Consider the following 72089-nt stretch of genomic DNA (forward strand, 5'->3'; position numbering starts at 1 on the left):
GATCGAGATTGACAGACCTAGTCCACGGACCGTTGTCCTATCTGCGATCTGTTCTGTTCCTTCATCATTTGGTTTAGAGAGTGGGTCTATGGACCATGATCAACGACCCTGTTCCACGGACCGTGGTCCCACCTACGATCTGTCCTGTTCCTTTGTCATTTGGTTAAGAGAATGGGATAATGGACTATGATTGATAGACGTGGTCCACAGAGAGTGGTTCTACCTACGGTCCGTAGTTCATGCCCGGCGTTTGGGATCTTTGAGTTTTCTATGGACCAAGATCGACAGAAGCGGTCCACACACTGTGCTCCTACCTAAGGTTCGTAAGTTGTGGCCGTTGTCTGTGGATCAAGATCGATGGACCTGGTCCACGAACTGTGGTCCTCACTATGGTACATAGGTGCCCTCCGTAAAGGGCACCTGCACTTCTGCAAATTCTAAATTTTGGTCTATCTAGGGTACGGAAAGTTATAGTAAACGTCAATGTAAACCTCAACAACAACATCAAAGTCAACGTAAATGTCAACTTCAATGTCAACGTCAACATGAATATCAACATGAACGTTTACATGAACGTCAGCGTGAAAGTCAACATGAACGACAACCTGAACATTAATGTCAATGTCAAAGTTAATGTCAACTTCAACGTAAATGTCAGAGTGAACGTTAATATCAATGTCATCATTAACGTAGACGTAAATGTAAGCGTGATCGTAAACGTCAACGTCAATGTGAACGTCAACAACAACATCAATGCAAACGTCAGCATAAACGTGAACGTTAACATATATGTAAACATTAGCGTCAATGTGAACGTCAACGTCAACGTCAACGTGAATATCAATGTGAACATCAATGTAAACATCAATGTGAACGCAAATTTGGACGTCTACATAAACATCAACATGAACGTCAACGTCAACATTAATGTCAACATGAACGTTAATGTGAACATCAGCGTGGACGTGAATGTCAACGGCAGCATTAACATGAATGTCAATGTGAACATCAACTTCAACATCAATGTGAACGTCAACATCAACATAAATATCAACGTGAAAATAAATGTGAACGTCAATGTGAACATCAACGTTATCGTCAGCGTCATCGTCAACATCCACGTCAAGGTCAACATGAACGCTAATATTAATATCAGCGTCAACAAAAACATCAATGTCAACATGAACATTAACTTAAATATAACTTTAATGTTTTCGTAAAGGCTAACGTGATTGTCAACATGAACGTAAATGTCAACATAAATATGAACATCTACATGAATGTCAATATCAACGGGTATGTCAACGTAAATGTCCACGTGAATGTCAACGTAAAGGTGAACGTCAATGTGAATATCAACGTGAACATTAACGTAAACGTGAACTTTGGTGTTAACATCAAAATCAATGTCAACATGAATGTGAACGTCAATGTTAATGTCATTGTAAACGTGAATGTTAACGTCAACGCTGACTTAAACATCAGCATGACCATCAATGTAAACATTAGTGTGAACATGAACGTTAACGTCAATGTCAACGTAAATGTGTACATGAACATAAACATTAACGTGGATGTCAATGTGAATGTCTAAACAATAATATATACCTGAATGAAAATGTGAACGTCAACGTGAACATCAACGTGAACGTGAATGTCAATGTGAGCGTTAACATCAATGTCAATATCAACATCAATGTAAACATAAACGTCAGTGTGAATATCAATCTCAACGTCAATAATAATGTGAACGTCAACGTCAATGTAAATATCAACATAAATAAGAACGTCAACAGAAATATAAACGTCTGCATCAACGTCAACGTCAATGTCAATGTTAATGTCAACGTCATTGTCAATGTAAAAAGTGAACGTCAATTTGAACATCAACCTAAAAGTCAATGTCAACGACAACGTCAGCATAAATGTCAATGTCAACGACAATGTTAACGTCTACATCAATGTCTATGTGAACATGAAGGTCAATGTCAACATAAATATTAATGTCATTATCAACGTCAACATAAATATTACTATCAATGATCAATGTAAATGTAAATTTCAGCGTGAACATAAACATAAACGTTACCATGAATTTCAACATGAATGTGATCATCACCGTGAATGTTAATATGAACGTCAACATTAATGTTAACATCTATGTCAACATCAATGTGAACATCAACGTAGACATAAATATGAACGTCAACATAAAAATCCACATAAACGTAAACATCAAAATCAACATAAACGTCTACGTCAACATCAACGTAAACATCAATGTCACGGAATGTAATTTCAATGTAAATGTGAATGTCAACATAAGCGTAAACTTGAGCGTTAACATCAATGTCAAAAATAAATGTAACCATGAATGTAAAGGAGAATGTTAACGTGAACATCAATGTTAACGTGAACATCAATGTGACTTTCAATGTGAATGTCAATGTAAACGTGAACCTCAACATTTATGTGAAAGTGATTATAAACATCAACACCAATATGAATGTCAACATGAACGTCAACGTCAACAGAATACATCAATGTGTAAACTAATGTCAACGTAAACGTCAACATGAACCTGATCATCATAGTAAATATGAACGTAAACATCAATGTCAAGTTAAATGTGAATGTTCAAGTAAACGTCAGTATCAACAAAAACATCAATATCAGCATGAATGTCAACGTCAATGTCCACATAAATGTCAATATGTTAGAAAAATGCGAACGTGATCGTCAACATCAACATAAATGTAAACGTAAACGTCAATATAAAAATGAACTTCAATGTGAACGTCAGCATGAACGTTAACATCATCGTCAATGTAAATGTCATTGTTAGTATGAACTTCCATATTAATGTCAACGTTAATATGAACATCAATGTCAACATCAACGTAAATATGAACATCAAGATACACATAAACATCAGCCTGAACACTAATGTAAATATTAACATCAAAGTCAACATAAACATCAGTGTGAATGTAAACGTGAATGTGAACTTCAATTTAATACCCCTAAAAATTGATATGCTAAGTAATGCTTAATGTGTTTAGAGTGCCAACGATTAGACCGGGTTCACACGGATTGATGCGCGTAAAACCAGACCTCGGAACCCTTGCTACATCAAAGACAACTAATTTGGGGAGTTAGTTGAGCTAGGAAAGGTTGGATCCAACCATGTAGGGCTCTCGAATATGAAGATTTACTCGAAGGAGTCTTTACAAGACTTTGAAAGAGGAAATCACAGGCTTGAAGGGTCTAAGGGTAAATGGTCTTTTTCCAGGCTAAGGGTAGTATCGTAATTACCCTAAATATATAATTAATTATTTAATTAATAAGTTAGATGGGCATTTTGGGGAGAGAGGGCCAAAATTTTGCTCTTGAAGTGAAGTCTTGCTCCACCCGGGTTCGAACCTCGTCGGAAGCAATGAATTAAATTGTCTTTAATTTAAGTTGGTAAATAAATGTAATTAATTTATATTTATTATTTATTAGATGATTTAAAATAAAAGGAAATCAGATTTTTAATAATTAAATAAAACCTTTTTTTATTAAGTCCTAAACTAGACTCCTAAGCCTAAGAAAACTCTTCTCTCCCACGCTAATCTCTTTCTCTCACGTCTCTATCACTCTCACTCACGTTTTTCTCTTCAAAATAACTTACAAAAACAGCAGGTAAACAAAATTTCTTAACAATTGAAGAACTCACAATGATAATATAAGAAAACAAATGAAATCAATCACGTAGGCAAAGAGAAGTTTGTCCGTCGAGTTTGTGTTGACTTTAAGGGGATATGGACGTGAATTTTGGAGAAGATTTTGGGCATCAAGTCGTGGTTTGAAAGTCATAAAAGGTATGGTTTTTCTTACTCTTGGTCCCTTTCCCAAGAGACCCTTAAGGCTCAGATGAATCTACTTGAAAACTAGGGTTGTTCCCGTTCTTGTCGAACTCCTTGTCCCTAGTATCCCTTAGATCTCAATGTGAAATCGGTTAGAGATCATGTTTTTGGTATGTTTTCTGGTAGTTTAGTATGAACTTAAATATTCGTTATAATGTGTTCTTGATTATGAGTTTGGAATTGTAAGCATGTTAAGTTATGTCAACCGAAAGTATGTGAAAAATGATATGTTGTTATGGTTGAATTTTATGAGCGAAAGTTTGTGTAAATCATGAGGTGTAAAAGTGGTGTAATGTTTCTGAATAAATTGTTAATTTTTGTCTGAACATAATTATAAAAAGATTACATTTAAAGATTCACCAAATGATCCACGAAATGCCTTAAGAATTACTGTATGAATTATGATAAAAAGAAGCTGAAAATAGTGAACAAATTTCCAGCATTTTGTAGGTTGGGTTCAGCCAAATAAAACGGTACAAAATGCAATGAAAAATGAATGTTAAATAAGTGAGATCACTAAGTATAGAAACCAATACATCATTACATGAAAGCTACAAAAAAAAAATCAATAAAAGATTAAGACAAAAATGGATTGGAAGAGACTAAATTTCCAGCCTACTGGAAATTGAAGTCTCGGCCCACTTTTAAAAAAATGAGCTTCATTCGAATTTTTTTTTAAATGTGAGGTTATTGGTGACTAAACCCATGAAATCACTAAATGAAAATTTCATCAAAAATTGGTGAGATAAATGCAAGGAAAAATAGATGTGGTGAGTGGGGATTGAACCCACAACCTCTTGAATGGATTAGAGAGTTAGGAGAAAAATAAAGGAGAAAATAAATGTGGAGTGTTGGGATTGAACCCACAACCTATTAGATAGGTGAGAAAGTAAAGAGATAAATTAAAAGAAAAATAATGAGCTTGTGGGGGATTGAACCCACAACCTCCTTGACTTAAACGAAAATAGAGATGAGAAAAAGAGAGGAAATATTATGGGGTTGATGGGGATCGAACTAGGGTCCCCCAAATCTGAAAAATGCTATTATCAAGATTAAAATAAAATTAAGTGTTGTCCAAGGGATTCGAAATTGGGTTCCCTTGCCCAATTCCGTATTGACACATAAGTCATATGTAAGTAAATATTTAATAAATGCAACCTCTAAAGATTGAAATCAATATCTTTACATATCTACAAGATGCATAAATCTAACACCACATAATCTTACATAAAAATGAATCACTTAGACAAACTATGAATGAAGCCCCATGGCTTGTATGTTTAGACTCATAAGTCTAGCATACTTCCAAAAGTAAGTGAACCTAAGATGTATGTGATGAAATGGGGTAACCCTAAAAGGGTTAAGTAAGAATGTGAAACACACTAAATGGCCAATTGCATTGGTGTATGATGAACTGAACAATGAAATGATGAAATGAACAAAGAAATGATGATATGAACAATGAAATGATGATACCCTAGAAGGGTTAAGTAAGAGTGTGAAACACACAAAATGGCCAAGTGCATTGGCATATGATGAAATGAACATTCACGTAAAATGGGTTAAGTAATTATGAAGAGAGAATGTGCTAATGTTAATGAATGTGGTCACAACATGATATTAGGCTAATGTAAAAGATGAGAGCAATCTCAAATGAGCCTAACTAAATTTTACCAAAATGTGCTCACCTATGAGAGTGTAATGTTAATGAAGAGACCAGTCTCTATGAACACTCTAATGAAAGTATTGAGATTAACACACTCAACACTAATAATGATATGAGAAATCATCTATAGAGCTATGATGTCCTCATACTACAAGCCAGCTTCCATGATGTATGAGTTGAATGTAATGGTACTTTATTCTAAGCACCGATAGACTAGCTATGAGCAGTGATGCCTTCTTTCGGGAAAGGTGGAGGTTCACGTAACTCTCATGAGTTGAGACTGTCCGGCATGCCGGGTATGGGTCTCCTTATACCTCCTAGTCTTCGAACATATACTGGCAATATAGGGATCTGGCGGGGTTCAATTCCCATGTACGCTAGCATGTTTTGGGTCACTTTGGCCAGTGACTCTACCTCTTTTTGGTGTGAGGTTTCATGACACTGGTTTTCATGATGCTCACATGATCTATGTCAGTTAAAGTTAATGTTCCCCATGAATGAATGAGGCTAGCCTCAAATGATGCACATAATGAAATGAATGATACCAATGGTGTTAGGATAGGATAATCAAGAGGTGAGCTTGACTTAAAATAATGTTACTAGGTCATTCTTGATCATTGCACAGCGAAATCGATGAATATTTTGAACTTCATCCTAGGTATAGCTGGTGTTTACTAGCCTATGAATGAAATTAAATAAAGTATGTATGAATGAATGAAGCAGACTCTGTGTTTGCTAAAGAAGGCACCCTAGTTGAGGTCCCATATGTTGAGCCCTCATTTTTGGGAAGTCTTGATGTCAAGTCCATGATTCCAAGGTCTCACGGCATATGAACGAATGATATGAATAATGTTATGTGTTATATGCAATATGTTATGTGTTATGTGCAAGATGTTATGTGATGTGTGCAATATGATTAGTATGATGATGCATGTTACTCTCATGGCATGACTTTGCTAACAAAAAATAGGAAAGGTCACTCACTTTCCTAATCCAAATTTGGAAAGCTCACTAACTTTCCTAATCCCAATTTGGCAAGTCCACTGACTTGACTTTCCATAATCATGTTGTTAGGAAAGATCTATTCTTAATCATGCATGTCCTTGCTGTGTGCTTTCATATACCCATACTTAGTACAAGTGTGTATTAATGCCATACAATTCTACAATTTTAGGTGCAGGCACAGGTGGACGCTAGAGCTACAGGTTGACGCTGAAACTATGCGGATATGGATCATTCATCTGAACTTGGTAGGCCCTCATGCTTTCGAGGATGCTTGCCTATTTATTCTAGCTTAGTTATAGGATTGATCTAGTGGAGTATATAACACTAGCGTTTCTTTCCGCTTTTGTTCAGACATTGTATTGGTGCCATTTTTGGAAGTATACATTTAATTATATATGAAACTATTTCTTTCATTTGATCATCTTAATGTTAGATGGTTGATGGTGAAAAATTATGAATGTAGTAGAATGATTTGTAAGTAGGTTAAGAAACAAAAAGTTTCAAATTTTTCGCTTAAATAAACCTAGATGAAGTAAGAATGACGTAAGTAGGCTTGTCTGCGACCTCTGAGAGGTCAACGACGCCGGTCTCATCTGGGGTCTAGACTCTTGTTGTGACAAAGTTGGTATCATAGCGCTAGGTTAAATTCCGTGGATAATAAGTTCACATCAACCACATTGAGTAGTTTCTAAGTCATGGTAGTTAAGTGCACCACTATCCTGGATTAGAGACTGAATGATGCATAGGAAAATTTCCCTTCTTCCAATCTTATTGTGCCTTATCTAATGTAGGATTTTCTTGGTGTTAAGAGCGTATATAACATCAACCCTTGAAGATTCCAAAAGATGAATACAAGGAGAAAAAGAAGGCAGGGAGATTGGAGGAGCGGCTACTAGGGTAATTCAAGTTTCTCCCCAGGCTCCAGCTGCTTGAACAGAGATGCATGTTAACTTAGCTGGGTTTACAGATTGAGAAGTAAGAACAACTTTGGCATAGATGGCCAAATATAGCACTTTACAAACTCAGGCTATTGGGTCTGATTGATGTTGAGAAGTCTCAGTTGGCATCCTACCAGCTAAATGATGTAGCTCAATCCTGGTATAAGATGTGGCAGGATAGCAGAGCCTAAGGAGGGGGTCCTATTACTTGGGATATTTTCAAGATGGCTTTTCTAGGGCGGTTCTTTCCCAGATAAATGAAGGAGGCTAAGGTTGAGGAATTCATCAACCTTAAGCAGGGCTCGATATCAGTCAGAGATTACTCCCAGAGGTTCGTAAGAATTGACAGCCCAGGAGAGGCCACCTTGTAGGAAGTGTGGCATACTTCATAGGGGAGAATGTATGATGGAATGTAACTCTTGTTACAATTGTGGCAAAGCAGATCACATAATGAAGGATTGTCCGAAGAGGAGAAGTCAAGAACAAGGGAAGGAGAGAGTTCAGCCTAATGGTCCAAGTGAAGAGGCTCCAAGGAGTCAACGATTCTTCACACTCAAGTCTACGGGTACATTCCATAGATGACTTACTTATTGTTAGTAAAGAGTAGTGTCATTCGGGGAAGAATGTTCCTAAGAGGGGGGGGGGATAATTTAATAAACCCTAAAAATGGATATGCTAAGTAATGTTTAATGTGTCTAGAATGACAACGATTAGACCGGGTTCACACAGATTGATTCTCGTTGGACAAGACCTCGAAACCCTTGCTACATCCATGCAAACTAACTTGGGGAGTTATTTGATCTAGGAAAGGTTGGGTCCAACCATGTAGGGCTCTCGAATACGAAAATTTACTCTAACAAGTCTTTACCGGAATTAAAAAGAGGAACTCTTAGGTTTGGAGGTCTATGGGTAAAATGGTCTTTTTCCAGGCTAAAGGTAGTATCGTAATTATCCTAAATATATATATTTAATTATTTAATTAATAAGGTGGAGGGTCATTTTGGGGAGAGAGGGCCGAAATAGGGCTCTTTAAGTGAAGTCTTGCTCCACCCGGGTTCGAACCTAAGTGGAAGCAATGAATTGAATTGTTTTTAATTTAAGTTGGTAAATTAATGTAATTAATTTATATTTATAAGTTATTATATAATTTAAAATAAAAGGAAATCATATTTTTAATAATTAATTAAAACCTTATTTGACTAAGTCCTAAACTAGACTCCTAAGCCTAAGAAATCTCTTCTATCCCACGGTAATCTCTCTCTCACGTCTCTATCGCTCTAACTCACGTTTTTCCCTGCAAAATATCGTACAAAAATAGTAGGTAAACAAAAGTTCTTCAAAATTGAAGAACTCACAACGAAAGTATAAGAAAAAAAATGAAATCAATCACGTAGGCAAAGAGAAGTTTGTTCTTCCAGTTGGTGTTGAGTTTGAGGGGATTTGCACGTGATTTTTTGGGAAGATTTTGGGCAGAAAGTCAAGGTTTGAACGTCATAAAAGGTATGGGATTTCTTACTCATGGTCCCATTCCTAAGAGACCCTTAAGGCTCAGATGAATCTACTCGAAAACTAGGGTTGTTGCCGTTCTTGTCGACCTCCTTGTCCCTATAGGTTAGATGTCATGTTTTTGGTATGTTTGTTGGTAGTTTAAGTATGCCGTTTGATTTTTGTGATAATCTGTTGTTGATTATGTGTTTGGAATTGCAAGAATGTTAAGTTATGTCAACCGAAAGTATGTGAAAAATGATATGTTTTTATGGTTGAATTTTATGTGCGAATGTTTGTGTAAATTATGAAGTGTAAAAGTGGTGTAATGTTGCTGGATGAAATTGTAATTATTGGCGGAATGTAATCATAAAAATATTACACTTAAAGATTCACCAAATGATCCACGAAATGCCTTAAGAATTAACGTATGATTGATGATAAAAGAAGCTTAAAATAGGGAACAAATTTCCAGCATTTGGTAGGTCGGGTTCGGCAAAACAAAATGGTACAAAATGCAATGAAAAATGAATGTAAAATAAGTGAGATCACTAAGTATTGAACCCAAGACATCATTATATGAAAGCTATAAAAAAATCAACAAAAAATTAAGACAAAAATGGATATAAAGAGACTAAATTTCCAGCCTGCACGAAATTGTAGTGTCGACCAACATTTACAAAAAATGTGCTTCGTTTAAAAGTTTTTTTAAATGTGAGGTCGTTGGGAATTGAACCCATGACATCACTAAATGGAAATTTTAAAAAAATTTGGTGTGAAATATTTAAGGAAAAATAGATGCGGTGAGTGGGGATTGAACCCACAACCTCTTGAATGGATGTGAGAGTTAGGAGAAAAATAAAGGAGAATATAAATGTGGAGAGTGGTGATTGAACCCACACTTTATTGGATAGGTGATAAAGTTAAGAGATAAATATAAAGAAAAATAATGAGCTTTTGGGGGATTGAACCCACAACCTCCTTGACTTAAACAAAAAAGGAGAGGAGAAAAAAGAGGAAATATTATGGGGTTGATGGGGATCGAACTAGGGTCCCCCAAATCTAAAAAATGCGATTTTCAAGATAAAAATAAGAGTAAGTGTTGACCAAGGGATTCGAAATCGGGTTCCCTTTCCCAATGCTGCATTGACACATATGTAATACCTAAGTAAATATTTAATAAATGCTACCTCTAAAGATTGAAATCAATATCTTGGAATATCCACAAGATGTATAAGTCTTGTATGACATAATCTTGGGTAAATATGAATCACTTAGACAAAGTATGAATGAAGCCCAATGGCTTGTATGTATAGACTCATATGCCTAGCATATGTTTCAAAGTAAGTGAACCTAAGATGTATGTGATGAAATGATGTAACCCTAAAAGGTTAAAGTAATAGTGTGAAACACACTAAATGGCAAAGTGCATTGGCGTATGATGAAAGGAACAATGAAATGATGAAATGAAGAAAGAAATGATGAAATGAACAATGAAATTATTAAACCCTAGAAGGGTTAAGTAAGAGTGTGAAACACACTAAATGGCCAAGTGCACTGGCATATGATGAAATGAACATTCACGTAAAATGGGGTGAGTAATTATGAAGACCAAATATTCAAATGTTAATGAATGTGGTTACAACATGATATGAGCCTAATGTAAAAGATGAGAGCAATCTCAAATGAGCCTAATTAAATATTACCAAAACGTACTCACCTATGAGAGTGTAAAGTTAATGAAGAGACCAGTCTCTATGAACACTCTAATAAAATAATTGATATTAACATACTTAATACTAATGATGAGATGAGAAATCATCTATTTAGATACGATGTCCTCATACTAGAAGCCAACTTCCATGACGTATGAGTTGAATGTAATGGAACTTTATACTGAGCACCGATAAACAAGCTATGAGAGGTGATTCCTTCTTTCGGGCAGGGCGGAGGTTCATGTAACTCTTATGAGATAAGACTATCTAGCATGCCGGGTAAGAGTCTCCTTATATCTCATAGTCTTCGAACCTATACTGCCAATATAGGGATCTAGCGGGGTTCAATTCCCATGTACGCTATCATGTTTTAGGTCACTTTGGCGGATGATTCCACCTCTTTTCGGTGTGGAGTTTCATGACACTTGATTACATGATTTCACAAGATCTATGTCAGTTAAAGTTAAAGTTCCCCATGAATGAATGAGGCCAGCCTCAAATGATGCACATAATGAAATGAATGATACCAAAGATGTAGTGATAGGATAATCAAGAGGTGTGCTAGACATAAGTGATGACACTAGGTCATTCTTGATCATTTACCAGCGAACCAGATGAAAGTCTTAAACTACATCCAAGGTATAGCTGGTGTTTACAATAGCCTATGAATGAAATGAAATGAAGTACGTATGAATGAAGAAGACTCTTTGATTTCTAAATAAGGCTATCTAGTTGATGTCCCATATGTTGAGGCATCAGTTTTTGGAAGTCTTGATGTCAAGTCCATGATTCCAAGGTCTCATGGCATATGAACGAATGATATGAATAATGTTATGTGTTATATGCAATATGTTATGTTCTATGTGTAACATGTTATGTGATGTGTGCAATATGATAAGTATTATGATGCATGTTACTCTCATGGCATTTGCTAATCAAAAATAGGAAAGTTCACTCACTTTCCTAATCCAAATTTGGAAAGCTCACTAACTTTCCTAATCCCAATTTGGCAACTCGACTGACTTGACTTTCCATATTCATGTTATTAGGAAAGAGTTGTTCTTAATCATGCATGTCCTTGGTTTATGCTTGAATATACCCATACTTAGTACAACTGTGTCCTAATGCCATATAACTCTACAATTTTAGGTGCAGGCACAGGCGGACGCTAGAGCTACCGGTTGACGCTAAAACTATCCGAACGTGGAGCATTCATCCGGACATGGTAGGCCCTCATGCTTTCGAGGATGGTTGCATATTATATTTTAGCTTAGTTATAGGATTGATCTAGTGGAGTATATTCCACTAGCGTTTCGTTCCGCTTTTGTTCAGACATTGTATTTGTGCCATTTTTGGAAGTATACATTTAATTCTACATTGAACTATTTCTTTCATTTGATCATCTTAATGTTAGATAATTGATGGTGAAAAATTATGAAACTAATAGAATGATTAGTATGTATGTTAAGAAACAAAAAGTTTCAAAATTTTCACTAAAATTAACCTTGATGAAGTATGAATGACGTAAGTAGGCGTGTTTGCGACCTCGGAGAGGTAAACAATGTCCGTCTCGTCTGGGGTCTAGACTCTGGTCGTGACAGTCAACATTAACGTTAATATGAATGTCAACATAACCCTAAATGTTAACGTTAATGTTAATGTCAACGTAAGCGTGAACTTATATATTCATGTCAACGACAATCTAAACGTGAACGTCAACTTTAAAGTCAATGTGAACGTCAATGTCAACATGAACGTTAACATGAATGTGAAATTTAATGAAAACATTAACATAAATATGAAAGGGAATGTCAATGTCAACTTAAAGTTCAACGTGAACGTCCATGTGAACATCAACATCAACTTCAAATTTGACGTCAATGTCAACTTCAATGTCAATGTTAACGTTCACGTCAACATAAATGTTAACATGAATATCAACGTTAAAGTCAAGATAGACATAAACGTGAACGTCAATGTCAACATCAATGTCAATGTCAATGTGAACGTCAAAGTTAATGTTAGTGTCAACATCGTCATCAAATGTAGACGTAAATGTCAACATGAACATAAAGTCATTCTCAATGTGAACGTCAAGGCGAAAAACAATGCAAACGTTAGTGTAAATGTGAACGTCAACATAAATGTAAATAATGTCATCAATGTGAAAGTCAACGTCAATGTCAACGTCAACGTGAACGCTAACGTAAACCTCAATGTGAACGTAAATGTAAATGTAAACATGAACATCAACATTAATGTCAAAGTAAAAATCAATGCGAACATCAACGTGAATGTGAAAGTCAATGGCAATGTCAACCTAAATGTCAATGTGAAAATAAACTTCAACGTTAATGTGAATGTTAAAATCTACAATACATCAAAAATGACTTAGGTGAAGCTAGAGAATAATATGGTTTTCATGAAGGTCTAAGGTCCTAAATTGGTCTATAAAGTGTTATTGGGGCAGTTTCTAAGAGTTTAGGTGTATTGGAAGTCAAATGTGAAGGGATGACCATGATGTTTGAAAACTAAGTCACCTATGTGTCTCATTTATTGTTATATGCGTAGATGTGTGTTGCGTGAGTTAATGAGGTCCTTATATGAGTTATTATAGTGTTTATATTTAGTGTTTCAGTTTCGTGAAGTTTAGAGGTCAAATGTTCAAGAATGTTGATGACGTTCGTAAGGTTTGCCTTGGAATGACCTTGTGTGTCTCGGCAAGTTTCATCGAGTTTTACGCGTTCGTTTTGATGAAATTCATGTGAGTGTTACTAAACATGTATATGAACCTATTCGGGTTTTAAATTTCTGGGAAAACGTCTCCAAGGACCATCGATGGGTCCTATAGGAAGGACCCATGTTGGTGGCCAAAACTGCCCAAGGCAGTCCCACCTACGGATGGCAAAGGACAGTCAGTGGCCTGGTCAATGCCCCGTAGTTAGAGGTCATCGATGGGTACTTAGAATAGGGAGCTAAGCTCCCATTTTCCATTTTCTGAACCCATCGATGGAGGGCAGGATAGTCCGTTTGTGGACTGACACCCCATCGATGGTCAAGTCGTCGATGGTCTGTCTCTTGTGCGCAGTTCATTCTAATGTTTAGGGGTGAATTGGTAAATTCACAACACTTCTAAATAAGACTTTGATTTGCTCCTAAAGAGTTTTTTGGGTATTTTAAATATGTTTATAAGCCTTTAACACTTATAGGAATACATTCTTTAAAATCAAAACTCAAATTCCCTTAGAAATTATGTAGAACACCATTACAGCCAAAACTGAAGGAAAGGTGTTGGATTGGAGATTTTAGATGAGACTCTTCATTAAATTGGAGGATTATCTTCATTGAGGTTGCACTTTTGATCCTTTAAAATCTATTCAACAAGGAGCCAAACATTCATAGAGTTTTCTACAATTTTAAAAGATGAATTGTCCAATTTTATGATCTATCCATGGGTTCTTGAATTAAAAGTTTAAAAGCATTGTATATTGATTTAATTGTTGTAAGATGATTTTAACATACTTAACCTTTGAACCAAAGGAATTGATGAAACCTTGTTTTTGACTACTTTATGGGTTAAGTGATATGACTTAATTCTTATGAAAACTACTGTACTTTTCTATGGGCTATTCGATGATGTTATAATTGTATTGTATTGATATCTAGGTTTACTTAGATTGATAAATATATTTTTAATAGACCTAGATTCATTGAATATCATATTTTATGTATTGAGTTATTGGTTATGGCCATGGGTAAGGGCCTTGTGGTATTGAATTGGATTATTTAGACATGGATTGAAGTGGAGACAATGGAGTGGTTGTACGTTGGCCTAATTCTATTTATTTTTATGTTAATTAGACTTCAATTATATTTTGATTGATATTGTCCACTTATTATGGTGGTGCTATGTGCTTTACATGCAATTGATGTGGCCTTGTCAGCGTTACTTTATGTATTTTGATGATAATAGCCTTGTCGGCACTACTTGAAGTATTATGATGATTTGTGTAATTGATTTATGTGAAGTATTAGGATATCTATGTACATGTCATTAAGTGAACGCATGAGTTCTTCAATTGTTGCTAGGTAATCATGTTAAACCATTACTATGGCTTATGTGAGTAGTTTTAGAGTTGATGCATGATTATTGCTAATTCACTATATGAGTCTATAATGTTTATATTGAGGATGATATAGCAATGTATAGGATGACATAAAGATGATAAGGGTCATTCTTAAGTTCTTCAAAAAATGATATGCTATATGTGATAAAGTAAAGTATGTTGTGTCTTGGTTTGGTAGACTTGTGTCCCTAACTTAATATATGTATTACTGATATGTGAATATGAGATGTCTTGACTAGGTAAGCTATGTACACCCTTGTCATGTATGAGTGAATTATATGTGAGACCTTAAATGATGTTACGAAGGTCATATACGTGGAACCTTAAATCAAGTGGTAAGGTTATGATTATTGAAGTCGAAAGTTGTAATCTTATCATTCTTATAATTAATGATGAAATTAGGGTTGATTGCCTGGAACGACATCCTATTATTGTTAGGAAAGTCAGGATGAGCTATCTTAGTCGCCATTGTAAGGTAGCCCTAGTGGATATCTTTGGTAGGGTAATGTGATTGGGTTATGAACTAGATAAGGATCCTCTACATGTTATCTTTTAATATCAATGACTCTATGAGAACAATGACTAGCACTGAGTAATTATGTTATGGGAAGTAGTTGTACTTAAGACGGAGACTAGAGTACAATGTATCTCTACTTGAGAATCAGACTAGAGTACATAAAATCCCTTCATGTTCCTTAACATGTGCCTACATGGGATGTGTCCTAGTTCTACCCTTGGCAAATAGAACACCCTCATCGGAGTTGGTTAGAACTCTGGATTCAATGTTAAGCTATCATGGTTGTAACATTCCAGAAAATGTACTTGTCTAGTGAAGGGTCTATTATGTTTTAAGAATATGTATCGAGGGACATAGGCATCCCAATCCAAAATATTGATTAATATTGGGCATGTAAGAGAATATTGGCTTAAGGGTGTTAGCCAATTTCTATGTATTAACATGTACTTTGATTTTCAATGCTCCAATCCAAGATTGTTTAGGAATTGTACCTCCAATGAAAACCCTAAGCTAAATTTTTTGATTTATTAGCTTACACACATTAGGTATTGGCATCCAAGTGTCAATCCTAGGTACCATAACACATGATTATATAAAATGATCATGTAGATTAAGCATTCCCCAAGACATAGTGAGGGTCCTTGGAAAAGAAATGCATAGTAACACATGTGCAAGAGACCAAGCGACCAAGACCCAAGCGAATTCGGTTAGGGCGGTTAGGGGGCAGGCGAGCGCATGAGTAAAGCAATATGCGACTACCTTCCTAACTAACTCTAGTCTCCAACTAACTTACCTAACTAACTAACTAACTAACCTAGGATTAACTAAAATAAACTAACAAGTGTACCCGAAATCCTAAAATCTAACCGGGTGACACTAGTTGGGTAACTAACTAAAGAAACGTCCTAGTAGCTAACCTTGGATGGTCCAATGAGGTTGGTAATACTCCTAGTGACTTAGGGGTACTTTAGTAATTATCCTACGTTACATAATTAATTAAATTAGAAACTTAATTAATTAATAAAAAAATTAATGGTCAAGCCTAGACACCTTAGCAAACATTCAGATTTGGCTATCTAAAATGCTTTCCTATTTTTAGTCAATATAGGAGGGGCATTTTGGTAATTAGCTAATTAATTATTTAATTAAGTCAATTAGCGTAAGTTGAATTAGTCAATATTCAGTTCCTAAGACTTAGACTCACATTTAGCTAGGTAAGAAACCTCACGACTCAAAAAAAGTTACAAGCATAAGAAAAACAACGAACAATTCTCCTTAGGCTATTTCAAGGCAGTTCTTCACAATTTTTTGTGCAAAGTACGGGGTGATCATCGTAGATTCAATTCTATAGTAAGGTATGGGTTTTCTCTCTTGGATTATTTTTCCCATGAGGTTTTTCAAACGTTTTTTACTTCATGAAAATAGAAACTAGGGTTGTTCCTAATGAATCAAATAATCAACTCCCTAGTTCTCCTATTTCCATTTCTAGTAGTATGTATAATGCAAATACCGAGCATGTTGTTGGTATGTGGTTCTAACTGATCATTATGTGTATGTTTCTATTATTTGATAATGTCGAATGAGACCTATAAGTTAGATCCGTTTGATTCGAGTTTTATTTACATGAGATAAGAAATGTTTTAGTACCAATTGTGTTTGAGAAGATGAAATTGTCAAAAGTTGGCTTTCTTTGAATAATGAGATTACTATTGTATATACATGAAGTTAATTTACTTGGCTAATGATATTCTTATGACTAATGTTTAGAGAAAGTTTGGTTTATGTCAATAAATTGGCTAGTAATATTATATCCAAAAGTGATATAATGTTGGCCAATGAATAAGTCAGACTAATAATATATGGCCAATGTAAATTATGATGTTCTTGTAAGGCCAAATACATGTTAAACAATGACTTGAAAAGTTGTAACTCAATGAAATCATACCCCAGGGTATGCCAATGATTGGGACAAGTCACAAAAATGAACTTGTGAACATAGTAGCACATTGAATAAGTCCTTACAACTTTCATAAAGAATGATACAAGACTACCAAATAATGTTGAACAAGATAATGTGAGAAATGAAATGACATAAAAGCTAATGAGTCAAGAAATTGACATAGAATGGGGTTGTAAACGAAGTCAGACAAGTCTCGCTTGCACCCTAACAATTATGTTAAAGATACTCACATAAGAGGGTATAAGAAATTGTGAGACATATCTCATTCACACCATAATTATAATGTAAGATTCAAGGTAACATTAATCGAGTAATGAAAGGGATGCCAAGTCATCTATTGAGATAAGCTTACCTCATACTAGAAGCAAGCTTTCATAATGTATGAGTCAACTCTAAAAGTTGTGAAGTATGATAAATTGAGTAAAGCATTGATAGACTAGCAATGGGCATGTGCATGCATATGTAAGCCTCATGAGATGAGACTACCACCAAGGTGGATAAGAGTCTCCAAAATCTCCTACTCTTTGAAATATGTTGCCAACATAGGTTACAAACTATTGGATCCACCTATGAAAGATAAGAAGTATTCAGTTTCACTTTGGCGGTGAACTATCTCTTTTCAGTGTGGGGAATAGACTAGATTTCATGTTACCTCACATGATCTATGTCAGTTAGATGCTAGTATTCTGTTTCACTTAAGCCGGTGAACCACCTCTTTTAAGTATGGGGAAGACTCTGGATTTCATGTTAGCTCACATGATCTATGTCTGTTTAATGCTAAAGATTTATTAAAGAAAGAAAGAAAGAAATAAAAGTATGTCCAAAGTGAGCATGAGATCAAAGAAGAAGATATGTAAGTTCAGAGTGAACTAAGTATGCAAAAACATAAGTAAATCAAATCACCATTGTTTGATAAGAATGAAGTTTTAATAGTTTAGGCTTATGCCAATAAAGGGAGCAAAACATACTGGCTAATCAATGCCCAATAATCTTTATATTATGCAAATGATCAAATACTGGGCATAGCCAATAATCTTTATATCATGGAAATGATCAAATAATGTTCATAGCCAATATGTCACGACCCAAAACGATGGGCCGTGACTAGTGCTCGTTTTGGACACCCACATACAAACCTGCTAAGTATAACCAACTGAAACTAAGACAATATGGAATTTAATCAAATCAAGCCAACCCCAACGTCATATATATATAAAGAGGACCTGTCTCATAAGGAGTCATAACAATTTAAACCGTAACAACATACGCGAGCCGACAAGGCCGCCACTATCCAAAGCATAATAACATACGTAAGNAACCTAAACCGCATCTCTCATGGACCTATCCTCCACCCCTGACTGAGGAGCTGGAGGTTCAGGTGCTGGGGCCTCGGGGGCTGGTGGTGTCCCCCGAACTGGAGTTGCTGCTGCTCTAAGCTCCTCTGGCGGTGGCGGTGTAGCAGAGCTCTCCGACTGGAGCATAATACCAGGCATAGACTGGGCACGGGCCCTAGTAACTCTCCGGGTTTGGCTAGTACCTTCTGCTACCACTTTGCCCGTTTGGGAGGCTGTCGCTTTCTTTGGAGGCATAGCTGAAAACACACGGATTCGTTAGAGAGGGATTATCCTGTTAATATAGCTCTATCGCACGACCTAGAATAAGAAGAAAGGATGACATCCTAAATGTCCTGTAGCTTCCTGTTTATAGATGTGGTGCACAACACACCGATAAACAAGACTCTACTAGACACAGTCTGTAGACACTTCCGAGGAAGAACCGCTCTGATACCACTCTTTGTCATGACCCAACCCGATAAGCCGTGACTAGTGCCCGTTTTGGACACCCACATACAAACCTGCTAAGTATAACCAACTGAAACTAAGACAATATGGAATTTAATCAAATTAAGCCAACCCCAAAGTCATATATATATAAAGAGGACCTGTCACATAAGGAGTCATAACCATTCAACCGTAACAACATACGCAAGCCGACAAGGCCGCCACTATCCAAAGCATAATAACGTACGTAAGCCGAAAAGGCTGCCACTACACAATACACAATGATGTACGCAGCCGACAAGGCTGCCCCTGTACAAGCGGACATCCCAAACAAACCATGTCCAGACCATTATCCAAAACATATATATACAACCCACATAATGTCCACAGACCTCTAAGAGTACAGTAGTGAAACTCGACGGGATAGAGCCCCGCCATACCCATAGACGAGCAAAAGACTACAGAAAAAGTTATGTACCAAAACGACTGGGCTCCGGAATAGTGGAGCTATCCAAATCAGCAGAGTAGATATCCTAGGCGGGAGGATCACCGAACTGTGCGTCTACACCTACGGGCATGACGCAGCCCCCCGAGGAAAGGGGGTCAGTACGGACAATGTACTGAGTATGTAAAGCATAAGGTAAACATGACAGGATACCAATATGGCAAGTCGAAACAAAATATCGCTACACATGTACCCTTTTAAGTGAAAATCATGCATATCTTTAACATATCATGTGCCCAGCTTCCCTAGTAAGGGGCTCGGCGAAATAATCATCACGCCATCTCCGTCATCATCATCATCAGAACCATCCTCATCACCAATCATATATATAATATGCATACCCGGCCCTCTAGTGAGGGACTCGGTGACATATGCAAGAAACTCCGCTCGAACATTACCCGGCTCGGGACTCGGTGAAATGATAAATGACTCTATGCACGAGCAGAATAATATGAGCAACCATATGCAATTAAAATCATTTCTTATAACTCAATAGAACAATCAACGTGAACCAGCAAGGAGTATTACCAAAGATTAATGTTTTATCAAGATTATGAACCTTTATTACGATATGGAAACGTAAAATCTCAATGACTCTAAGAAGCACTACCATAGATATGAGAGAGCATCATAGCCTTAGACATAGCCGATATATAGAGGAATAATTGTGGAAGCAAGAATATACATCACCTAGACGCTCTAGAGGTAAGTATCAAACCTGTCCGTTATTCGCTTATTTTTAAAAGTCATGCCAAACAAAGAAATAAGGGACAGCGTTACATACCGTATAATCGAGCCGCACGTCCAATATTTACTGCTCAAGCTATTAATCAAATAACAAGCAACAATCGTGCCGCAATTAGATAAACATCGCGCTTTACTTTCTTGTAAGCTAGCTAATAATCTAACGAAAATTCGGCAGCACTTCCCCTATTTTTCTTACTTCGTCCCAATCCGACAACAACCGAAATTATCCACAGCAATACCAATAACACATACAACCCAACGAATCATATTAAACAGCCCCTCCCAAAAACAGTTTCGTCTCGGCAATAATAGCAGCGAAGCAACGACACACCGAGCGATAACTCGTTTTATAATTCGCAACACATCTACCTTATCGTATTCTTCCTTTGGAGTATATACTCATAATCACATTTAACATATAAATAATGCCAAAACAGAATTATCCCGCAGTTTGCTTTAATCAAAACAGCCCAAGCACCAACACGACACCACTAATAATCCGATTATGGTTTCCTTTCATACTTAGCACATTCAATAACTTAACCAACTTCCTATGCTACTGGTCACGCCCCCTTCTTAATATTAATGGATAATTAACAAGGTATTCTAAAGAATTAACACACTAAGCAAGGAGATTACTAACCAAATTATTTGCAGCTGGTGGCCAAGAGTTGAAGGGTTGGTTTCTCCATTTCCATGGCTGCCCAAGCCAAGTGGTGAAGAAGAAGATGATATGCAGCAATGCATTTCACTACTTTATTTAGCATGGAGTGGATTTCTCATCCTCATTTAATAGTATGAAGTGGAGGCAGCCCCCCTCTACACCTGTCCACTAAGGCTAGCTCACAATCTGATCCCTTTTAAATTTTTGCCTTGAGTGGTGGGGCCCACTGGATTTAATTAGTCCTAATAAGCCACCAATTATGAGTGGTGGGGCCCACTGGATTACATTAATCCAAATCAGCCACTAATTAATCCCTCACTTAAAGTTAATGGCACTTACATTAGCCAAATCATACTTAATATCACATTTGGAATTAACATCCTTGCCTAATATTTCTTTAATAACTTGGAACTTAAAATAAAATCTCATTCCCCGGACTTACGTCTACTAGATCATGACGCGCACTACGTATTTAAAAAAAATACGAGGCATAACATCCTTCCCCCCTTAGGAACATTCGTCCTCGAATGTTAAGTTAGCCTCTTACAAAAACAAATTCCAGCGAGGTCTCTCTAACAGTTATACCTATCAACCTACATTCCGTAACTAACAGATGCCTCACAGAGTCACAACTTACTACATAATCTCGTTTATCAATCAATATAGTCAAGCTAGGAATTGAATTACCTGCAGGTACGGGGAACAAGTAAGGATACTTATTCTTCATTTCGTCTTCCGCTTCCCAAGTCATCTCCTCCCTATTGTTATTTTTCCACAACACTTTGACGGAAGCCATATCCTTAGTACGTAACCTTCTAACCTAACGATCAAGTATAGCTACGGGTTTCTCCTCATATGACAAATCCTCTGTTACCTGAACATCATCTACGGGGAATACTCTAGAAGGATCACCAATACATTTACGTAGCATCGATACATGGTAGAATGGATGTACCGTCTCCAAATCAGATGGTAGATCCAACTCATAGGCAACCTTTCCTATCCTATGAACAATCTGATAAGGCCCAATGTATCTCGGACTGCGCTTCCCTTGCTGCCGAATCTCATCACATCCCTCATGGGTGATACCTTCAGGAATACCCAGTCACCAATCTGAAACTCCAAATCTCGACGCTGATTATTTGCATATGACTTCTGTCGACTTTGGGCCGCTAATAAGCTTTCCTGAATAAGTTTCACCTTGTCAACAGCTTGCTGAATCACATCCGGCCCTATAAAATTAGTCTCGCCATCATCAAACCAACCAATGGATGATCTGCACTTCCTCCCATATAAGGCCTCGTACGGTGCCATCAGGATACTAGAATGGTAGCTATTGTTATAGGCAAACTCAATGAGCGGCAAGTGGTCATACCAGCTACCTTTGAAGTCAATAATACACGCCCGCAACATATCTTCTAATGTCTGAATAGTACGCTCAGCCTGCCCATCAGTCTGAGGGTGAAATGCTGTGCTAAGGTTCACCTGTGTCCCCAATCCCTTCTGAAACGATCTCCAAAAGTTGGCTGTAAATTGAGCTCCTATGTCTGATATAATGGACGTGGGAACCCCATGAAGTCTCACTAACTACCTGACAAATAACCTTGCATAATCTTCAGCCGAATAAGTAGGCCTGACTGGAAGAAAATGGGCCGATTTCGTCAGCCTATCTACAATTACCCATATAGAGTCATACTTCCGTTGAGTGCGAGGTAAGCCTGTAATGAAGTACATATTAATCATCTCCCATTTCCAAGTCGGGATCTCTATCCTCTATAATAATCCACCAGGCTTTTGATGTTCGATCTTGACTTGTTGACAATTCGGGCACTGAGCAACGAACTCCGCTATGTCCTTTTTCATGCCATCCCACCAATATAAGCATCTGAGGTCATGATACATTTTCGTTGACCCTGGGTGAATAGAATAACGGGCAGAGTGTGCCTCTCCCGTAACCTGCCGTCGTAGCCCCGCAATATCGGGTACACACAATCTGCCTTCATATCGTAACACTCCGTCAGGTGTAACCTTAAATGGGGTCTTTTCCTTTTGAAGAGTTGCATCTCTATACTGTGCCAAAATAGGGTCCTTGTATTGGTTTCTCTTTACCTCATCTATGATTGAGGACTCAGCAACCTCTCGAATAGAAACTCCACTATCTTCTGAATTAGCCAGACGGACTCCAAGGCTGGATAGCCGCTGAATCTCCCGAACCATATCCCTCCTTTCTGGTTGTACATCTGTCAAGCTACCCATGGACTTACGGCTAAGAGCATCTGCTACAACATTCGCTTTCCCTGGATGATATAAAATATCAACATCATAACCCTTTAGCAACTCTAACCACCGCCTCTGTCGTAAGTGCAGCTCCTTCTGTNGCAGCTCTTTCTATTTAAAGATATATTGGAGACTCTTATGATCTGTATAGATGTCCACATGGACACCATATAAATAATGCCTCCATATCTTCAAGGCATGAACCACGACCGCTAACTCCAGATCTTGAGTAGGATAGTTCTTTTCATGCTTCCTAAGCTGTCGGGAGGCATAGGCTATAACTTTGCCATGCTGCATCAATACACATCCTAGCCCAACACCCGTAGCATCACAATAAATAACATAGCCGTCTGGTCCCTCCGAAAGAGTTAGGACTGGAGCTGTAGTCAATTTGTCTTTCAATAGTTGGAAGCTTCGCTTACAAGCATCAGTCCACTGGAACTTGGCTGCCTTTTGAGTTAGCCTTGTCAAAGGCGCTGAAATTGAGGCAAACTTTTCTACGAATCTCCTGTAATATCCTGCTAACCCAAAAAGCTGCGTACCTCAGTAGGTGTCGTAGGTCTGGGCCAAGTCTTTACCGCCTCAATCTTCTGCGTGTCTACCCGAATACCATCAGCTCCAATAATATGCCCCAAGAATGCCACTGAAGTCAACAAGAACTCGCACTTAGAAAATTTAGCATACAACTTCTGGTGCTGAAGCACCCTAAGTACCGTCCTTAAATGGTCTGCATGCTCCTCTTCTGAACGTCAATAGACCAGAATATCGTCCATAAATACAATAACAAACATTTCAAGGAATGGTTTAAATACTCGATTCATTAAATCCATAAACACCGCTGGAGCATTAGTCAGCCCAAAAGACAGCACTCTAAACTAATAATGCCCGTATCGGGTCCGGAATGCCGTCTTTGGAATATCTGCCTCCCTTACCCGCACCTGATGATAACCTGACCGCAAGTCTATCTTTGAAAAACACTTTGCACCCTGCAAATGGTCAAATGCATCGTCAATCCTTGGGAGGGGATACCTGTTCTTTATTGTTACTTTGTTCAGCTGCCTATAATAAATACACATCCGCAGCGACCCATCCTTCTTCCTCACAAACAGTACCGGTGCTCGCCAAGGTGACGTACTAGGCCTGATGAAGCCCTTTTCTAGCAAATCCCTCAATTGCTCTTTCAATTCTGTCAACTCAGCAGGTGCCATTCTGTAAGGAGGTATAGATATAGGCTGGGTATCTGGCAGTACATCTATAGTAAACTCTATCTCTCATTCTGGAGGAAGGCCTGGAAGTTTCTCGGGGAATACATCGGGAAATTCATTAACTACCGGGACTGATTGAAGAGTCGGTGCCTCTGCCTTTATGTCATGCACCCGAATCAGAGGGTAAATATAGCCTTTTCTAACCATCTTCCCGGCCTTAAGGTATGAAATGAACTTACCTTTCGTCGATACTGTACTCCCCTTCCACTCTATAATAGGTTCCCCTGGAAATTGATATCGAACTATCTTTCCTCTGCAATCAACATTAGCATAACAAGCAACCAACCAATCCATGCCCATGATAATATCAAACTCAATCATATTTAACTCTATTAGATCTGCTACGATATAAAGACTATATAAAACTACTGAACAATTCTTATATACTCGCGTAGCTATGACAAAATCTCCTACAGGTGTAGCTACCTCAAATGATTCTATCAACTCAGACTCTATTCCTATCCTACTAGCAACAAAGGGTGATATAAATGATAAGGTGGAACCTGGGTCTATCAATGCATACACACTTCGGGAGAATAGTGATAACATACCTGTGATCACATTAGGTGACGCCTCCTGATCCTGCGTATTAGTCAAAGCATATATACGGTTCGAGGGACCGCTAGAACTGGAAGCTCCACCACGTCCTCTACCACGGCCTGCTTGCGCCTGAATACCCTGCCCCGTAGGGCACATAGCCACAGAAGAAGATGAACCAGCAACGGACCCTGTAGGCTGTGCCATACCACCTGCACTACCTCTAAGGTGACACTCCCTCATAGTATGGCCCTGACGGCCGCAAGAAAGACACGCACCTGTAGCCCAACGACATTCCCCAGGATGGGACCTACCAAAGCGAGAACACCGAGGCAAAGGTGGCCTCGACTGGCTCAAACCCCTGCCCATGTGTGACCCTGACGCCCTAGAGCTCTGACCAGCTTCAGAATATCCCATACGATCGAACCCCCTACCCATGAAACGTGGGGGTGCACTCTGTGCTGGCTGGGAAGAAAATCTAACATGCTGCTGAGACTGCCCGCTTCGAAACTCGTCAGGATAACCTGTTGATCTAGCCCTCTTATGCTGGCCTCTATTATAATCTCTATCTGGCTGACGTCCCCGGTGCCGATCCTCTACCCCCTGTGCATATGCCTGCATCCGAGCAATGTCCATACCTGGCTGAAGAGTCACTGCCATACAACCGTCAATCAGATAACGATCCAATCCCATCACATAACGATGTACCCTGTCTGCCCTATCAGCCACAATAGTAGGCGCATGCCTAGCCAATGAATCAAACTCGAGGCTTTACTCTCGAACGCTCCTGCCATTTTGCTTCAAACACAAGAATCTATCAACTCTAGCTCGCTTCATCTCTGGAGGCAGGAAGTGGCCCTGGAAAGCCTCCACAAATTCATCCCATACCGCTGGAGGAGCACCCTCACCTATAGATAACTCCCAAGACTCATACCAATTAATAGCTACTTCCTGCAAATGATACGTAGCCAACTCAACAGACTCGGTCTCCGAAGCCTTCATTATCCTTAATGTACGCTGCATCTGACAAATAAACTCTTGCGGATCATCCTGGGGCCTTGACCCAAAGAACTCTGGAGGATTAAAACTTAAGAAGTCACGAGCCCTTAAGCTATCATATCTGTCCGCATGATCAACTCCTAGTCCATGCCTGCGAGCCTGACCTGCCACTAATCTAGTCAGCAACGGAACCGCATCTCTCATGGCCCTATCCTCCGCCCCTGATTGAGGAGCTGGATGTTCAGGTGCTGGGGCCTCGGGGGCTGGTGGTGTCCCCCGCACTGGAGATGCTGCTGCTCTAAGCTCCTCTGGCGGTGGCGGTGTAGCAGAGCTCTCCGACTGGAGCATAATACCAGGCATAGACTGGGCACGGGCCCTAGTAACTCTCTGGGTCTGACTAGTACCTTCTGCTACCGATTTGCCCTTCTGGGCGGCTGTCGCTTTCTTTGGAGGCATAGCTGAAAACACACGGATTCGTTAGAGAGGGATTATCCTGTTAATAGAGCTCTATCGCACAATCTAGAATAAGAAGAAAGGATGACATCCTAAATGTCCTGTAGCTTCCTGTTTATAGATGTGGTGCACAACACACCGATAAACAAGACTCTACTAGACACGGTCTGTAGACACTTCTGAGGAAGAACCGCTCTGATACCACTCTTTGTCACGACCCAAACCGATGGGCCGTGACTAGTTCCCGTTTTGGACACCCACATACAAACCTGCTAAGTATAACCAACTGAAACTAAGACAATATGGAATTTAATCAAATCAAGCCAACCCCAACGTCATATATATATAAAGAGGACCTGTCTCATAAGGAGTCATAACCATTCAACCGTAACAACATACGCGAGCCGACAAGGCCACCACTATCCAAAGCATAATAACATACGTAAGCCGACAAGGCTGCCACTACACAATACACAATGATGTACGCAGCCGACAAGGCTGCCCCTGTACAAGCGGACATCCCAAACAAACCATGTCCTGACCATTATCAAAAATATATATATACAACCCACATAATGTCCACAGACCTCTAAGAGTACACTAGTGAAACTAGACGGGACAGGGCCCCGCCATACCCATAGACGAGCAAAATACTACACAAAAAGTTATGTACCAAAACGACTGGGCTCCGGAACAGTGGAGCTCTTCCAATCAACAGAGTAGATATCCTAGGCGGGAGGATCACCGAACTGTGCGTCTACACCTGCGGGCATGAAACGCAGCCCCCAGGAAAGGGGGGTCAGTACGGACAATGTACTGAGTATGTAAAGCAAAAGGGAAAAATGACAAGATACCAATATGGCAAGTCGAAACAAAATATCGCTACACATGTACCCTTTTAAGTGAAAATCATGCATATCTTTAACATATAAGGTGCCCAGCTTCCCTAGTAAGGGGTTCGGCGAAATAATCATCACGCCATCTCCGTCATCATCATCATCATAACCATCCTCATCACCAATCATATATATAATATACATACCCGGCCCTCTAGTGAGGGACTCGGTGACATATGCAAGAACCTCCGCTCGAACTTTACCCGGCCCTGGACTCGGTGAAATGATAAATGACTCTATGCACGAGAAGAATATTATGAGCAACCATATGCAATTAAAATCATTTCTTATAATTCAATAGAACAATCAACGTGAACCAGCAAGGAGTATTACCAATGATTAATGTTTTATCAAGATTATGAACCTTTAATACGATATGGAAACGTAAAATCTCATAGACTCTAAGAAGCACTACCATAGATATGAGAGATCATCATAGTCTTAGACATAGCCGATATATAGAGGAATAATTGTGGAAGCAAGAATATACGTCACCTAGACGCTCTAGAGGTAAGTATCAAACCTGTCCGTTATTCGCTTATTTTTAAAAGTCATGCCAAACAAAGAAAGAAGGGACAGCGTTACATACCTTATAATCGAGCCGCACGTCCAATATTTACTGCTCAAGCTATTAATCTATTACAAGCAACAATCGTGCCGCAATTAGATAAACATCGCGCTTTACTTTCTTGTAAGCTAGCTAATAATCTAACGAAAATTCGGCAGCACTTCCCCTATTTTTCTTACTTAGTCCCAATCTGACAACAACCCAAATTATCCACAGCAATACCAATAACACATATAACCCAACGAATCATATTAAACAGCCCCCTCCCCAAAACAGTTCCGTCTCGGCAACCATAGCAGTGATGCAACGACACACCGAGCGATAACTCGTTTTATAATTCGCAACACATCTACCTTATCGTATTCATCCTTTGGAGTATATACTCATAATCACATTTAACATATACATAATGCCAAAATAGAATTTTTCCGCAGTTTGCTATAATCAAAACAGCCCAAGCACCAACACGACACCACTAATAATCCGATTATGGTTTCCGTTCATACTTAGCACATTCAATAACTAAAACAACTTCCTAAGCTACTGGTCACGCCCCTTTCTTAATATTAATGGATAATTAACAAGGTATTCTAAAGAATTAACACACCAAGCTAGGAGATTACTAACAAAATTATTTGCAGCTGCTGGCCAAGAGTTGCAGGGTTGGTTTCTCCATTTCCATGGCTGCCCAAGCCAAGGGGTGAAGAAGAAGATGATATGCAGCAATGCATTTCACCACTTTATTTAGCATGGAGTGGATTTCTCCACCTCATTTAATAGTATGAAGTGGAGGCAGCCCCCCTCTACACCTGTCCACTAAGGACAGCTCATAATCTGATCCCTTTTAAATTTTTTCCTTGAGTGGTGGGGCCCACTGGATTAAATTAATCCAAATCAGCCACTAATTAATCCCTCACTTAAAGTTAATGGCACTTACATTAGCCAAATCATACTTAATATCACATTTGGAATTAACATCCTTACCTAATATTTCTTTAATAACATGGAACTTAAAATAAAATCTCATTCCCCGGACTTATGTCTACTAGATCATGACGCGCACTACGTATATAAAAAAAATACGAGGCATAACACAATAATCTTTATATCATGCAAATGATCAAATAATGGGCATAGAAAATAATCTTTATACTATGCAAATGTTCAAATAATAGGCATAGCCAATAAAACATGACTTATATAGACTTCATGCAATATTTAACAAGAATGGAAAGAATAAATTGTAAGTAGGGTAGTCAAATCATTTCCTTAGTCTTTTGGATTACTTACTTGATTCATTGTAGGAATGGGACTATAATGAATAATTGTAAGTAAAACATTGGATCAAAGGAGATCATTGAACTACACAACAAAAGAAGAAAAGACTGAAAAATAAACTAAGGCATGGGAGAGGAGCTCTCGGCTTAAGGTGGAGAAAAAATATAAACTTTTGCTCAAGTTGTTCTAAAATTATGTTCATGATTTCAAGGCCTTATGTTCATATAAAAAATGAGTTGTGTGCTTTAAATGCATTAAAATATGTCATATTCATAGCAGGATTCATAAATAACAAATTAGGAAAGTAAAGTGACTTCATTTTCCAAAAATGGCATGTTGCTATTGGAAGAGCTTTCCTTGATCATGCACATTCCTTATGTGTTTATCTGCATTCACCCATACTTGTACAAGTGTGCACTAACCCATATACAATTACTATTTTTATAGGTGCAGGTCCTCCAAGAAGATTGAAGATTCCCTTGAAGCTATTTGGATTATTACCTCAAGACTTTGGTAGGTCCTCTTGAGTTCGAGGATGCCTACGCTTTATATTCTAGATTTAGTAATTAGATATATCTAGTGTATGTTTTCCCTAACGTTTCCTTTCAAATATTTGTTCAAGCTTTTATATTAAGGCCGGTTTGACAACTATTAATAATATTATGAATTCTTCATTTCATTTGTTCAATCTATTAATATATGGTTGTTTATGTTGATCTATTATGATATAACTCTTATGCAGAAATTATATGAAGTGTAAGTACACTCCAATACAGTAAAATTCTTTTAAATTTTCTGCTAAATTTAACGTCGGTCCCATCTAGGGTCTAGAACCTGGGTTTGATAAACTTTGTATCATAGCATGAGGTTAAATTACCAAGGAACTAAGTCTCAAAACAACCATGTTGCGTAGTTTCTAGCTTATGGTTGTGAAGTGCACCACAACCATGACTTAGAGAGTTATCCATGTTAAGAATCTTCCCTTCTTCAACACTTTATCATGCTGTGTAGAGCATTGACATCTTGTGTCATTCTAGCATCTAACTTCCTTCTTGTGTGTGCATGTGAAAAAAAAAACACAAGAAGAAATGCAGGATAGAGAGTTGGAGATGCAGCTACTAGGGGAAACTAAGCTCCTCCTCAAGCCCCAGCTACTGAGTGCAAGTTCCTGTCAACCCAACTGTGTTGACGGATGCAGAAGTGGGAAAAACACTACTTGATATGTCCCAAGCCATCATTGCTGAGGCACAAGCTATCACAGCCCAGACCAGTAGAGAGGGTGCTCTTAGTGAGAACCCACATGCTAGCACCACGGATAGTATACCGAGAGATTTCACCAGGATAAATCCTCAAGTCTACCTAGGGTTTAGAACCAATGATTCCCAAGAGTTTGTGTATGTGGTCCACAAGATTCTCTTTGCTATGGATGTTAATTAAAGGGAGAAGGCTGAGTTGGTTGTATACCAGCTCAATGATGTGGCTCAAGTATGGTACAAGATGTGGGTAGATGGTCGAGCACCAGGAGAAGTCCCTATCACTTGGAAAATTTTCAAGACTGCATTCTTTGAGAGATTCTTTCCCAAAGAGCAGAGAGGCTAAGGTTTAGGAGTTTATCAACCTGCATCTGGGAGGTATGTCAGTCAAGGAATACTCCTTGAAGTTTTTTAAAGTTTCCAAATAAACTTATTCCCTGGTGTCCAATAGAAGGTATGAGATGAGCAGGTTTCTGACTGGTGTATTGGAGGATATGGAGGAGGAATGTCGGGCATCCATATTGCATGATAACATGGACCTTGGTAGGTTGATGGTTCATGCACAGCAGGTGGAGGAGAGTCATCGGAGGAAGCGAGGTTGAGAAGGAAGGAAGCCTAAGCTCTCGGTTCAGGCTGGTTCTAGCACTTGTAGAAGTTCGTTTGGATTCCAGGACAGGACCAAGTTCAAGAAAGGGCACCAACACTCAGGTAATCCTACTCCTTCAAGGAACACTAATGCCAAAAGGGGAATGTCTGGCCTCATGAACGGCAATGATAGAAACGCCCAGCATGACAGGAAGTCGTGTGGTAAGTGTGGCAATTTGCATAAAGGTTAGTTCTTGGTAGGTACTAATGCCGTCTATGGGTGCGGAAACAGTGGCCAATAATCAGGGACTGCCCACATGTGAAGAATCAGGCCTAGGCAGATACTCAACCTGAGTCTAATTTTACTACTGCAGTCGAGCCTCCAAAGAGGAACATGTTCTATTCTTTTAAGGGTAGAGAGGAGCAGGAGAAGTCAGCTGATGCGGTCACTGGTAACTTGCATATCTTTTCTTGCCGTGTATGTATTATTAGATCCAGGATCCACCTTGTCTTTTGTTACTCATTTAGTTTCTAGTAAATTTGACTTGCTTCCTAAGATCTTGCATGAACCTTTTCTAGTTGTTACTCCCATATGGGACAACATTAGAGTTGAAAGAGTATATAGAGATTGCCCATTAACTGTTATTGATAGAGTAACTTATGTTGACCTAATAAAATTAACCATGCTTGACATTGATATAATTTTGGGGATGAATTATCTCCATAAGTGTTATGCTACCATAGACTGTCGAAATAGGGTAGTATGGTTTCAGTTTCCTAATGAGTTAGAGATTGAATGGGAAGGGCGTAGTTCAAATCCAAGAAGACAAATAGTTTCCCATCTTAAAGCAAATAATATGATAAATAAGGGGTATTTATATCACTTAGTCAGTGTCAATGACTTAGAACATGAAGCTCCTCCCAAAGACTCTGTGTCGATAGTTAATGTGTTTCAAGATCTGTTTTCGGAGGATTTACCAAGAATCCCTCCTGAACGCGAAATTGACTTTGGTGTTGACTTAAATCCCAACATCCGACTGATTTCAATTCCTCCCTATCGAATGGCTCCAGCTAAACTCAAAGAGTTGGAGTTGAAGTTAAAATATCTACTTGATAAGGGCATCATCTAGACGAGCATATCCCCATGCGGTGCTCCAGTGTTGTTCTCTAAGAAAAAGGATTGAACCCTTAGAATGTGTATCGATTATCATTAACTCAACAGAGTTACTATAAAGAAAAAATACCCTTTTCCCGGAATTGATGATCTATTTGATCAGCTCCAATGGTCGAGTTTATTTTCTAAAATAGATGTCCGGTCAGGTTATCACTAGCTTCGAGTGAGACAAGAGGACATTGCTAAGATTGTCCTCCATACTGGGTATGATCATTACGAGTTTCTTGTCATGTCATTTGGTATCATAATGCACCAGCCGCGTTTATGGACCTTATGAATAGGGTCTTCCTTGAATACCTTGATTCTTTAGTCATAGTATTCATAGATGACATCCTCATATACTTAAACACAAGATAAGAGCATAAACAACATTTGAGAATGACATTGCAAGTACTCAGGGAACATCATCTCTATGTAAAATTATGCAAATGTGAGCTTTGGCTGAGATCAGTGACCTTCTTTTGTCATGTTGTATCCGACCAGGGTGTAGATGTTGATCCAAAAAAGATTGAGGCAGTAAAGAATTAGTCTAGACCCCTCGCTCCTACAGACCTCTGGAGTTTCTTGGGTTTGGCTAATTACTATCGCAGGTTTGTTGAGGGCTTTTCCACTACAGTTGCTCCATTGACAACTTTAACAAAGAAGAAGGCGAAGATTGAGTGGTCTAAAACTTTCTAAAGGAGATTGCAAGAGCTCAAAGAACGACTCACTCTAACCTATGTTCTCACATTGCCGAGGAGTGGTGTAGGATATGTGGTATACTGTGATGCTTCCCGAGTAGGTTTGGGATGTGTTCTTATGCAGGATGTCAAGGTGATTGCATATGTATCAAGACAGTTGAAAATCCATGAGAATAATTACCCTACATATGATCTTGAGTTAGCTGTTGTGGTATTTGCATTAAAACTTTGGAGACATTACTTATATGGGGTACATGTTGATGTATTTACTTACCATTAAAGTCTTCGTATGTTTTTACACAGAGAGAATTGAATCTTTGTCAGAGAAGATGTCTAGAGCTGCTTTAGGATTATGACATGAGTGTCCACTATCACCCAGGTAAGGCTAATGTAGTGGCCAATGCTTTGAGCCGATTGAGCATGGGAAGTGTGTCTCATATTAATGATGAGAAGAAGGAGTTGGTTAAAGAGGTACACCAATTGGTTAGGTTAGGTGTATGGATGGTAGATACACCAAGTGGGGGTGTTTTAGTTCATTCCATTTGTAAATCGTCATTTGTTATAGATGTTAAAGATAAGCAGCATCTCGACCCACTGCTCATGGAGTTGAAAGACTCAGTGTTGAGTAAGCTGAATAAATCATTAGGGGAGGATGGGTTCTTAGATACCAGGGCAGATTTTGTGTGCCCAATATTGAAAATTTGAGAACTAAAATTATTGAAGAGGCTCATGGCTGCAGGTATTCCATTCATCTAGGTTCCACCAAAATGTATCATGATCTCAAGGAGATCTACTGGTGGGAAGGGTTTAAGCAAGATATTTCTATGATTGTGGAGAAGTGTGCCAACAAGTTAAGGCTGAAAAGCTTAAACCTTAAGGTCTTACCTAGTCTATTGAGATCCCAACATGAATTGAGAGGCTATTAATATGGACTTTGTGGTTGTTCTGCCCAGGACCAGGAAACTGCATGATCCCATTTGTGTCGTTGTTGAACGGATGACTAAGTCTGCTCAATTCATTACTGTGAAGTCTACTTACTGAGACGAAGATTATGCCAAGTTGTATATTGATGAGATTGTTAGGTGGCATGGGATCCATTTATCTATCATTTTGGATAAGGGAGCCCTGTTCACTTCTCACTTTTGGAGATCTTTCCAAAAGGTTTTGGGTACACAGGTAAAGCTCAGTACTATTTTTCATCTTCAGACAGATGGACAAGCAGAGCGTACTATTAAAACCCTTGAAGACATGCTGAGAGCATATGTTATTGACTTCAAGGGGTGGTGGGATGATCACTTCCCACTAATTGACTTCTCTTATAATAAAAGCTACCATTCAAGTATTGGGATGGCACCGTTTGAAGAGCTATATGGCAGGAGATGTAGGTCCCCAGTTCGGTGGTTTGAGGTAGGAGAGTCTTCCATCCTTGGCCCTGACATCATACATGAGGCTGCGGACAAGGTGAGAATGATCAAGGATATATTGGCTACTGCTTACAGTTGTAAAAAATCCTATACAGATAATAGTTGAGGGCTCTTAACTTCGAGGTAGGTAATCAAGTCTACCTGAATATATCACCCATGAAAGGGGTGATGAGGTTTAGTAAGAAATTGAAGTTGAGTAAGAGTTATATAGGTCCTTATGAGATCTTAAAGTGAGTAGGGAATGTTGCCTATGAACTGCAGTAACAGAATGACTTGGTTTCTATTCATCCAGTGTTTCATGTTTTGATGCTTAAGAAGTTTCTAGGTGATCCAACATCCATCCTGCCTGATGAGAACCTTTCTTATGAAGAGGTTCCAGTTTAAATTTTTGATCTCCAAGTAAAGCAGCTGTGGAACAAGGAGGTTTCCACCATAAAGGTGTTATGGAGGAACCACTTTGTTGAGGGAGCAACATGGGAGGCCGAGGCCGACATGTGATCCCGTTACCCTCACATGTTCAGTTCTTGAGGTTAGATATAATTTTCCTAAGTCTAATCTTGTTTATGAAACTCTAAATTTTAGTGCATTAGTCGCTTTTGGTGTTTTAAGTCCATAAATGTGTGTATTATACTTGCACTATATGATTTAATATGAGTTCATACTTGTATTCATGTTGCTGTTTTTGTATAGCGTAGATGTGATTTTTGTGTCACATGAGTTGTGATGTGCATTGAGTTAAGGTGAGATTGAGAAGGAAGTTCCTCAATATCAAATATGAAGCATTAGATAAGCTTTGAGTGATGTGCATAATCCGGAGTAAGTTGTGAATCAGATATTCACAAAGAGGAAAGTTTCAAGCATGTTGATGTGTTTTTCGAATATACCCTCTTTGAGTCAAAATGATGTGTAGTGTCATTCATGGCTAAATGTTCCTAAGGGGGGATGATGTAACATTCCAGAAAATGTACTTGTCTAGTGAAGGGTCTATTCGGTTTTAAGAATATGCATTGGGGTACATAGGCATCCCAATGCTCAACATTGAGTAATATTGGTCATGTTTGAAAATATTGCCTTAAGGGTTTTAGCAAATTTTTATGTATTAAGATATACATTGATGTTCAATGCTCTAATCCAAGATTGTTTAGGAATTATACCTACAGTGAAGACCCTAAGCTAAAATTTTTGATTTCATAGCTTACACACATTAGGTACGAGGCATCCAAGTGTCAAGCTTTGGTACCATGACACATGATTATTTCAAATAGTCATGTGGATTAAGCAGTGTCTAAGGACATAGTTAGGGCCGTTGGACAAGAAATGCGGAGCAATACATGTGCAAGTACATTTACAAGCGACCAAGCGACAAAGCCCCAACCGAATTAGATTTGGGCGGTTAGGGGGCAGGCGCGCGCACGGGTAAAGCCATGTGGTACCTACCTTCCTAACCAACTCTAGGCTCTAACTAACTTACCTGACTAACTCACTAACCTAATATTAACTAAAATAAACTAACTAGTGTACCCGAAATCCTAAAATATAACCGGGTGACACTAGCCGGGAAACTAACAAAAGAAACATCCTAGTACCTAACCTAGGATAGTCCAATGAGGTTTGTTATAGTACTAATGACTTAGGGGTACTTTACTAATTACCCTAGGTCAATTTATTAATTAAATTACCCACTTAACTAATTAATAAAAAAATTCATGGTCAAGCCGAGATACCTTAGCAAACTTTCAGATTTGGCTAAGTCAAATGCTCTTCTAATTTTGGTTAATTTAGGAGGGGAATTTTGGTAATTAGATAATTAATTATTTAATTAAGTTAATTAACCTAAGTTGAATTAGACAATATTCAGTTCCTAAGACGTAGATTCACGTTTAACTAGATAACAAACCTCATGACTCAAAAATAGTGACAAACGTACGAAAAATAATGAACAGCTCTCCTTAGGGGATTTCAAGGCAGTTCTTCAAGATTTTTCGTGCAAAGTACTGTGTGATCTTCGTAGATTCAATTCAACAGTAAGGTATGTGTTTTATCTCTTGGATTCCTTTCCCCAAGAGGTTTTTCAAATGCTTTTGAATTCAAGAAAGTCGAAACTAGGGTTTTTCCCAATGAATCAAATGTTCATCTCCCTAGTTCTCCCTATTTGCGTTTCTAGTTGTATATATAATGCAAATCTGGAGCACATTGTTGGTATGTGGTGCTAAATGATAACAATTTGTAGGTTTCTATGATTTGATAATGTCGAATGAGACCTAAGTTAGATCCATATTATTATAGTATTATTTACATGAGATAAGAAATGTTTTAATGCCAATTGTATTTGAGAAATGAAATTGTTAAAAATTGGCTTTCTTAAAATGATGAGATTACAACAGTATATACATGAAGTTAATTGACTTGGCTAATGATATTATCATGACCAGTGTTTAGTGAAAGTTTGATTTATGCCAATAAATTAGCTAGCAATATCATTTCCAAAAATGATATAAAGTTGTCCAATGACTAAGTCATACTAATATTATATGGACAATGTAAATTATGATGTTCTTATAAGGCCAAATACATCTTAAAGAATGACTTGACAAGTTGTAACTCAATGAACTCATAACTCAGGGTATGCCAATGATTGGGACAAGTCCCAACATACCCAATATAAATGCACTTGTGAACATAATAGCACATTGAATAAGTCCCTGCAACATTCATAAAGAATGATTCAAGACTACCAAATAATGTTGAACAACATAAGGTGAGTAACAAAATAACATAAAAGCTTTTGATTCATGAAACGGACCTTGAATCGGGTGGTAAAGGAAGTCAGACAAGTCTCGCTTGCACCCAAACAATTATATTAATGACACTCACATAAGAGGGTATAAGAAATTGTGAGACATATATCATTCACACCGTAATTATAATGTAAGATTCAAGTTAACATTAATCGAGTAAAGAAAGGGACGCCAAGTCATCCATTGAGCTAAGGATACCTCAAACTAGTAGCAAGCTTCGATAATGTATGAGTCAACTCTAAAAGTTGTAAAGTATGATAAATTGAGCGAAGCACCGATAGACTAGCAATGAGCTTGTGCAATAACATGTAAGCCTCATTAGATGAGACTATTACCAAGGTGTATAAGGGTCTCCAAAATCTCCAAGTCTTTTAACTATGTTGGAAGCATAGGTTACTAGCTAGTGGATCCACCTAAGAAAGCTAGGAAATTTTTGGTTTCACTTTGGCCGGTGAACCACCTCTTTTCAATGTGGGGAAGACATTGGATTTCATGCTAGCTCATATGAACTATGTCGGTTAAATGCTAGTATTCGATTTAACTTTAGCCGGTGAACAACCTCTTTTAAGTGTAGGGAAGACACTGGATTTCATGTTAGCTCACATGATCTATGTCAGTTTAGTGCTAAAGATTTCTTAAATAAAGTAAGAAATCATGAAAGAAAGAAAAGTATGTTCAAAGTGAACATGAGATCAAAGAAGAAGATATGTAAGTTCAAAGTGAAAAAAGTAAGCAAAAGCATAAGTAAATCAAATCACCAGTGTTTGATAAGAATGAAGTTTTAACAGTTATGGTTTATGCCAATAAAGGGAGCAAAACATAGTGGCTAATCAATGGCCCATAACCTTTATATCATGCAAATGATCAAATTATGGGCATAGCAGTAATCTTTACACTATGCAAATTATCAAATAATAGGCATAGCCAATATAGATTTGCTTATAAAGACTTCATGCCCAATTTAACAAGAATGGAAAGAATAACTTTTAAGTAGGGTAGTCAAATCATTTCCTTAGTCTTTTGGATTAATTGATTCATTGTACGAATGGGAATATAAGTAGGGTAGTCAAATCATTCCCTTAGTCTTTTGGATTAATTGATTCATTGTACGAATGGGAATATAATGAATCATTGCACTCGTAAGTAAAACATAGGGTCAAAGGAGATCATTGAACTACAAAATAAAAAAAAGAAAAGACTGAAAAATTAACTAAGGCATGGAAGAGGAGCTCTCGGCTTATGGGGGAGCAAAAATACTTTGCTCGAGTTGTTCTAAAATTATGTTCATTATTCCAAGGTCATATGTTCATATATAAAATGAGTTGTGTGCTTAAAATGCATGAAAATATTTCATATTCATAGCATGATTCATAAATAACGAATTAGGAATGTAAAGTGACTTCACTTTCTAAAAATGACATGTTGCTATACTACAAGTGTGTACTAACCCCTATACTATTACTATTTTTATTGGCGCAGGTCCTTGAAGAAGATTGAAGATTCACTTGAAGATGTTTGGATTAGTACCTCCAGACTTTTGTAGGTCATCTTGAGTTCAGGATGCCTACGCTTTATATTCTTGCTTTAGTAAAGCATACCAAAATATACCCTACCTGACCCTGAGCCTATGTTACAAGCTAAGAAAGTCCTATCGTCATCCTAAGAGTTGTATGACGAACTTAAAGCAGTGAAAATAAGGGCAAGCTTATGGCAATATGTATGAATGAGTTGTGAATTTGTTCTGAGAGTGAGTGTTGAAAAGTAATCCTTATACTCAAATTGAAATCATTGTGTAGAAAATTAGGATGTTGTTTTGAAGTGAAGACACTAGTTGCAATACCAGGAATATTAGCACCTCAGTGAGAAATTGAAGAGGATAGGTGTCAGTGCATGGTGAGTCTGTGTCATGGTCTGATTCCACATAATTCAAGCATAATAGTGAAAACATGCATACACATGATGAGATTGATCGGGATTTATAGCCAAATGATTGCGAAAGCTAAAATATGGATACTATTATACAAAGATTTTGTAGTGAGTCATACTGCGTTGCTTGAGGACAAACAACTAATTTGAGTTGAGGGTGTCGATACACCGTGTTTTCACGGTATTTTTAATGCTTTTTCCTTAAGTTTAGTGTGTGTCCAAAAGCCTTTTCTTATGTATTTTTATGTCAGTTTCTCTTTATTTGCAGTAAATATGTCCAAAGATGAACACGGATGTTTTTGAGCAAGAAATGCAGAAAAGTTACCACCTACGAAGCTTGTGATGGTCCGTCGAGCTTGTTCCGTAGGTGGCATCGTAGTGAAGCTGCTGAAGGAAGATGGGGAAGTCATACTTAAGTGTGGGATTACGAAGTTCATGACGGACCGTCATAGCCACGAAGGTCCGTCCGGCTGGTTCGTTGTAATGATCAGAGAGTAGCCCAGTACCCAAATTCCAAGAAGTTTAAGTGTTATGGAACCGAGATCCTCGATGGATCATCGTGCTTGGAACGGTCCGTCATACATGTTCGTCATGGGTAATGAAGAAAGCAGCAGAAGGATTTGTAAAGTATAGGATGAAGGAGGGCATGACGGCCCGTCGTGACCATGACGGTCCGTCACAAGGTTCGTTGACTCGGACGTGTTTTAACAGATTTACAGCAATTAGAGTCCTTCTTTTATTAGGTTTTTATTTTTTATAAATAGTTGTAAAAAACTTGTTTTTGGGGTTAGACTCTTGGTTATTTTAGACTATTTCTTAGTAGACTCTTTGTTATTAGACTTTTTTTGATTGTTAGACTTTTGGAGAATCTTTAGTTCTCTTGTTCAAGTATTGAAGGCTTAATCAAGTGATTTTCTGGACTTTATTATTTCTCATCAAAGTAAGTGCGTGAATTATTATATTAAATATATGAATATTGTCATTATGGCTATGGGTAACTAAACTCCATAACTACGGTTGTGGGAACCATGGGCGAATAATGAGGTAAAATCTAACTAAAATAACAATTCTAGAATAGTGTCTTGCATGTATTGATAATTCTTTCATTTAGAAGTCTTTTTAACTGATGGCCAACGTTATAACTCGCCTTAATGCTACTTGCCGGACAAAGGAGGTAGATAATAGGAAAAGAATTATCAACATAGATTTAGTGTATACTATCTAATAGGCTAGTATTTATTGGTACGAGGTAATAACTAAGTCAAATATCGAATACGATGCTTAATATGAGGTAAAGATAAGGGTTAGTATACCAATACACGTAGCCGGACCACGGTGCGGAGTGAAATTTTCTAGATGCCGGACCAAGGATTTAGAAATACATAATATATCACTTTGCATGCAAGATACTAGGAAAGAATTGTTATAGTTAGAATTATCAAGTTAGGAACCTGTGGGGAACACTTAAACTCTAGTTACTTTTATTAATTAATTAAACTCCAAGATTTGAATTTGTTGATTGTTCACTTTAATTTAGTTGGTTATTTTTATTAATTTAGAAATAGAAAAACATTTTTTTCTAAGGAAATAATTGACTAAATAATAGTAATAATAGATTAAAGTTAAGTCTGAACTATTTTCCTCGTGGGAACGATCCCAACCTTATTAGTTGGGTTCTTTACATGATACGACCGCTTTACTTCTTATTTGAGAAGTAAGTTTGAGCGTATCAGGCAACCTTTAGGTGAGAATAAGGCGTGCTTGACCTCTCGGAGGTCTTGCACAAGTCTCTTAGCTATCATTCATTACATAAAGTATGAATTTAATTATTTCTAAGTAATACAAATAGCAAGTTTATAACTTTGGTGTTTATCAAGTGTTGAGAGAAACCAGGGTTTAAGTGTTCCCCGTAGGTTCATAATGCGGTAATCCTAGCTATAACAATTATTTCCTAGTGTCTTGCATGGAAAGTGGTAAGTTTATGTATCCCTAATTCCTTGGTCCAGCAAGTAGAAAATTTTACTCCGTACCTTGGTCCGATTACGTATGTCTACTTTACTAAACCTTACCTTTACCTTATCTTAAGCATCGTATTCAATATTTGGCTAAGTAACAACTTCGCACCAATTGAATATAGCCTATTAGATAGTGTATACTAAATCCATGTTAATAATTGTTTTCCTATCAACTACTTCCTCGGTCTGGCAAGTAGGAATAGGGTCAGTTTTAACGCGCACACTCGTTAAAAAGACTTCTAAACAAAATAATTATTAATACATGCAAGAAACTTTTCTAGAATTGTTATTTAGCTAGTTTAACCTTGTTAATTACCCATGGTTCCCGCAACCCTAGTTGTGGATTTAGTTACCCATGCTTAGAAATACATTCATGGTTGTTAAACAAGAATTCATGTACTTACTTTGATAAGTTTGAAGAAAATCCTGAAATATAACTTGAATTCAAGAAAATATCATGAGAATCGATTCTAGAAACTTGAAGTAATTCCCAAAACTCAAAGTTCAACTTCCAATAACAAGAGTATGAAAAATAACAAAAATTCTAACACCAAAAACGATATTTTTAACCCTATTTATAATTATGAAGTCCAAAATTAAAAGGAGTTCTAAATAAGGAAAGTTAGTCCAGAAACGCCTCTTTAATTGATGACACCACTGATGGTCCATCGATGGAACGACGGACTGTTTACTACCTCCATCGGTCAACACTTAGCATCTTCTTCAAGCCTCCAACTCGCACCTTCTTTGATCGAATCATTGGACCAACAGCATAGCCTCTCCATGCACATACGACCTGTCGGTACATATCGTCGTTCCATACTTAGCAACTTCTTCAGCCTCCATCCTGGCATATACTCTCATCAAATCGACAGACCAACAGCATGGTCTGTCGATACAACTATGGTCCATCGATGCCTCCCTTGTTCCATTCTTAGTTTTTCTTCAACTTCGAGTACTGGACTACTCTCTGATCTGATCAATGATTTCCCAAGAGGGTCTGTCAATCAGTCGACGGACCATGGATCCTTCCTCAGCCCCACACTTGGTCAGAATTCCCTGAGTTGCTTCCAGATGCTTGGACCTCCAGTCGATCACAACCACCTACGGGCCATCGATGGAAGTACGGGTCGTCGATGGCTTCGTAGGTCACCTAATCTGCACAATCTGCTGCATTTCTGTTTTGGACAACTTTCCTGCAAAATACTGATAAAAATCATTAAGATTACTACAAAAAGGCCTAAACACACACTTAACTTATGGAAAAAGCATTGAAAATACCGTGAAACCACTATACATCACAAGTCACCATGCAATATGAAAAACACTATAGAAACATACATATACTTAGGAACTTCACAAAAGAACCATTCTCCAAGGAAAACCCCAATTCACACTTGGTGCAATGTGAAAGTAGAATCACCTTAGAATAGGCACATCACATTAATCATTTACATAGCTTTCATCATACAATTCATAACATCAACATGATTCCTTAACGTTAAACATAAAATAACATAACTTTCATTTTCATCATATCATGACCCATTCATACATTTCATGTAAGGACAATCCCTCCAAATGTCAACTTGTGAAATGTATAGGTGGTGTTCCATTCCACCACCTAGCCTAAGTAGTACACCCTTAAGAAGACTTAGTGCATTTACATACAATTGTTGGGGCTAGCTTTAACCGACATAGACCATGAGAGCTTTACATAGAATCCCAGTACTAACCCTTACTGGACGAGGGATCCCTACTTGCCTAAGGTAGGGTCATATTCTTTATCCTTCATACGGATACTCCAATAGCCACACCTACGCGGGCACATAATTAAGGTATAAGGAGATTGCTACTAAGTAACTCATTCGCTACTAACGAGGAGCACCCACCTAAAGAGGTACATTAGATACAATATCTCTTCTCTCGAAGTGTACCCGCCCCTTTTTCAAATCCTCTCGGTGCTAAGCATAACTCCCCCGCGAGTCTTAAACATTAATTGACTATAGGTTAAGAGCTAACTATTGAACATACCATCTCAAACCATAAAGGGTATCCAACCTCTAACCTATCTTTGGAAAGCTCATCAGGAATAGTGAGGTTGCTACTAAACACTTCATCTCACCTGACAAAGAGTATCACCCCAAAATCCCCCTTTTCATTCTTTGGAATTGTAGCGGTGGTGTATACACTTCATGTCTACTCATGAAGAGTGTCCACCCTACAATCCCCTATTTTCATTAATTGACTTCTTTCTTGCATTCAAGTGTGTGTATGTGTGAGTACATATGAGCACTCCTTTCACATAATAATCAGTATTCATATCATTTACTTCTAGACATGCTCAAGCACACATTCATCACAGTGCACACATTATCATACTTCACATATCACATACATACTTCATTTCAATATAAACCCTTCAAGATACTCATTTCAACCTCCTAAAACATATCTTCCATATACATATAAAAATCATCACTTCACTTAATATATAATGCCTTCAAGGCTATTTTGACAATATACTTATAGCCTCATAAACTTCAAGTAAACACCCCATCAAAGGTGGACCATACCACTCAAGAGATATTTCACAAAAAGGATTAAACAACATATCCAACTTAGCATACATCCAATCTTTCACTTCTATCCACATTATCCAAATATTCATCATAAAATAGCCCTTGGGCAATAGCTAATCCTCAAGGATACCACCAACAAACAATAACTTTAACATTATCTAATCATGTTCATTAAACCAATATCATAAGCTAAAAGTTGATAAAAAGAAAAGACATGATTCCATTGGTGTTTTTGAAATTTAAAATGATCATTTAAAACTAAGAACAACTCATTTTAATAATTAAAAGATTTTCATGCAAAGACCCATACTTCGAGTCAAGGAATAATGAAGTTTGAAGTTGAAATCCTTTTTGAAATATCTTTGAAATGGCTCATTGAATAAAAGAAGGTTCAAGGATGACTACCATACCTAAATGAGAAGGAACCCATGATATTTTTGGTGAAGAAAACGTGAAGAACTTTGGTCCTCTTAATTAGAGCTAGAAGCTTATGGAGCATTTTAGAGGAAGAGTTTTGGAGAGATTTTTTATTTAAGATTCAGGGTTTAAATTGGTGGGTGAAATGGTGTTTCAAGTGACATAAAACAGTCCACAAATGATACCCAAAGTTCGCAGAAGACCCCTACAATATTTGGACCCTTTTTCAAATTCTAATTTGTCATAAAAATGACGCGGCCAAATCTCAGACTTGGCTGCGCGTCACGGAGGGAGCTGCTGATTTTTGACTTTCAGCATTTTGAGGCAATGATCCTTGTTCCACTCGTGCCACGCATGACAATTTCAGTTTCAGGCGCTTGACGCAAGAAAGATTTCAAATCCTGGCCCTGCACGCTGCCTTGGGAAGCTCCTTTGTTCAAAATTGGGGTCCTCATGGTCCCCGAGGAGTTGTACTCGAACGTTTTGACCCTTGGTACATACCTATAGGTACTATGGTCATTCCCAATTGTTTTAGACACAAAACACTACCTAAAAGTATTCACCAAAATTTATGACACACTAGCACATTGCAAGGCACATTTTCTGAACGTCATGGATTTTCATGGTCGTTTTACTTCCAAACTTCACAAACTGACTTCTAAAGCTAAATACATCATTTTGAGTCAATATTAACTAATGAAACACATGTGAAGATATAGTTTGAACTATATAATTATTAGTATTATTCCATACGCCATCGATGGATCGTGATAAAATGATGACTCGTTGTTTGGTCGCGTTGTTGCACAATGTCCAAAAGACAGTTTTGAGGTCTAAATGCGGGGTCCTCATCAAGGACCCTTAGGGTGATCCTTAGGGTGTCGTACCTGGACGTTTTGAACTTAAACATACTCTTCTATATGTTTAACACCTTTTCAGAAAATTAAACTTAATTTCAACACATAAAACACCTCTAAACATACCAAGGCACACTAGCTCATCTTTTACAAAATTCTTCGGACGTCATGGTCGTTTCTTGACGTTTAGATTCTAGCACTTCATAATTAGTTTCAATACATTTATTTTGGCTTTTTAACAGTTTTTTTAATCATAGTTCATCATGTGTGTCTCTATACTAAACTCATTGACTTTCTGAGTGTTACATGATTGGAAGTCGTGAGTTCATATTTTGTTTCATCCACATTGTGATTCTCAGTGACATTTTTTTTGTATCACAAAATAAGAGGGTATGGATGGATATGTAGATTAATCATGGGAAATGGTTAGAGGATATAACATTAAAAGTGTAGTGATACACCACTTGATTGATTGTTGCATGATCTTACTTCCCGCCAATTCTTTTGATACCATTTTCCAAACGTGATGAAGCCCGAGGTGTTCCGGAGGACCTTATAAGAAGGTTGTATAGTATATATTAATAATTAGGGGTAAATGGATGGGACAACTCTGGATGGGATCAATTATAGATATACTGCCAATTATTTCTTTGGTCTTATCAAGCAACCCAACCCTTTATATCCACTACTAATGCTGGTTTTTATTATTTATTCCATTGAGATAAATAATATGAAAGGAAGATGGTTAACTCATTATAATATCCAGTGTTCTGCAGCAACATATGTAAGTCTCTTCGATTTCCTATTTCTTTGGCATGAAACCATTGCTTCCATTACAAAACGTAAGATTTCTAAGTGCCCTTGGTAGTAAATTATATATAGTTGCAGCTCGTACTCCCTATAGCATTGAAGTGAGAAATAATTTTGTTACTAAATCTACGTGCTTACTCTCCTAAGTATTAGCATGCAAGGTTTAAACTTGTTTCATCATCAAAGTACCCTTAGCACGTATTTCCTTTATATATATCATAATTACCCTAGATGACACATGGTATATATGTTTATATGTTTGCTATACATTCTGTCATATCATTCAAACTTGCTTCAATTGTATATATATATATGTCATCATGTCACATGTTCATGTGTTCTATTTATTGGTTGTTACTCCCATTGTGTTAGAATATAACGTTAACACACAAGATGTCTGCTTTCTCTGTTGTACATTTTATATTTACTTACTTCGAATATATATCCATCCTCAAGTTAAATCTGTCCACATTCTCCTTTTGTTCCACATTCATGTATACCCTATATTTGATATTAGTTATTGAGTATTTGGGTATCATATAGAGCTCAATTTTTTCATACAAAGTTAAATGTCTTCACTTGATATGTGCTTCAATTGAAGATGTCAAAATGCTTACTGAGTAATATATTTTATTTTCTACGTCATTGGAATTATCCTAGGTCCATATTTGTATGTCTTATAGAACTGATCCATTGTTCCGAAACTCAACAATAATTATGACCACCAAAACAACAATCTCATAAGAGTTAGGATTACCCAAAGAACAATCTCAAAAGTGTTATGAATATGTAAAAACAATCTCAAATATTAAAGAATCTATGTGAAGATATCTGTATAATTATGGGTTTCATCCCAGCGGAAAATGCCTAGCATGGGGTTATCCATATTGGTATGGAAGGGTGGCAGCAATGCAACACCTAGAAAATTCGAGACTCATGGAAAGGCCTGACATAGGTGTCATAAAGTATAAACATTGTTTTTAAGTCCAATTTTAATAAATATAGGTCATTTAAGAGGTTTAAGAACCAAAATGTCTGGGAAGTTGGTTTAAAGGGGTGTTAGTGTGCCTTAGGCATTTTAATAAAATTTTAGGAGTCGGAAATATTCAAAAAATGCGTGGAAAGGTAGCTAATGGGTGTTTGAGTTGGTTCATGATTGGAATGTCTGGGTACGACTCCCAAAGGACAAACCTAGGGCCCTCAAGGAAAACCCCTGCAGTTTTATGCAGCACTGCCTGGCAGTGTGCATTGATGGGACACACGACGGGGCATCATAGGCTCGACAGGGCGTCGAGGCCACCGTCGTCCCTCACATATAAAGATTTTGGAGGCCCTTGTTTAATTTAGATACTGTTATACTCGACGATAGGGATGACGGGGCGTCATGGGCTGGACAGGGCGTCGTGGCCACCGCCATCCAATACTTAGAAAAAAATAGGAGAAATCCTCACCTGCAAAGTCTCTGATAGAGACGACGGAAGTACATGATAGAGGGGGGGCAGTCCGTCGACCCACCGACAGACCGTCGACAGGGTCTCGTCGGTGAGGGGTCGAACTTCACAAATGTATTTTAATGGTTTCATTTAAAATAATTAAATGTTTTAGGGGTTAGTTTGGGAACTAAGGGAAACAAATCAAGTTAATTACGCCCCTCTATAAATACCCTTAACCCTCATTAACCTAAAGGAACTATCAAAATAAACTCTATTCCTTTTCTCTTATTTCTCTCTCTATAAGAACTCACCGTTGAAGGCTAGTAAGAACTAGGGTTTGGGGGATGGAAAAGGGTTGATTCTTCATCATATTGTTGAGAAACATTAAGGTATGGGTTCTATTCACCTTTGAGATCCTTTCCTCAAAGGGTTCCTTCAAAATAAATTTCAAAAAGTTGAGTTTTCTTGTGGGTTTCATTCAATTACGAAATTGAAGTTATGGATTGAGTTGTTAGTGGATTCTTAGGGTTTCATTGATTTTATTTACATGTAATTCAACTTGTTTATGTTAATTATTGATGGTTTGGTCAAATTGAAGAACATGATCCTCTATCCCTAACCCTAGGTAGTGATCTTGACCTATGATGTATGTTGAACATTAAATTTAGTTGGTTGTTGATTAGATTACTATCGTATGGTGCTATTATGGTTGAATTAAGATTAATTATAGGTCTTTAATTTTAGTTCTTGAGATGTACTTTTGTTTATGGATTATAATGTGAAATTAGTCTATGTATCTTGTCTCAAGTTATGATCGAAAGATGAATTGTGTCATAGAGATGCAATTGGTCTTATTATTCTATTGATTTTAATTTTGTTATGATGTTACTCCCCAAGTGGGTTGAGTTATGGGTTGATGGTAAGACCATGATAGTAGACTATGAGAACGACTTGGTAAGTCCTAGAATCACTATCTTTACTTCCACTTAAATTAAATTGTTGTTAAGATATGATATTACATAGGAGTGACATATATTAGGATTATAGGGTGGTATGATCTTGAATTGAAATGTATAGACTATGTTGTGAGGTTTATTAAGGTGTATGTGGAATAAGGATGGTGAAAACTATCAATGTGCCTTAAAATGTTATGAAATGCTAAAGTGTTAACCTCACTTATATGAATTGTGAACAAAGGACTTAAACTCATGTAATTTTTATTGAGCTATTGTTGATGATGATTATAAAAGGGGTAGACCCTATGGCTTAAATTAAGTTATTATTGAAAATTAAAGGCTTAAAGACATTTTCAAAAGGGACTCTAGCTTAGCAATGAGTGAACTATATAGAGGAGTGTCCCTTCCCACATAGGGAAGGTAGAAGCACTACGTTACTCTTGAGATTGGAGATCATAATGGATGGCGCATAGAGAGTATCCCAACTAAATCTACTAGTACTTAAACTATGTTGCCCCCATAGGAATACTAGCTAGTGGATCCACTTAGTTGCTATGTTTTATGTTTTGGTACTACTTTTGCAAGTAGTCCGCCTTCTTTCGGTGTAGGGTTTTATGACACCGGTTTCCACACTAGCTCATGTGGTCTATGTCGGTTAGGGCCAGATGTTCCAAAAGTTAAAACGAATTGAAGGACTTGAACTCTAACTTGGATAACCTAAGGGGTCTAGCTTAGTCTAGGTAGGGGTATGGGAATCTACCTAGACATTGCACTAGTTAGTCTTGAGGAGAGTCTTAGGAAGAGGTTCTTATATGTATATGTTACGATAATATATGATCTGTATATATATATAGTGACCATGTCATATTGTTGATACTATATGTTGATTTGTTCATTTATAAATATGCCTTGGGTTATAATGATAACATACGATGAAATATAAGCCTAAATTCCATGAAATGTAAAGTTGGACACTGGTTATGTCGTCTTGTTTAGGATACTTGATTGAGTAATGTTATGGGACTTTGATTGGTCATTGCCCTGTTGACTTAATAAGTACTTATGAGTAGTGTCTTGCTTATTATGATATGCTTAACTCTTATTCATTCTTGTGATATTATTCCTTGATGTTAGGTTTGTAGTTACTCATGATTTTGAGTGTGTTTGGATAAGTGTTACTTGTTCAGATAGCAAGCATGTTTGGTTGATCACTATGATTTACTTGACTTTGCATTAAGCCCAAAAAGGGGTAAGATAGCATGTTTTAGTAAAAACTCCCTTTTTAGCATAATTTGTTTGTGTATGTGCATAAGATCTCATACTTAGTACATGTGGAGTACTAACCCCATTTTCTTCCCTTGTCCCAAACATTTTAGGTTCCGGTCTTTGAAGCTGATTTGAGGTGATTTGAAGGAAGACTTGGACATTCTATCATCTAAGTGGTACGTCCTCACTTTCCCCGAGAACGATGCCAATATTCTCTCTACGAAGTTACTTAGTTACTACAACTTTTGTATTGACTCTATTTTCTATTTGAGACAAAGTTGTATAAAGCCGATATGCAACTTACTTATATTGATGTAGGGTTATTCCCAATGTTACTGTCCTCGTTTAGATGGTTTATGAGATGAGACGAATTTATGACTCTATTTTGTTTACTATAAAGGTCTGTGAAATAAAAGTAGCAGACTATGTAATATTCTTATACGAACGAGTCTATGTATACTCGATACTATTACAATTATGTGTATGTAGAGGTCTATGTAAACCTCCAATTAGAAGTAGTTGAAAAGTTTTAAATATTTTCGTATTTTTAATCGATGAATTCAATGATGTAAGACTAAGAGGCTTGTCTTTGTCCTCAAAGAGGATGATGACACTGGTTACGTCTGGGGGGTAAACCCGGATGTGACAAACTTGGTATCAGAGCATGAGGTTGAATATCATTGTGTTATGTCTCTCTCTCTACCACGTCTATGTAGGTTTGTATTCATAACTTTGAAGTGCGCCACACTTATGAGTAGGAACCTATATGATGCTCAAGAATCACTCTCTTTCTTGGAAATCATATAACGTGCCAATAAAGTACACTTATGATATTCTTTTGCATATAATCATATTGTTTTGCTTATTGGAAGCATGAACACTCGAAGGAATGCAACTCGAAGACTTGAGGAGGAAGTTGCTAATGTGGGAGTTTTTCCCCATGGTGAGAAAGTTCCTTCACTGGAGGAGAATGCTAATGTTGATCAAACCCTGGCTAACCCTCCACCTATGACGGAGGTGGAGATGAGGGCTATTCTTGCTCAAATGGACCATGCTATGACTACCCAAGCACAAGCTGCAATGGTTCAAGCCCAAGCTATGACAGCTCAAGCCAACTGGTATGTTGCTCCTCGTCCTCATCAACAAGTCACTACTATGGCTTCCTGTCTAAGGGACTTCACTCGAATGAACCCTCCTAATATAAGGTTGATGAAGACCCTCAAAAATTCATTGATGAGTTCTACAAAGTGCTATATGCTTTGGGAGTGCCTTCAAGTGAAAAGGCTGAGTTGGCCTCATATCAACTCAATGATGTGGCCCAAACTTGGTATGTTCATTGGAGGCACAATAGGTCATTGAAGGGTGGTCTAGTAACTTGGGAGGTCTTCAAGGCGGCATTTCTAGAACGGTTCTTACCTAGAGAGATGAGGGAGGAGAAGGTGACGAAGTTCATCAATCTTCGCCAATGAGGGAAGAGTGTCCAGAAGTATTCCTTCAAATTTGTTAAGTTTTCCAAATATGCTCCTTCCTTAGTCTCCGATACTAGAGATGAAATGAGTCATTTTGTGACGGGGGTGTCGGAGGATTTACAAGAGGAGTGTCAATCGGCCATGCTACATGACAACATGAACATTTCCCGTCTTATGGTCTACGCAAGAAGGGTTGAGGAGGCAAGAGCTAAGAGGAAAAGTAGAGATTTTAAGAGGGCTAGGTCATTGGATGGAGGCTCCTCAAAGAATAGGCTTGGGATATAAGATAAGCTAAAATTTAAGATGCAGGGTTCAAATCAAGTCGCTACCAAATTCCCAAGAGCTGGTGGTGATAGGGTGTATAACCCTAAATTTAATAAGGGAAAAGGTTCTAATTAACCAAAGGAGAAGCCAACTTGTGGAAAGTGTGGCAAAAAGCACTATGGTGAGTGCTTTAAAGGGATGGATAGTTGCTTTAGTTGTGGCAAGAGTGGTCACGACATGAGAGATTGTCCAAAATTGACAAGTCATGACAAGGGTAGTGGCCACCTCAAGCAAGTTGTTCTAGTGATGCTCAGAATAAGAACCGCTTCTATGCTCTCTGCTCTAAGGGTCAGCAAGAGACCTCTCCCCATGTGGTTACCGGTATGTTAAAAATCTTTACTCTTGATGTGTATGCTTTAGTTGATCCGGGTGATACTTTGTCCTTTGTTACACCACTAGAATCTAAAAAGTATGATGTTTTACTAGATATTTTGCATGACACTTTTTTCTGTATATACTCCGGTAGGAGAGTCGGTTGTTGCTAAAAGAGTCTCCCAAAATTTTCCTATTTCGTTGCGCAATAGAGTTTCTTATATTGATCTAGTAGAACTCGATATGCTTGATTTTGATATTATATTGGGTATGGATTGGTTGCATTCATGTTTCTCATCCATTGATTGTAGGACAAGAGTTGTGACGTTTAATTTCCCAAATAAACCCTTTGTTGAGTGAAAGGGGGGAAATTCTTTTCCTAGAGGTCGCATCATATCTTGTCTAAAAGCATGTAAAATGATCTCAAAGTGGTGTTTCCGTCATTTAGTAAGAGTCCAAGATTTGGATTACGAAATTCCTCCTATTGAGTCAGTCCCCGTAGTAAGTGAATTTCTAGAGGTTTTTCCTAATGACCTTCCCGGTATTCCTCCCGAATGGGAAATTGATTTTGATATTGATTGGCTAGCGGAAACAAATCCCATTTCAATCCCTCCATATCGGATGGATCCGGCCGAATTGAAGGAGTTGATGTCTCAACTCAATGATTTTCTTGACAAAGTCTTTATAAGGCCGACTATATCTTCATGGGTTGCTCTGGTGTTATTTGTCAAAAAGAAGGATGGGTCCTTGAGAATGTGTATTGACTGCCGTCGACTAAACAAGGGCACTATTAAGAATAACTACCCTCTCCCTCGAATTGATGACTTATTTGACCAACTCTAAAGGGCGAGTTACTTTTCAAAGATAGACTTGAGGTCGGGGTATCATCAACTCAGGGTGAGAGGAATGGATGTACCGAAGATGGCCTTTCCGACTAGGTATGGGCATTATGAGTTCTTGGTAATGTCTTTTGGTCTCACTAATGCTCCGGAGGCATTTATGGACCTACAGAATAGAGTATTTCGAAATTTCCTAGATTTGTTTGTCGTTGTCTTTATTGACGATATCTTGGTATATTCGAAGAATGAAGTTGATTATATGGGTCATTTGAGGGTAGTATTGCAAACCCTTAAAGAACATCAATTGTATGCCAAATATAGTAAGTGTGAGTTTTCGTTGAGATCGATTACATTTCTTGGGCACATCATTTCTAGTGAAGGAGTTGAAATATACCCATGGAAAATGGAAGCAGTGAAAAATTGGACTAGACCATTGACTCCGACTGACATTAGGATTTTCTTGGGTTTAGCAGGCTACTATCGGAGGTTCGTGGATTGTTTCGCATCCATTGCGTCTCCTTTGACAAATTTGAACCAAAAGAGTAGAAAGTTTAAATGGTCGGAGGCATGTGAGAAGAGCTTCCAATTGTGTAAAGATAAGCTTACTTCCGCTCCGGTGTTGACCTTACCAGAGGGTACAAAGGGTTTTGTAGTATATTGTTACACATCCCGAGTGGGTTAGGGGTGTGTGCATATGCAAAACGGTAAGGTTATAGCTTATGCCACGAGGCAACTATAGGTACATGAGAAAAATTACCCCACTCATGACCTTGAATTAGCGGCCATGGTGTTTGATTTTAAAATTTGTAGGCATTATTTGTATAGGGTTCATGTGGATGTTTTTACGGATCATTAGAGTCTCCAATATGTGGTTACCCTAAAGGAGTTAAGTCTCTGACAAATAAGGTGCTTTAGTTTTTGAAAGATTATGATATGAGTGTCCTTTATCAACCCGGTAAGGAGAATGTAGTTGCGGATGACCTAAGACGGATGACTATGGGTAGTGTATCCTATCTTAATGAAGCCAAAAAGGACCTACCGAGGGAAGTGCATAGGTTGGACAGGTTGGGGGTGAGGTTGGAGAGTGCTCCAGATGGGGGTGTCGTAGTCTATCTTCACTCTGAGTCATCATTAGTGGTTGAGGTGAAGTCCAAACAACACCTTGATTTCGACTTGATAGAATTGAAAGATCGATTCTTAGCAAGTTGAATGAGTCTTTCTTCTTAGGGGGGGATGGTGTGTTAAGATATCAAGGGAGATTATGTGTTCTCGCTGTTGATAGGTTGAGGAATCAGATCCTTGAAGAATCTCATGGATCCCAATACTTCATTAATCCGGGTTCAACTAAGATGTACCATTACCTCTAGGAGGTATATTGCTGGAAAGGCTTGAAGAAGGACATAGAGGAATTTGTTGCTAAGTGTCCAAATTGCCAACAAGTGAAGGCGAAACATCAAAAGTCGGGTGGCTTACTACAAGCGATCCAAATTCCAACTTGGAAGTGGGAAGACATCAAAATGGACTTTGTGGTACGTTTATCCCGGACACAAAAGTCCTATGATTCCATATGGGTGATTGTGGATAGATTGACTAAGTCCGCTCATTTTATTCTCGTCAACTCCACATGTTCGGCGGAAGATTATGCAAAGATCTTCCTAGATGAGATTGTGTGTCGCCATGGCATTCCATTATCCATCATATCGAATCGGGACGCACAATTCCCATCTTGATATGCTTAGAGCTTGCATCATTGATTGTAAATGGAGTCAGGATAGGTATTTACCTTTAGTGGAGTTGGCCTACAACAATTGTTCATTCATCCATTTCCATGGCTACCTATGAAGCCTTATATGGTAGGAGGTGTAGGTCTCCTATTGGATGGTTTGTAGTGGGTGAGGCATCACTTCTTTGTCCTGAGTTGATTTATAAAAAATTGGAAAAGGTTCATATCACAAGGAAGCAGTTGCAAACGGCCTATAGTCGTAAAAAGTCTTATGCCGATAATTGGAGAACGGACTTGGAGTTTGAAGAAGGTGATAAGGTGTATTTAAATATTTCACCAATGAAAGAGGTGGTTAGATTTTGCAAGAAAGTGAAATTGAGTCCTCGTTTTGTGGGTCCTTATGAAATCTTGCAAAGGGTTTGTAAGATTGCCTATGAATTGAAACTACCTAGTAAATTGGCTTCGGTTCATCGGGTTTTCCGTTTCTATGTTGAAAAAGTGTGTCGGTGATCCCGAGTCCATTCTTCCTATTGAGAGTCTTGGTGTCAAGGATAACCTCTATTATAAGGAAGTCCCGTTCCAAATTCTTGATAGGCATGTCAAGAGGTTGAGGAATAAAGAGGTGGTATCTGTAAAAGTGTTATGGAAAAATCAATTAGTTGAGGGTGCTACATGGGAGGCCGAGACCGATATGAGATCCCGCTATCCTCATCTTTTTGAGAATCAAGGTTAGCAATTCTTTTGAATCATATTATTATGATAAGGATTTGTGTTTCTTTATTTTTGTGTGATGTGTTGCAAAAATGGCATTTTTTAAAACCTCACAGTAAGTTTTACTGTGAAGTCACTATAGTATTGTTATTAAAAACATGAAATTTTGCTTTTTGGATATTTTGAGTTACATTGTGCATTTTTATATGATGAGTCTTCATGAAATGATAGGTAGCATGTTGTTAAGATAAATTTGGTGCTAATTGACTCATATGATGTATGTTGAAATCGTAAGTGTTGTTAGAACAAAATGCCTCATGATGAAGTGCTTTGAGCCTTAGGTGTGCTAATATGAGTTTTGATATTTGCATTGTTGATGTCACATGATCTATGGTAAATTGATATTGTTGATTGGTTGGGCTGCTAGTCTTGGGTCTATTCCTTCCTTTACAAGAGTGTTAGTGTCATTCACGAAAAAATGTTCCTAAGGGGGGGGGGATAATGTAACACCTAGAAAATACAAGACTCATGGAAAGGACTAACATAGGTGTAATAAAGTATTAACATTGTTTCTAAGTCCATTTTTAATAAATATAGGTCATTTAGAAGGTTTAAGAATGAAAATGTCCTGGTTTAAAGGGGTTTTCGTGTGTCTTAGACGTTTTACTAAATTTTAGGAGTCGGAAATGTACAAAAAATGGGTGGAAAGGTAGGTAATGCGTGTTTGAGTTGGTTCATGATTGGAACGTCTGGGTACGACTCCCCAAGGACCAACCAAGGGCCCTCAAGGAGAACCCCTGCAGTTTGATGCAGCACTGCCTGGTAGTGTGCATCAATGGGACACAAGATGGGGCGTCATGGGCTCGACGGGGCGTCGAGGTCATCATCGTCCCTCACATAGAAAGGTTTTGGAGTCCCTTGTTTAATTTAGCTACTATTACACTGGACAAAAGAGATGACGGGGCATTATGGGATCGACAGGGCGTCGAGGCCACCGTCATCCCATACATAGAAAAAAATTGGAGAAAGCCTCGCCTGCAAAGTCTCTGATAGAGACAAAGGAAGTGCAGGACGGAAGGGGGGCAGTCTGTTAACCCACCGACGGACCGTCGACGGGGTCTCGTCGGTGAGGGGTCGAACTTCACTAATTGATTTTAATGGTTTCATCTAAAAAATTTAAATGGTTTAGGGGTAAGTTAGGGAATTAAGGGAAACTAATTAAGTTAATTAATACCCTCTATAAATACCCTTAACCCTCATTAACCTAAAGGAACTATCAAAATAAACTCTTCTCCTTCTCTCTTATTTCTCTCTCTATGAGAACTCACCATTGAAGACTAGAAAGAACTAGGGTTTGGAGGCTAGAAAAGGGTAGATTCTTCATCAAATTGTTGAGAAACATTAAGATATGGGTTCTATTCACCTTTGATATCCTTTCCTCAAAAGGTTCCTTCAAAATGGATTTGAAAAAGTTTAGTTTTATTGCAGGTTTCATTCAATTACGAAATTAAAGTTATGTATTGAGTTGTTAGTGGATTCTTAGGGTTTCATTGAGTAAATTTACATGTATTTCAACTTTTTTATGATAATTATTGATGGTTTGGTAAAATTGAAGAACATAATCCTCTATCCTTAACCCTAGGTAGTGATCTTAACCTATGTTGAATGTTGATCATTCAATTGAGTTGGTTGTTGATTAGATTACTATCCTATGGTGGTATTATGGTTGAAATAAGATGAATTATAGTCCTATCATGTTAGTTCTTGAGATTTAATTTAGGTTATGGATTATAATGTGAAATTAGCCTATGTATCTTGTCACAGGTTGTGATCTAAAGATGAATTGTGTTATAGAGATGTAATTAGCCTTGTTATTCTATTGATTTTCATTTTGTTATGATGTTACTCCATAATTGGGTTGAGTTATGGGTTGATGGTAAGACCATGACAGTAGACTATGAGAAAGACTTGGTAAGTCTTAGAATCACTATCTTTACTTCCAGTTGTGATTAAATTGTTGTTAAGCTATGATATTACATTGGAGTATGCCTTATATTATCATTATAGGATGGTATGATTTTTAATTGAAATGTCTTGACTATGTTGTGAGGTTGATTAAGGTGTATGTGCTATAAGGATGGTGAAAACTTTCAATGTGCCTTAAAATGTTATGAAATGCTAAAGTGTTAACCTCACTTATATGAATCGTGATGAAAGGACTTAAACTCATGCAATTCTTATTGACCTATTGATTATGTTGATTATACAAGGGGTAGACCCTATGGCTTAAATTAAATTTTGATTTATAATTAAAGGCTTAAAGACATTTCAAAAAGGAACTTTAGCTTACAAACTAGTGAACTAGATAGAGGAGTGTCCCTTCCAACATAGGGAAGGTAGGAGCACTACGTTACTCTTGAGATTGGAGATCATAATGCATGGAACATAAAGAGGATCCCAACTAAATCTCCTAGTTCTTGAACTATGTTTCCCGCATAGGAATACTAGCTAGTGGATCCACATAGTTGCTATTTTTTATGTTTTGGTACTACTTTGGCAAATAGTCTGCCTTCTTTAGGTGTAAGGTTTTATGACACCGGATTCCACACTAGCTCATGTGGTCTATGTCCGTTAGGGAATGATGTTCCCTAAAGTTAAAACGAATTAAAGACTTGAACTCTAACTTGGATAACCTAAGGGGTCTAGCTTAGTCTAGGTAGGGGTATGGGACTCTACCTAAACATTGCACTAGTTAGTCTTGAGGGGATTCTTAGAAGGAGGTTCTTACATGTTTATGTTACGATAATGTATGATGTATATATATATATATGATGACCATGTCATATTGTTGAACTATATGTTGATTTGTTCATCTATAAATATTCCTTGAGTTATAATGATAACATACGATGAAATGTAAGCCTAAATGCCATGAAATGTAAAGTTGGACAGTGGTTATGTTTTCTTGTTGAGGATACTTGATTTAGTAAGGTTATGGGGCTTTGCTTGGTCATTGCCTTGTTGACTTAATAAGAACTTATGAGTAGTGTCTTGCTTATTATGATATGCTTAACTCTTATTTATTCTTGTTATATTATTCTTTGATGTTCGGGTTTTAGTAACTCATGATTTTAAGTGTGTTATTAAGTGTTACTTGTTGAGATAGCAAGCATGTTTGGTTGATCAGTATGATTTACTTGACTTTGCATTAAGCCCAAATAGAGGTAAAATAGCATGTTTTAGTAAAAAGTCCCTTTTTAGCATAATTTGTTTGTGTATGTTCATAAGATCTCATACTTAGTATATTTGGATTACTAACCCCATTTTCTTCCCTTGTCACAAACATTTTAGGTTCCGGTCGTTGAAGATGATTTGAGGTGATTTGAAAGAAGACTTGGACATTCTATCATCCAAGTGGTAAGTCATTATTTTCCCCGAGGACGATGCCAATATTCACTCTACGAAGTTACTTAGTTACTACAATTTTTTTATTGAGTCTATTTTCTTTTTGAGACAAAGTTGTAGAAAGCCTATATGCGGCTTACTTCAATTGATGTAGGGCTATGCCCAATGTGTTTAACCTCGTTTAGATGGTTTATGAGATGAGACGAATTTATGACTCTATTTTTTTACTACACAAGTGTGTGAAATAAAAGTATAAGACTATGTAATCTTCTTATACGAATGAGTCTATGTATACTCGATACTATTATAATTATGTGTATGTAGAAGTCTATGTAAACCTCCAATTATAAGTAGTTGAAAAGTTTTTAATTCTTTCATATTTCTGATCAATGAATGCAATGATGTAAGACAAAGAGGATTGTCTTAGTCCTCAAAGAGGATGACCACGCCGTTTACATCTTGGGGGTAAACCCGGATGTGACATCTCATGGGTGAAATCCTAGAATAGGCCGATCCCAATTTATGGAATTATGAGGACAACATCCCAGGGGTTAAAATTCCTTGCATGGGTCATACTCTCCTACCACTGATCAGCTGGTCATTTGTATCTTATATCTTATAAATATTATAAAGAACAAAAAAGTTAAGAAAAGAATGTATTTTGTATTATATGTCTTAAAAATATTATAAAACGCTAAAAAGTAAAGAAAAGAATGTATCATACACAACCCCACAAGTATAAACAAATGTGGTCTCTAATACTTATCAATTTGTATTTGGTTTCACTTGGGCTCTCATTTTACTTATGGCTGTACTATGCCTTACATATTCAGTACATTTTTTCGTACTGACATCCCTTATTGGGATGCTGAATTTTTGCTGCATGTACAAGTACTCAACTAGTAATTTCCCTAATAGAAAGAACAAGTTGCCCTTTCTAAGGTTTATGGAGTTATATTAGACATGATGTGCACAACATTAATCGTGAAATTGTAGTAATTTATGGTCTATATTTTCATTTAAAAATCATTGTTCACACTTCTAATATCTTCTAGTTAATTTAGATGAATCAGCTTTGTTGTCGGTTTCATCAATATGCTTCATCTTCTTAGCGTAGCAAAACATTTCAAGAACTTGCGAGATATTTACATATTGATAAGAATATTAAAGAGGAAATTAACTGAAATCCTCAAAAAGAAGTTCATCAGGTAGCACCTGTTGTATCAATACTGGATCAGCAAACTACTTGCTACTAGCACTTCCAAAAGGAGCAACAAGTCTAACATTAATCCCATACAAATCTAAAAGAAAAAATTCAGATGAGTTGACATCAGTTTATTCTACACAACTTCATCAAAACCAAATGTCAATAAAAAGAGCCCAGGAAATGATGAATAGTTTATGCCGCTAGCAAATTGCTAGGAGGAAGGTAATTGAAGAAAGCAATTACAAAAATCTAGGAAAATACCAATCCATGGACTTTGAGGAAAAATGAATTGAGAAGCTCTCAACTGTGCAGCAATATCAAGTTCAACAGCAAATTCCACGGTGAAATCTGTATAAAATGGCATTATCATTAGAAAGCAACTCCACATTACCTTTATGGCTCTGGGATGATAGATTCAAGTGCAATGAGTTCTAATACAAAAACATCATAATTTACAAGTTACAATGCAATGCTAGATTCCAGTACAATTAGTTCTGATAAAATCTCATATCGCAATAGAAACACAACTATTAACACAAAGAAGATGGATACAAAGTCTGCTCATGATAAACCACAAATTATATTAACTCTCTCCAGATGAGGGAAACAACCTCTCTCAAGAAGAACAAGTATTCTTTAAGTATCCCATTACTTGCGCTCTCCATCCCACTACAGTATTAACAGGGCTAGATGACTAAGAATTGTCAACCATAATATGCATATCCCTTAACACTACATGTAACATGAGATGAATTCGCAAACTCCAGAATGCGATTGACTATACTCTATATTTCCCGTACATTTCTCATCTGTACGCCCCTGCCAAATAATGAGTGCATTAAAGTATGAGACAAGCACTAGAGGTGATAAACCTCCAATCAAAATATTAATACATAAATATGAAATAAAAAGAAGGAACTTGAGAGTTAACACTCAACGTATGTGAAATATTTCTAAAGTTTACTTGTAAAGCTTACTTGTTGAACAGTTTACTCGACTTCTCTGTTGTTGTACCAGCTATTATCACATCAACTTGAAATCATGTCGTGTAAATATTATTTTTCTTTCGATGTTTATGCTGCACTAGTTATTTCATTTAATCATGAATTCAAATCATTTTTTTCTTACAAATGGGTCACATGGGAAATTTGTCCACCAGTAATTCTGATATTTTAAGAGGTATTCCAGCTTTTGATACTTCTAGGTCACTCAATCAGCCTTCAACATCTAGATTCTCTCCTACCACCAACACCATATATATTTGTTCTCCATATGTTTCATTGTTTCTAACTGTAGCACGACTAACATCAACCTTGGAGAGGAGAATCACATTCACACTTTTAAAGGCTACTGCTAGCAAAATTTAGTCTAATCTAAGGCTACTGCCACTTGCTAATGATTTTTTCCGAGTACTTATGTAGAAATTATTCAGCAAATGACTATTACAAAATTACACTATGAAAATTAAATCTTCTCTGCCCAAGCAACTAAACACTACTCGAAAACATAACATATTAGCTGTTGATTTCACCTGCTTTGTCAGTTTCAAAATAATAACTGTATTTTGTCATGTGCATAATAAGATGCCTCACTGTAAGAACGAAAAGAACAATCTAATAGCAAAGTTATATAGGCCAGAACACAAAAAAATCAATTAGAGAGAAGAAAGTGTCATCTTAAATACAATACAAAAAGGAAAACAAAGTACAAATTCAACAACTTCATGAGTATCATGAAAATGAAATAAATATACTAGAACTTTAGAAGTAGAATAAAGATGTCAAAACCAGAAATTTCTAAGAATGATAGAATCCAAAACTTACATACTCGCTGATTTATACTGAAATACCGGCACAAACAAAGAGAAAGCACAGAGAACGGAGTTTACAAGAACTTGTATTCATGCTAAATTCTAGATAAAATTGATATACAACACGGTGAGAAAGATGAATGAGAAGGATGACATACTCGCCGGAATTCTTCTGATTGTTTATCCTGCCTGTCAAACAAAGGTGAAGAAGGATTATTATGATCTCCACCTTCCATCGATAAGGTGACAATGGAGAACTTTTGGGATAAAAATGAGAAAGAGAGAAAGTTAGGGTTTAGGGAGAGTTATTTTATTTGTGGCAAAACGTTGTTATGTGTTGAGGTTTTTTTTTTGCTAATTAGAAATTGGAGGGAGATTTGAATTTATGGGAGGGAATTTAATATTTTGAAGAAAAATTTAAAAAAATTATAAGGTCATACTTGTAAAGAGTTGTTTTAGAGTTATAACAACAGGACACTTTAAAAGTGTACATATAGGTGTAAATAGGCGTTGCTAATTATGTCATGATATGACTGCACTTAAAAGTGTGGCCTATGGCATTAAAGAGTATGGTTTATAGGATTTTCCAATAATACTGTTGTCAAAAGGTAAAAACTAAGGCTATACTTTAAAAGTGTAACTACAAATATTTTGGGCAACACTTTTGTAAGACCCCAAATATGAGATAAGGTTTCTAGAGCCTAACATGTTTTTCTTAAAGTTATAATTTCCTAAATATTATTAAAATATAGGATATAGGAAGTAGATAAAATATTAGAGGTATTGGAAGTCGAACGTTACGGGACGACTAAGACGTTCGACGACTATGTCACCTAGATGCCGAATATGTGGTTCTATGTATTTGTGGGTGTTTCATGATTATATATAATCCAAATATGTATTATTATATTTTTTAGAGGAAATTTTCAATGTTTGAAGTAATATGGAAGTCGAACGTCAAGGGACGACCAAGACGTTCGACGACTAGTCGCTTATGTGCCCCATGTGTCTATGCATGCTTAAATTTGTATGAAATGAGTCTAATAAGTCTTGAAATTGTTTAAAATGATTTTTAATGTTTATATATGAAGTTTTGTGAAGTTTGTAGGTCAAACGCCCAAGAACGACCAAGGCGTTCTAAAGATAGACCCTAAGACGTTCATCGTATGTCATGTTGGGGACAAGGCTGTATGGACGTCTTATAGGTGTTTGTTTTGGATTAAATTTATGTGGAAGGTCTATAACTTGTTAATGTTCGTAATAACTTTGCAAACGTACGGGTACGACTTCTTAAGGGCCCAAAAAAAGGCCCCAAAAGAAGGACCCAAAAGAAGTGTGCAGGCTGTCCCAGGCAGACCCTGGCGACGGAGCAATCAAGAGCCAGAAATGGCTGTGATGCCTCGTCAAAGGTTCCCTTTGTGAGGTACTTATACATATATGAGAGGAGGAACCTTGGGAAGCCACTGTAGCCAACGACGGAGGCCTGTGACGGCCCGTCGTGGCTGTGATGCCCCGTCAAGGCCATCCGTCGCGCGACTGATGGGAAATTCACCCCACGTCATAAACTTATTATTAAGGGGTTATTTAAGTGATTTTGGGTGTATACAAGTCATCAAAAACTTGATCAACCCATTCTAAAATTAACCCACATGTTTTAAGCCTTTCCCTCCCAAAATACTCTCTCTTGAAACCACCATTGTTGGTGAAGCTCAAGAACAGATTCAAGCTGGGTTTTCCATGGATAAATCATTAATTTTTAGATGTTTTAAAATATAAAAATGTATGGAAATCCTTTATCTTCAACTAACCTTTCACTTGGAGAGCTCTTCTCAATGTTTTTCAAAGAAATCTTGTGATCAACTTTCCAATCTTCCAATCTAGCCATGCGTTCTTCGTCAAAACGTTTTTAATGATTAAATCATGATGAATCAAAGTTAATACAATGATTTGAACGTGATTTCACACCAATTTCATGATGAACCCATGTTCCTTCCAAAATTTGTTTAGCTCTTGCATGGGCTTTGTGATTATGGCTTGTTCTAGATTAAATGGTAATTCTTTTACGTTGAATTGCTTGTGTTTATTGTATTTACGTTAATTGATGGTAAATTAATGATGATAAGTCCATGATGATAAATATATGACGATTTCAACATGAATAAGCCTATGTTTCTACATGTTGCCTTGAAGTCGATTGTCAGATCGGTTGTGTAGAGTTTTGATTATGTATGAACCACTATAGCTACTGTTTTTTGGTTTTATAATGGATGAAATTTTTAGGTTTAAGTCCTTAATGATCAAATTAAGAAAGGCTTGCATGAATTGATCTAAATTCCTTTAGGCTATAAAGTCAAAAAGCTAAGTGTGTGATGGATCTCGAATTGTGATTAGATGAAGCATGATTTCTTCTTGATTTCCTAATTAATTATATACTTCCTAATGAGTATATTGTTTATAAAATATGAATGATGATCAAACCCTTAGAGAGTTCATAGTATTGTTAAAGTCTTCTATACTCTAGCAAATCATAAGCCTGAATGCTTATGTTGTAACCTTAATCTTGAGGGTATGTAATTATGATTTCAATATGGTTAAATTTACGTTTATTTACTTCCTTAGACTCATAATATGAATGAGATATTATCTAAATAAATTCAAGGGAAATTAGCTAATGATCTATGTTATTCTACTTTCCTAGTATGTTGATGTATTGTAATATGTTATAGTACAATTTTGTAGCGACTTGTACATGGTTTCTTATGTGTTTAAAGTAAATTTATCTACTGCCATATATGTGAATTATTGATGAATAAGGTGTGTTTATCAATGATGATCAAAGGGTGAGAAATTGGTAAGAATGCTTATTCCCTCTACTCTCTACTTTTGTATTTCTTTATAGTAATGTTGATGAAGCCTTGTATGACATTGTGTTGTATGGTCAAATTATGGTGGCGGTGTTTATATTATTGTCATTATATATGTGTTGACCATGTCCTTGAAGGAAAATTGATGAATATATGATTTAGAGATTTAGATGATCACCTTATGAGTAATTGTGCCTATTTTCCTATTCTAGTTGTGATCTAGGTTGTGTGACTATTGTATTAGCATGTGTATATTCATGTTAGGGTATTGTATAGGTGCTGCCATTGATGTGTTAAAATGGTTAATAGCCTCTACCCATGTAGCCATTCTGAATGTGTAAATATCCAAAGTTAGGAGTCTTGATTATAATGTATATATTGTCATGTCTCCTATGCTATTATGTGTTGTGTGCTATGTGCTTTGAAGTGTAATGTGGCCTAAGAGGGTGGCTGCCTCAAAAAGTTATTGATAGTCATTCTGTGATCATGTTGGTCAATGTACACACACTCTCACTTACATGCATGTTACAAGTAGTATAGGTCATTGTGTCTAAATGAAAGATAGTTCTCATGTTCACTACTGTCCACTACTATGCATGTAAAGTATATGTATGTGAAGTATGTTATACATTCCTTACTAGGATGACTTGATAGGTGTACTAGTATGGGCAAGGGTATGGGACCTTGTCTATACATTGCACATGTGTATCTTGATAGGAAAGTTCCTAGGTTTGGTTTCTATGTATATGAAAGATGAATATATGAACCTGTTATGAATATGATGTATATGAAAGGATGAAGTATGAATGTGCATAATTTCTTAGTAGGTTTATATGGCAGTATTTCTCATATAGTTATGCCTATAGACTCATACATTGATATATAAACATGTGTGACATTATGGGTTATGTGAAAGGTTTGCTCACATCTATGTATACACTCATACGCATGAATGATGATCTAGTCAATAGAGGAACCTTGAAAGGTGTGCTCAAGTGTATCCTAAACTAGATAGTGCTAATACATATGTTATGTTCATGTGAAAGGATATTCTCACATGATTTAGGTTGATGAACTCTCATCTATGACCTATGAGCTAAGCATATGAGGGGATGACTCTCCTAAGCCTATGTTTTTATATATAAATATTAATGAAGGCTTTTTCAATAAATGGAACTTAGATTAGTGCTGAGTGAACTTGTATATCATTGTGTGTCACTTTCCAATGTGGCAAGGTAGGTCTACTATAAATCTCATGGGGGGGATACTAGCTAGTGGATCCACCTAGAAAGCTATGTTTATGATGGGTTCAACTTTGGCCGGTAGACACCTTTTATCAGTGTGGGGTTCCATGACACCGGATTCCATGTTTAGCATCACGTGGTCAATGTCGGTTAAGGATATAGTTTCCCTAAAGTAAAATGGAAAATGGAAGTTAATGACTAGGACCTCAAATAGAATGACTTAAGGGATGTTACATAGGATAGGTGGAAGTAATGAACCCATTTAGACATTGTCCACTTAGCTCCTTAGGAAGTTCTAGGAAGTTGTTCTAATGCATCTCACTATGTATGTGTTTATTATGCATGACATTGTAGTATTTCTCTAATTGTTATGAAGATGTTCATGATATGAGTCTTTATGCATGATGTTGATCTTGTTGACTATATGATGAAGGTCATGAGTTAACTATGTCTATGTGGTATTATACTTCTATGATGGTATGTGATGTCTTGTGTAGATGATATGTATGATTTTCCTTGTGGTCCTGAGGTGATACATTGCACATAGTCTCCCTAAAGGATTACTTGGGAGACTAATGAATTAAAAGGAAGAGTTCATTGTAAAGAGGAATGAGCTCACTGTAAAGTGATTTCAAATTGGACATAAATTCTATATGTTCTTTTCTATGATGTTTGGGCTTTGATTGTGTTTCTATGAAGTATGAAAATGATATATATGCTGTTGATAAAGGTTTTATGATGATTTACTCAAAATGGCACGAGTATGATTTCAAAGAAAATGTCCCTTTTAAATGTATGTTTTTGCATGGTTGCCATACTTAGTACATTCTTGTGCTAATGCCATTCTCTCTGCTTTTTACACAAAGTGTAGGTTATGGATGCTTAAATGAGGTCTATGATTTAGGAGATTCATAGGTGATTTCCCAAGCTCAAGGAAAGGAATCCTTAAGTCCAAGGATGTCCTCATGTGTACTTATTGTAAATTGTATATAGAAATGTATAGTTTTGTATTATGTCATAAGGGCCTTGTCCTTAATGTACTCCAAATATATTTAGTCTAAGATGACAATGATACTTAGAGCCTATATATGTATTATGACTTACATTTTATATGTATATGAAGTAAAGTTTCTAGCATATAAGGTGCTATGAAAAGTTTTGAATTTTCTGCTTAATTAACTATGTTGATGCGATGAATGATAACTATGGGCTTGTATAAGACCTCCGAGAGGTGAAGTACGCCGTGTTTCTTATAGGGTGTGCTCCCTGGTCGTGAAAAATGTGGTATAAGAGCACGAGGTTTATACTGTGCTCTTAGGTTACAAGAAGTCTCATATTGCCACGTCTAGTAGAGTCTTGTATCATTGGTTGTGAGTCGCGACACATCAAATGGTATGAGAGGCTATAGGACGATAGAGTTTCCTTTGTCTATCATTCTCATGTCGTTCCATACAACTTAGCTCTATAAGATCTCTCTCTTATGTTTTCTTGTCCGGTGGTCTTTTAGATGTGATTGCTTTGATGATATTGCTCTGTCCTCTAGGGAGAAAAGGTGAGTTTAAATGCTTATGTTTGTTTTATGGTTTGAATGAGTATGTGTGAAGGTGACACTTGTCCTTATTTGATGATGTATAAACTAACTAAGGCAACTTGAAGGGTTAACTAGACTTGGGTAGGGGTATGGGACTCTACCTATGTCTTGCACTAGTTTGCCTTGATGGAGACCTTAGGAGGTTAATATTATGTATGTGTATGATGATAAATGTAAATGTCCTTATGTGATGATCTCTATGCTTATAAACATGTAAATAGCATAGTGTGCTAAAGATATGGAGTTATGCATGCACGAAGCTTATATATGAGTGGAGCATGGTGCTTATTGTAGTTCCTGTTTGGTTACATGATTTAGTAGGGTTATGGGGCTTTACTTGACCATTGCACATGTTAACTCTATGGGGATTATGATTGGTTACCTTACCTTACGATGTATGAAATATCTCTTATTGATGATGTGATGCCAATTATGGTAATATATGAAATCTATGTGAAATAGCATGTTATGTGGAAAAATGTATGTCATGATATAGTTAAAGCATGCTAGAAGTTATGGTGGTTAAAGTGAATTCTCTTAGATTGTTGTAATCCTATATGGTTTTGTATGATGGTAGCCAAATACTTGGATTTAAACTTGGAATGTTAATAACTAACTATGGAAGCATGCTATCCTATGAATGTATGTGATTAAAAGTGTGCATTGTCTCGTTTAGTATATAAGAGATTCTTGATAAGTTGCAAGTGTAAATTGGATCCCCTGTAGGGACTTGATCCTAGTTGTAAAGATAGTATGCATGCTATGAAGGATAAGTTGGTAAGTTTGGTATCTTATATTGCCATGCTTGTCCCCTCAATTGTCTAAATGTTGCATTTCTTGATATTTGGAAGCATGCTCACTATAAAGACTAGGCAACTTATTGTTACATGTTTAGAGAACCAACTAAATTGTCCCTTGATTAGATATTGTTTAAATATATGTAGAATTGATGTATATGATCATGATAATGAATTTGAAAAGGAGTTTTGCTATTTGGAAATAAAGAATGGGAGTCTTATGACATGATGAGTCGTAGAGTTATTTCTAAACTTCTTATTGTGTTATGAAGTTCCTTGTTGTTTGTATGACCTTAGTGTCTATTGCATTGTAGGAAGACCTTATGTGAATTATGATAAAAATTGATGGTTGAGAATGATTTTCCTAAAATTATAAGGCTTGGAATTCCTTAGTGCTGCTAAAATGAATTAATAAAAATTCCCTCTAAAGTAGTAATCACTTTAAGTGATGAAAATGATGGTTGTGTAGTTAAGATCCTCTAAAGGTTGGGTTAAGTTGTTCTTATTTTGGTTTACCCTAAGTGCGGCATGGTGTTTGAGTAGTGAGGTAGTATAAATTGTCTACATTGTCCTTCTATTCTTACTTGAATTGGAAAATAATGAATTCTTAGTGAGCTTGTTCATGAATATAGTCTTGCACAAAGTGTGAATTGCATGACCTCTATATGATTGGTATGAATTGATTGACATCATCTTTGAGACATGGTGAATTTTTCCAAAGTGCATAAAAGGAAATTTTCGATAAAGTCCATGTTTTATCATGTTGAGTTGCATTTTAATGTGCTAATTGTGAAGTTGACTTCATGAGGTAAGACAAGGAACTTGGTAATAGTAACTTCTGAGGTGAAAATTTTAGCCTTAAAAAGAAAACTTGAGTCTCTTTAAAATGAATCATGTCTTGGTTAAAAGTTGAGAATTTCCCATTTTAAGAGGAATTTGACCTTGTACTTGCTAAGTGTTAAACTCATGATACATGTAAGTGTGTTTAGGAGAAGGACATTCTTCCATGGACTCCACTAAGTAAGGTATCATTGAGTATGTCCTTTATGGCACTAGGTCTAACTAATGAAGATCTTTGTGATTTAACTAACTCAAGTTTATGTGCATAGAAGTATGAGTGCTTAAGTAACTTTGAGTGTGGGTTATGATCTGCCTATGAGTAGATTTTAAAGATTTTCTTGTAATGAATTGAGATGTAGTGATCACGTTATTATTAGGAGAGGGATGTTCTCCTATGAACATGAAAATGACTGTTGTGTTTGATGCATTAAAGAGTGAGTGAGTAATGGTTTCTCTTGATTGTGTGCATTGAGTGCTAAAATTATTTTATGATATTTTAAACTTTATGACTTCTCTTATATGCATTGAAATCCTTGTTGTGATTAAAGAGCCCTAAGTGTCATTCGAGGACGCAAGTTCCCAAGTGGGGATATTGTAAGACCCCAAATATGAGATAACGTTTATAGAGCCTAACATGTTTTTCTTAAAGTTATAATGTCCTAAATATGCTTAAAATGTAGTATATAGGCAGTAGCTAAAATATTAGAGGTATTGGAAGTCCAACATTAAGGGACGACTAAGACGTTCGACAACTAAGTCACCTAGATGCCTAATATGTGATTCTATGTGTTTATGGGTGTTTAATGATATTTTAAGGTCCTAAAATGTCTTATTATATTATTTAGAGGCAGTGTGCAGAGTTTGAAGTTATTTGGAAGTCGAACGTCAAGGGACGACCAAGACGTTCGACTAGTCGCTTATGTGCCCCATGTGTCTATGCATGCTTAAATTTGTAATAAATGAGTATAATAAGTATTGAAATGACTTAAATTATTTTTAATGTTGTTATATGAAGTTTTGTGAAGTTTGGAGGTCAAACGCCCAATAACGTCCAAGGCGTTCGAAAGATAGCCCCTAAGACGTTCATCGTATGTCATGTTGGGGCCAAGGCTGTTTGGACGTCTAATAGGTGTTTTTTTTGGATGAAATTTATGTGTAAGGTATATAACTTGTTAAGGTTTTTAATAACGTTTGAAACGTCCGGGTACACCTTGTAAAGGGCCCCACAAGAGGCCCCAAAAGAAGGACCCAAAACCAGTGTGCAGGCTGTCCCAGGCAGACCATGGCGACGGAGCAATCAACAGCCAGAAATGGCTGTGACGCCCCATCAAAGGGTCCCTTTGTGAGGTACTTATGCATGTGTGAGGTGAGGAACCTTGTGCAGCCACTGTAGCCAACGACGGAGGCCTGTGACGGCCCGTCGTGGCTGTGACGCCCCGTCAAGGCCATCCGTCGCGCGACTGTCTCCTGCGCAGATCTGCCGCCAATAAAAGGGGTGAATGGAAAATTCACCCCACGTATTAACCTGATTATTAAGGGGTTATTTAAGTGATTTTGAGTGTATAAAATTCATGAAAAACGTGATGAACCGATTCTAAAATTAACCCACATGTGTTACGCCTTTCCCTCCCAAAATACTCTCTCTAGAAACCACCATTGTTGGTGAAGCTCAAGAACAGATTAAAGCTGGGTTTTCCATGGATTAATCATCAAGTTTTAGAGTTATTCAAATATACAAAGATATGGCAATCCTTTATCTTCAAGTAACCTTTTAATTGGAGAGCTCTTCTCAATGTTTTTCAAAGAATTCTTATGATCAAGTTTCCAATCTTCCAATCTAGCCATGTGTTCTTTCTTAGAACATTTTTAATGATTAATTCATGATGAATTGAAGTTAATACAATTATTTTAACGTGATTTAACTCCAATTTCATGATGAACCCATGTTCCTTCCATAATTGGTTTAGCCCTTGCATGGTCTTTGTGATTACAGCATGTTCTTGATTAAAAGGTGATTCTCTTGCGTTGTATTGCTTGTGTTTAGTCTTATTTACGTCAATTGATGGTAAATTGATGATGATCAGTCCATTATGATAAATATATGACGATTTGAACATGAATAGTCTATGTTTCTACATGTTGCCTTGAAGTCGATTGTGAGATCGGTTGTTAGAGTTTTGAATATGTATGATCCATTGTAGCTACTGTTTTTGGGTGATATAATGGATTAATTTTGTAGGCATAAATCCTTAACGATCATATTAATAAAGGCTTGCATGAATTGATCTAGATTCCTTTATGCTATGAAGTCAAAAAGCTAAGTGTGTGATGGATCTCGAATTGTGATTAGATGAAGCATGATTTCTTCTTGATTTACTAATTAATTAGCTACTGACTAATGAGTATATTGTTTATAAAATATGAATGATGATCAAATCCTTAGGAGTTCATAGTTTTGGTAAAGTCTTCTATACTCTAGCAAATCGATAATCCTGAATGCCTATGTTGTAACCTTAATCTTGAGGGTATGTATTTATGATTTCAATATGGTTAAATGTAGTTTTATATAATTACTTAGTCTCATAATATGTATGAAATATGATCAAAATCAATGCAAGGGAAATTAGATAATTATCTATGTTATTCTACTTTCCTAGTATGTTGATGTGTTGTATTATGCTATAGTATAATCTTGTCGCGACTTGTACATGGTTTCTTATGTGTTTAAAATAAATTTATCTACCACCATATATGTGAACTATTTATGAATAAGGAGTGTTGATCAATGATGATAAAAGGGTGAGAAATTGGTAAGAATGCTTATTCCCTCGACTCTTCTACTTCTGTATTTCCTTATAGTAATGTTGATGAAGCCTTGTATGACATTTTGTGGTATGGTCCACTTATGTAGGTGGGTTTTATATTATTTTCATTATATATGTGTTGACCATGGCCTTGAAGGCAAATTGATGAATATATGATTTAGATATTTAGATGATCACCTTTTGAGTAATTGTGCCTATTTTCCTATTCTAGTTGTGATCTAGGTTTTGTGGCTTTTGTATGAGGATGTGTATATTCATGTTATGGTATTTTATAGGTGCTTCCATTGATTATTAAAATGGTCAATATCCTCTACCCATGTACCCCTTATATTAAAGTGTAAATAGCAAAAGCTAGGAGTCTTGATTATAATGTATATATTGTTCTTGTCTCCTATGCTATTATGTGTTGTTTGATATGTACTTGGAAGTGTAATGTGGTCTAAGAGGGTGGCTTCCTCAAGAATTTATTGATAGCCATTATGTTATCATGTTGGTCAATGTACACACATTCTCACTTACATGCATGTTACAAGTAGTATAGGTCATTGAGTCTAAATGAAAGGTAGTTCTCATATTCACTTGTGTCCAGTACTATGCATGTAAATTATATGTATGTGAAGTTTGTTATGCATTCCGTACTAGGATTACTTGATAGGGGTAC

The sequence above is a fragment of the Solanum pennellii genome, chromosome 3 (assembly GCF_001406875.1).
Source record: "Solanum pennellii chromosome 3, SPENNV200".
NCBI classification, from domain to species: Eukaryota; Viridiplantae; Streptophyta; class Magnoliopsida; order Solanales; family Solanaceae; genus Solanum; species Solanum pennellii.